Source organism: Plecotus auritus, assembly GCF_963455305.1.
Source record: "Plecotus auritus genome assembly, chromosome: X".
NCBI lineage: Eukaryota > Metazoa > Chordata > Mammalia > Chiroptera > Vespertilionidae > Plecotus > Plecotus auritus.
Window position 1 is genome coordinate 133,901,369 of NC_137784.1, and position 56,272 is coordinate 133,957,640.

General features: G+C 42.3%; 1 protein-coding gene across 1 annotated transcript; it reads left to right on the top strand.

Moving 5' to 3' along the window:
- The first annotated feature begins 15,861 nt into the window (after positions 1-15,861).
- Positions 15,862-52,176, top strand: VAMP7 (vesicle associated membrane protein 7). The gene is made up of 8 exons (XM_080653596.1): positions 15,862-16,081; positions 26,423-26,577; positions 30,468-30,525; positions 32,979-33,116; positions 34,844-34,934; positions 45,522-45,589; positions 47,096-47,188; positions 50,332-52,176. The coding sequence occupies exons 2-8, from the start codon at positions 26,432-26,434 to the stop codon at positions 50,398-50,400; spliced, it is 663 nt and encodes a 220-aa protein (XP_080509722.1). The 5' UTR covers positions 15,862-16,081; positions 26,423-26,431; the 3' UTR covers positions 50,401-52,176.
- Positions 52,177-56,272: the final 4,096 nt, after the last annotated feature.

Sequence of the window (56,272 nt, forward strand, 5' to 3'; positions counted from 1 at the left end):
ATATGCAATTTCTATCTGTATCAACTGCCAGCACCTGCCAACCAAGAGAAAGCAAGGATGACAGTGCTATTGCTCACTATCAAGTACCAAACAATAAAATGCAGCAAAACCTTAAAGAGAAAAGCAATCACTTAAAGAAAATTTTTTTTGCCAGATTCCAATACAGTCACATCATAAAAATTTTTCTAAGAGATCAGCTAAGCCCTAACCAGTTTGGCTCGGTGGATAGAGCGTCAGCCTGCGGACTCAAGGGTCCCAGGTTCGATTCCGGTCAAGGGCATGTACCTTGGTTGCGGGCACATCCCCAGTAGGGAGTGTGCAGGAGGCAGCTGATCGATGTTTCTCTCATCTATGTTTCCAACTCTCTATCCCTCTCCCTTCCTCTCTGTAAAAAATCAATAAAATATATTAAAAAAAATGAAAGATCAGCTAATACGACCTCATAATTTTACAGATGAGAGTCAGAAAGGTGAAGTCATATGAGTTGCATTGAAACTGGAGGTGTAACAAAATCCAGGACACAATGACTCTTAACACTTGCGTGTTTTTAATGACTCAATTACATATATTATTTGAGTTCCTTGAGAGCATGTGTCTCTAGTACTTAGCATACTTCTCTTAGCACATGATGCCTCAGTAAAAGTTTGTTGAACTGAATTTCTCTGTGTAATTGCAGGTACTTAAAATTAAAGTCATGGGGATTACTTCTAAAAAAAATTCTAGGCTGGCCAATGTTGCTCAGTGGTTAAGCATCAACTTATGAACCAGGAGGTCATGGTTCAATTCCCAGTCAGGCCATATGCCCTGCTTTCCGGCTCAATCCCCAGTATGGGGCGTGCAGAAGGCAACTAATAAATTATTCTCTTTCATCATTGATGTTTCTATCTCTCTCTCCCTCTCCCTTCCTCTCTGAAATCAATAAAAATATACTTTTTAAATATCCTAGAATGTTGGTCTTTCTAATTTGGCCGGCTATAATTGTATGACTAACTCAATACATCTGGACAATTGAAACATGTTACCTTCATGAATGAAAAAAAGAGGTTCCTTGTGTGGGGCTTATTACATAAGCAGTAACCTTTTTCTCTATTACATTCCTGCCCCACTCATCCTTTAAGACACAATTTGACTGTGAAGTCAGCTATGAAGCTGCATTGTATAAAGGCATATAGGGGACTTTGAAGTCAAAATAGACATTGAATTTGAATTTCAGCTTTGTTATTAACCTTTTACAGGGTACTTTATCCCTTTAAATCTAAGTTTTGTCACTATCTTTCACCATGTCCTTTTATATATCTGCATAAGGAGATGTCTTTGGATTGTTTATAAAATTGTAGTTGCTGCTCAAATTTCAAGAGATATACCTCAAGATGATATTATTCAGAGTTGGTGGAATAGTAACTGAGACTAAGTATATATTTTTTTAAAAAACAGAAGGTAAGAATACTTGCCTGACATTAAGTAGAAACTCAACAAATGCAATCTCCAAGAGGGCAGGAACTGTGTTTTATGTACTGTTGTATTAGTATCTTGGACATATCAGACACTCAATACATATGTATTCAAGAAATAAAGGGGAATGTGTTTCCTTTCCTTCCTCTGCCTACTTGACATAAAATATCAATCATTCAGTGATCATTGTACCATGCATACGTATTTTTCTACTTTACACCTCCATCCAGATTGTGAACATATGGTTTTATCCTTGTTTGTAGTCACCCAGTTCAGCAGGTTTAGTGTGTATGTTGCTTCAATTCTTTTAAATTTCTGTATGACTTTCTGTTATACTTAGAAACTTGCTGTCTTCCTATAAAAAGGTATTTCCACCTCTCAACAAAGTTAATGGTCTGCATATCTGTGTGAAGATGTAGTAATCGTCAATGTAGAGTTGAGCAATAGTGTATCCTAATGATCTTGCGAGCCACAGGATGTGAATAAATGCGTTACTTTTTTACAGAGCTTCAAAAACACTTTGACATTACTCTCCAGAAGGGAGTAAGATGGACAAATTAAAAATATGTATTTTTGAGAGAAACCAAGATGGCGGCATAGGTAAACACCTAAACGGCTGCCTCGCACAACAAATTCAAAACTACAACTAAAAGACAAATCGGACATCATCCAGAACCACAGGAAGGCTGGCTGAGTGGAAATTCTACAACCAGAAGGAAAGAGAAAAGCACACTGAGACTCAGAGGAGCTGCAGGAGGCAGAGGTACTGAGATGTGCACGCACGGAGAGGGTGGGCAACTGAGTGCGCAGCTGGCTTTCTCAAGTGGGAGGGAGACAAAAGCTCCCGACTGTGCTGAACTCCAGTTCCGGGTGAGACTCTGGGGACCCAGACTCACACAGGGTGAAACTGGACTGTCAGGAAAGAGAAAAGCACACTGAGACTCAGAGGAACTGTGGAAGGCAGAGGTACCGAGGCACGCGTGCACGGAGAGGGCGGGCAACTGAGTACACAGCTGGCTTTCTCAAGCAAGAAGGAGACAAAAGCTCCCGACTGCACTGAACTCCAGTTCCGGGTGAGACTCTGGGGACCCAGGCTCATTTGGGGAGAAACTGGACTGTCTGGCAGCAGGCGGAACTCGAGGGTGGCTTTCTCTCAGAGGTGCTTGCAGCGATTACCACAGGACACTGAGACCCAGGAGCCTATTAGGGCAGGGCTGATGGGAAACCAATGCTGTCTGCTCCGCCCTGAGACTCCACCCCATCCAAGCTGAGCACAGAGGCTTTTGCAAGTCTTGTCTCATAAGGGTGTCTCCAGCACAGAAGTTCTCCCATCATAGACACAGCTGATTCTCACAGCCAATTGGCCTGGAGGTCAATTCCTCCCAGTGATACCAACAACAATCAAGGCTTAACTACAACAAGACTGTGCACACAGCCCACAAAGGGGTACACCAAGAGTGTCCACCTCAGGTAACTGGGGAGGCTGAGCCACTGGGCCCTATAGGACACCTAGCACACAAAGCCACTCTATCAACTCAGGGAAGCAACCAAAATGCAGAGACAAAGAAACAGGTCACAAATGAAAGAATTGGAGGAAAGCAAAGGACTGGATATAGAGTTCAAAACCACAGTTATAAGGTTTTTCAAGAATTTTCTAGAAAAGGCTGATAAATTTAGTGAGACCCTTGAGGATATGAAAAAGGACCAACTAGAAATTAAGCATACACTGACTGAAATAAAAAATAATATACAGAGATCCAACAGCAGACTAGAGAATCGCAAGAATCAAGTCAAAGATTTGAATAACAAAGAAGCAAAAAACACTCAACCGGAAAAGAAAAAAGAATCCAAAAATTTGAAGATAGTGTAAGAAGCCGCTGGGACAACTTCAAGCGTACCAACATCAGAATTATGGGGGTGCCAGAAGAAGAGAGAGAGCAAGATACTGAAAACATATTTGAAGAAATAATGACAGAAAACTTCCCCCACCCGGTGAAAGAAATAGACTTACAAGTCCAGGAAGCACAGAGAACCCCAAACAAAAGGAATCCAAAGAGGACCACACCCAGACACATCATAATTAAAATGCCAAGAGCAAAAGACAAAGAGAGAATATTAAAAGCAGCAAGAGAAAAACAGTTACCTACAAGGGAGCACCCATATGACTGTCAGCTGATTTCTCAACACAAACTATGCAGGACGGGAGTGGCAAGAAATATTCAAAATGATGAATAGCAAGAACCTACAACCAAGATTACTCTACCCAGCAAAGCTATCATTCAGAATTGAAGGGCAGATAAAGAGCTTCACAGATAAGAAAAAGCTAAAGGAGTTCATTACCGCCAAACCAGTATTATATGAAATGCTGAAAGGTATTCTTTAAGAAGAGGAGGAAGAAGAAAAAGGTAAAGATAAAAATTATGAACAACAAATACATATTTATCAAGTGAATCTAAAAATCAAATGAACAGAATAAACTGGTGAATATAATAGAATCAGGGGCATAGAAAGGGAGTGGACTGACAATTCTCGGGGGGAAAGGGGTGTGGGGGGTGCGGGAAGAGACTGGACAAAAATCGTACACCTATGGATGAGCACAGTTGGGGGGAGGTAAGGGCAAAGGGTGGGGTGGGAACCGGGTGGAGGGGAGCTATGGGGGAAAAAGAGGAACAATTGTAATAATCGGAACAATAAAGACTAAATTAAAAAAATATATATCTATTTTTTATTTCCTTTGTGTGATATATGATGAACAGCTTTCTTTTTAAAAAATCTTTATTGTTGAAAGTATTACATATGTTCCCCTTCCTCCCCCATTGACCTCTTCTAGCCCGCCCCCCACCCCCACCCCAGGCCTTCACCACCATATTGCCTGTGTCCATGGGTTATGCATATATGCACACAAGTTCTTTGGTTGTTCTCTTTGCACCCACTCCCGCCTTACCTCTGAGATTCCGCTCTCTGTTCCTTGCTTCTACATCTCTGGATCTATTTGATGAACAACTTTCAAATGCTCAAACATGAAAATCATTACCTTTACATGCGAGATATCTGAAGCTTTTATTTTTTTCCTTACAGGGAACCACTGTGGCCACAGATTTGAAATAAAATTGAATGTTGTAGTGGGAATTTTAGAAAGCCTTGAGATGTGTTAGGAAAAGCAAGGGTCCAGGGAGCAGCCACCTCAGCTTGTAGACCCAGCCTTGCAGCCTCTAACTGCAGGGTGATTTAGAGCCTGTATAAGACTCTAGAGGTGAACTCCATCTGTGGTTTTGACCCATCATTTAAACCCCAGCCTCCTTTCTTTCATAGAAGTGCTCCAAGTGAATCTCGAAACCAATGGGGAAGGAAATGAAACCCCGTCCACTCTGTGTGTTTTTTTGTTTTGTTTTGTTTTGTTTTTGAGGAACAATGAATGAGACAAAAGAAAACCAAAGCTGACCTGGTCTACATGATGACTGTTACATCCCCATGCCCCTTGAAGAAGGTCATAGTTTCAGTCCATTTTCCACCTCTCTCCAGAACCCAGGTCATGAGCTCACATTCAGTGGCCACAATATCTAAGGAGAGCCGTCCTGCAGTCCCCAATCTACTGGAGGGAAGAGAACTACAGGGAGGGCACACTGCCTCATCCCTCCAGTGCACATTTTGCCACAGAGCAGCTGCCTCCAGCAGTGACTGCCTGGCCTGCCTGGTCCCTGTTCCCTGACCCTATCCCGACCCCCAATTCAAGCTCTGTGTGGCCTTGGGGACTGTGTATTCAGAAATACTTTACCATTCGCTAGCATTTACTCACTGTCTTCCAACAATTTTGCTGTCAAAGGTTGGCTTTCCTTAACCTCCCCCCGCCACACACACACACACAATCCTGGCATCTTTTTTTAAAAAAATATATTTTATTGATATTTTACAGAGAGGAGGGGAGAGGGATAGAGAGCTAGAAGCATCGATGAGAGAGAAACATTGATCAGCTGCCTCCTGTACACCTCCCACTGGGGATGTGCCCGCAACCAAGGTACATGCCTTTGACTGGAATCGAACCCGGGATCCTTCAGTCCGCAGGCCAACGCTCTATCCACTGAGCCAAACCGGTTTTGGCCCTGGCGTCTTCTTAATGCTCATCATCAGCTTTCAAGGAAATGTGGCCCAGGAGGCGGGAATGGAAATGGAGGAGGAGTAAGGAAGCAAACAGTTTGTGTATGGGTCTAGAACTGTTAGATTTAGCAAACCAACAATGATTGCCCACCGCTCCTTGTGTTCCTTCTTAAGGTGCTTCTGAAATTTATGCAAGAGGGACTGGGTCAGGAAGCACAGATCCAGGCAAAGGAGGTTGATGATAATAATTTCTTTACACCATTACAGTGATGATTAAATGCAGTAATATATGTTTACCTTAGAATACTATTTGGTACCAGAGAAGTGTTAGCCCTTCTCATTAGTATGCATTCTTTCAACAAACTCTTATTGAGCACCCACTCTGTGCCACCTTGAAAAAGAAAGGTGAACAGAAGCAATAAGGCTCTGTACCTCATGGGATTTATATTTTCCACTATTGAATAAAATGTAATGGGACAGACAGACAATAAGCAAGTAAACAAAAAAATTATTTTGATTATTATAAATTTCGTAAAGAAAATAAAATAGGAGCCCTAGCTAGTTGAGCTCAGTGGATAGAGCATGGGCCTGCGGACCGAAGGGTCCAGGATTTGATTCCGGTCAAGGGCACGTACCTCGGTTGCAGGCTCCTCGCTGGCCCCGGCCCTGGTCAGGGAACATGCAGGAAGCAACCAACCAGTGTGTTTCTCTCACATGGATATTTTTCTCTGTCTTTCCCTCTCTCTTCCACTCTCTCTAAAAAAAAAATCAATGGAAAAATATTCTCGACCTAACCGGTTTGGCTCAGTGCGTAGAGCGTCGGCCTGGGGACTGAGGGGTCCCAGGTTCGATTCCGGTCAAGGGTATGTACCTTGGTTGCAGGCACATCCCCAGTGGGGGGTGTGCAGGAGGCAGCTGATCGATGTCTCTCTCTCATCGATGTTTCTACCTCTCTATCCCTCTCCCTTCCTCTCTGTGAAAAATCAATAAAATATATGAAAAAAAAGAAAAATATCCTCAAGTGAGGATTAAATAATAAAATAAAACAGGAGAATGTATAGTGATCAGTGGACAGGTAAAGTCCCTCTGAAGAGGGGCAGTGTAAACAGGGACCTGAATGACAAGAAAGACATATGCACAGATCTGGAGGTTCAGCATTCAGTGCTGAGTGAATGGCTGATGTAAAAACTCAAAGGTGAGAACATCTTTGATGCATTCCAGGGTGGGAATCATGGACTTGCTACATGATCATGTCTCCGAGAAGTCTACAATTGCACATGTGGGGATAACTTATGTGAGCACCTGCATTCTCATGAAGAAAGAGTTGGAGAACGGGGAAGATAGGGCTATGTGTCCTGGGTGTTCTCTAATTATAGAAGTGGTTGATGACAAATGTCCATTTATGTGTGGAGAAACAATCCCAGCCCCTTCCACCAACAAATAATTGGTTAAATGATGAATGCGTGAGGAGTCAAAATCCTAAACAACTGGGAATGAGCCAAAGTGGGGGGGAAAAATGCCAAGTTACAGGCCTCTTCACAGAGATACCAGTTCTTTGTGGTTTGCTATCGCATTAGAATGTGGAGTTTTTACATCAAATTAGAAGTGAGCCAACAGATGCTGGACATGCCTGGATTTTATGCTGAGGACTTTGAACTGGACGTTAATGTTCCATCAGAATTTTAAAGCAAGATAATTTCAAATCAGTGCTTTCTTGCCCTCCATTTCATCATTTTTATAACTTAAATCTAATCACTTGCTGATAGCAGTAATATCTACCTCAAAGTCATTACTATCTCTTACTTTTAACTCGGTGATTAAGATAATTCAAATTAGTCCTTTTTGTAATTTGAGATCGCCTTTGCTTTAGAAACCTCAAAATTTTTAAAAATGAGTTGCCTTGTTAGTACTGCACTTCCATCTGCTGCACCGCACCTTGGGCTTGCCCTTCGTCCTCCTATTTTATTTTATTTTATTTTTGTTAATTCTCACCCGAGGATGTTTTTCCATTGATTTCAGAGAGAGAGTAGAAGGGAGGAGGAGAGACACAGAGAGAAACATGATGTAAGAGAGACACATCGACTGGTCGCCTTCCATTCTGGCCCCAGGGGGCTGGGGATTGAGCCTGCAACTGAGGTACATGCCCTCCACCAGAATTGAATCCAGGACCCTTCAGTCGTGGGCTGATGCTTTAGCTGACCCTCTATCCACTGAGCCAAACCGGCTAGGGCTTGGTCCTGTCCTTTTAAAAATATTCCTGTTCTGTGAAGCAGGCCTTTTCTGTTTCACTCCATCCAGTCTAAGCTGTACCAGTAAGGAGAAAATATAGCGAGCTCCCAGTTTCTCTAGGACTAGAAATTAGTGGATAAGAAAGAAAAGGAAAAAAAAAACATGAAATGGTTACAAAATTTGGAATTTCCTTAATATTCTGTATGTTTCTTTAAAACAAAGATAAAAGTCAAGCAGTCAAGGGAGGTAACATCTATAACAGAATGAGAGGATCAAAATATGCCAACTTAGGAAATAAAACACTTGAATAATTTTGCTAGACCAGAGCAGATATTTCTATATCTGGATGCTCATTGGGTTTTAGAAAAAGCTAAGGAAATTGCTCTCCAGATGGGAGTTGATCTCTCAAGTCTTTCTGGCTGGCAACAACACTTGCAGCATCATCACAATATCATGTCACTTCACCTAGAAAGGGAAGCATCTACAACAACTCTGTTTGCTGGAGATCATCTTGAAAATGGGAGGCCAAATCTGAAAAGATACTTCCTTGGAGGCACATCTATGTGCCTCTATAGTCTGCTACCAAACCAGAGGCACACTCTGACAGGAAAATGTTGTCCTGGGGAAAAATAAATATATATGGAGAAATGGGTCATCAGCTTTCCTTTGTTACAGTGCTAAGAGGAGCAAGAAATTAGAATCACTTATATGGAAATTTGAAAACTGCCTTTATATATACAACTTTCCTTTGTGTATATAAAGGGAAAAATGCACTGACGTCTGGCAGTTTGTTTGGGAAATGCCTCCTGCAATTAGAGAGAAAAGTGGCTTACCAGAATGTGAACATTCTATTACTGACTAGAGGCCTGATGCACGAAATTCGTGCGGGTGGGGGGGGGGGTCCTCAGCCTGGTCTGCACCCTCTTGCAGTCCAGGACCCGTTGGGGGAGGATGTCTGCCTGCCGGCAGGCAGACATCCCTCTCACAGTCTGGGACCCCTTGGTCCTTACTGCCTGCCTGCAGCAGAGGCAGGGAGAGGCTCCCGCTGCCACCACTGTGCTCGCCAGAGTGAGCCCGGCTTCTGGCTGAGCAGCACTCCCCCTGTGGGAGCGCACTGACCACCAGGGGGCAGCTCCTGCATCGAGCGTCTGCCCCCTGGTGGTCAGTGTGCATCAAAGCAACCTGTCATTCCGCTGTTTGGTCGATTTGCATATTAGGGTTTTATTATATAGGATAGCTGCACACAGACACTGGAGGTTTAAATTAAAACAAGTCTGTGGCATTTTTTTTTTTTTGCCAACCAACACCATAGCTATGTGTAGCCATTAGACTGTAATGTAATTAAAAAGTTGGATGTTGTTAGTGCTTGGTATAGTATGAGAAGCATTGTTCTATTGCAGATATAAAGAAATGGTATGTTTTGATATGATGAAAAATTTTATTGCTATGTGGGACAGACAACTCTGAAGTAATCCACAATTGCTTTGCCAAGGCTGGTGCTGGAAACACTGATGGCTTAGATCAGTGGTCGGCAAACTCATTAGTCAACAGAGCCAAATATCAACAGTACAACAATTGAAATTCCTTTTGAGAGCCGAAAACCGACTTCTGTGCATGGGCCACGAAGTTTCAATCGCACTGTACGTGCGCGCCTGCACGTGGTATTTTGTGGAAGAGCCACACTCAAGGGGCCAAAGAGCCACATGTGGCTGGCGAGCCGCGGTTTGCCGACCACTGGCCTAGATGAACAGAACAGGACATGTGATGACTGTGACTAGAATGAGCTGCAAAGAGAAACAAACTGTCTCATACTCAAATGTCAATGATTTTATATATATTGATAACGTTAGCTCCCTCTGCTGATTGTGAATTTCAAAGGAGAACACGCATTTTTTTTTAAAAATATTTTTTACTGACTTCAGAGAGGAAGGGAGAGGGAGAGAGAGATAGAAACATCAACGATGAGAGAGAATCATTGATCAGCGGCCTCCTGCATGCCCCACACTGGGGATCAAGCCCACAACCCAGGCATGTGCCCAACCAGGAATCAAACCATGACCTCCTGGTTCATAGGTCGGCGCTCAACCACTAAGCCATGCCGGCCGCTCGAACACGCATTCTTGATGTAAGTCTGTTTCAAGCATTGAAGAGAGGAAGAAAAGTTGCCCAAGTCCAAATACCCAGGAGAAAGAAGTAAAGCAGCACTGGTGATTAGTGATGAACTGCAATAATGTCAATGATTTTTTTTCAGGGTACTCATTTATCCATTTTTTAATCAATGCCAATGATTTTTATGCCAAAGTAATAGTCACTAGATTTGTTTCTGGATCATAAACGAACACATTGAGATCCGATCATGGTAAGCAGAATGTGAAACCAGGATATTCCACATCTGACTAGAGCTCTGTGTAGTATATATATATCTTATTTTAGCCCAACAGACATTTCTAGAGTATCTGGTACATGTGAGCTGGTTTGCAATCCAGGTTACATCTCTTCTTAGCTTTTTAATCTTTGTCAAGACCAGAAAATTTATCATGTGTACAATGAGGAGACTGGATTTGGTTATCTAAAGTAAACCATCAGTTCTTTAATTCCAGGTTTGGTAGCTGCAGGAACTAAAATGGAAATTGAAACTTTGACTCCACAAACTCAAGCTATCTAAAATCATGGATTATAAAGAAAGAGTTTCTATTCTTCAGTAATTTGATGAAATGGTAACAGAACTTCTAAATTGGAAAATTATAATATTATAAAGTCACCTATTTGAACGGTTCCACATATACTTTAGTGTACATATCCAGAAGCATTTTTTTCTTGGAAACTAACTAACATGCCTTGAAAGCTGTACACATTAATTATTGCCAGAATAGACAATGTATCGGAATGCTAAATAAAGCCTGATAATTTTTTAAACCCAGATATCAGATCATATCACTCCTTTGCTTGAACCTCTCTAATTATTTTCCATTACATCCTATAAAATAAAAGGCTAATATGCAAATAGACCAAACAGCAGAACAACCAGAACAATCAAACAACCGAACAACCGATCGCTGTGATGTGCGCTGACCACCAGGAGGCGTGTGCAGAACATGGCGGGTGTCGGCCGTGGCAGGATGGTGGAGCAGGTGAGCAGGGGCGCCAGACCAAGGTGGGATGCCGGTCGTTGTCATTGGGGTAAGCCTCTGGTGGTTACTGAAAATTCTTTGCTCCCGTACGCCGAGGTCCCGTCTGGTGCTTGCATCCACTGTCAGTGCTGGCCCTGCTTGCACCCGCAGCTGGCACTGGAGCCACCACTGCACCCACTGCTGGCGCCTGACGCCGGTCCCGATCACTCGGCGCCATCAGTGGGTGTGAGCGGCGGCTGCTGGCCCCTACTGCCCTTGAGGGCTTCTCTACCTCCCCCTGCTCCTGAGGGTCGATTGGGGCAGCAACTGCCACTCACATCCGCTGATGACACTGGCCCCACTCACACCCACTGCTGGCACTGGCCCCAATCACTCTGTGCCATCAGCGGGTGCGAGCGGGGCATGCACTGTCAGCACATGGGAGCAGTGGCAGTGGGAGCAAGGCTGCTGGCAGACGGGGGACAGGGGACTGGGTGCCACAGTGGGAGAGGCTGGGCAGGGGTGCTGAGGATGGGCCGAGACCCGCCCCTGTGCCTACCGCAGCCTCACGGCCCACAGTTCCTTTCAAGGTGCACAAATTCGTGAACTGGGCCCCTAGTCCTATATAATAAAGAGCTAATATGCAAATAGACCGTCACTCCAACACACAAGATGGCCACCCCCATGTGGTCAAAGATGGCCGCCCCCATGTGGACACAAGATGGCCGCCACAAGATGGCCAGCAGGGGAGGGCAGTTGTGGGTGATCAGGTCAGCAGGGGGAGGCAGTTGGGGGGACCGGGCCGGCAGAGGAGGGCAGTTAGGGGCAATCGGGCTGGCAGGGGAGCAGTTAGGCATCGATCAGGCTGGCAGGGGAGTGGTTAGGGCAGGGGTCCTCAAACTACAGCCCGCGGGCCACATGCGGCCCGCCGAGGACATTTATCCGGCCCGCCGGGTGCCGCTGCCTGTCCAGCTTAGCAGCCAATTCATCCCGGGCCCGCAGTGCGCATAGGAATTTGTTCATAGTTTTTTTTTTAACTATAGTCCGGCCCTCCAATGGTCTGAGGGACAGTGAACTGGCCCCCTGTTTAAAAAGTTTGAGGACCCCTGGGTTAGGGGGTGATCAGGCTGGCAGGCAGAAGCGATTAGGGGCAATCAGGCAGGCTGGCAGGTGAGCGGTTGGGAGCCAGCAGTCCTGGATTGTGAGAGAGATCCCAGATTGGAGAGGGTGCAGGCTGGGCTGAGGGAAACCACCCCCCTCCATGCATGAATTTCATGCACTGGGCCACTAGTTTAGAATAAAACCCAAACTTATTATCCTAGCTTTCATAGCCTTGCAAGACCCTCTGGCCACAAGAAGATGAGAGGGAACAGAACTCCAAGGAGAGAGAGCTGGTGTAAAGATCATAAGATAGGGAGGAGCTTGACATATTTGAGGGGCAGAAATAAGGCTAGTGCAGCCGTGGGCAAACTATGGCCCGCGGGCCAGATCCGGCTGTTCTATCCGGTTCTCTTGCTCTCCCCTCCACTCCTTTACTTTGAATTTATATTAGTTCACACAAACACTCCATCCATGCTTTTGTTCCGGCCCTCCGGTCCAGTTTAAGAACCCATTGTGGCCCTCGAGTCAAAAAGTTTGCCCACCCCTGGGCTAGTGTGATGTCCTCCCCTACCATTCTCCCCTCATTTCCACTACCATCAGTCACTCTGGCTTTATTTCTGCTTCCTCTCATCTTCTTGTGGCTTATTCTTCCTTGACATTTAGGTTTCAGCTTAAATGTTACCCCCTCAGAGAGATCTTCTCTGATTTACCAATATAAAGGCTTATGCTAGATATACAAGTTTTAGAACACAGATGATATTACTTCAGGAGAGAATGTGGAATAATTTAGACTCCAAAAACTCATTCTATTTCTAAGATATTATGCTGTCTCTCAAAGAATCGGTATTTAATAAAACTATTATTAATATGAAAAGTAAGCCTTTACAGAGGGTGGATAAAGTTGAGAAAAGAAGCATATACTTTGCTAGAAAATGAAGATGCGATATTTGAGCTAGATCTTGAAGAATAAATAAGATTTAGACAGGGGAGACAGCATGTGCAAAGGCACTGAGGCATGGAAGAGCACGATAATGAGGTGCTAACTCTATATAGGCAAGGACATTGTCTTTCTCATTCACTGTTTATCTCCAGTGTCCAGAACAAGGCTGGCTCATAGTAGGTACTTAGTATACATTTGTTGAAGGAATGGATGAATGGGTGGATGAATGGATGGATGGGTGAATACCACAATACAGGAGCAAACTTGAACACAGGATGTGTTGGTGAGAGAAGCAGAATATAAAGCAGGAGAGATAGAGAGAGGTCAGTTCATGGAAGCCTTCATCTTGTACTTTATCCCCTTTATACAGGGAGGCAATGAAAGTTTTAAGTAGGATTTTGAAATGAAGAGATTTCGTTTTAGATGCAATCTCAAGTGAGAAGCGGGGGTGGTGAAGAAGATACAATAGACACAGAGACATTAATTCTGATTTCTAGTGCCCAGATCATTTTAGTAACAATTATTTGAATGTACTTCAGTTTCTCAATAGTCCATCCAGAGCTGGTAACAATAACTAAGACATAGTATATCCTGTACACGTTAGAGTAGAACCATGTGCATAGTACAACCAGTACTCTATTGTGTCATGCTTGAAAAAATACTGAGGAATGGAGTGGGAGTAACTTGCACAAACTATCTCACCATTTCTTGTTTTTCCCCCTTTTATTTATCTCTAAATATAAACTAAATAAAAAAGTAAATGCTAGCTATCATTATTAAGACCTAATGAAGAAGAACTAATGACAAACACAATGCTTGTTTAATAAATACTTATCCTTGAGTGATTACTCTCTGCCTGTCACTACTGCTTATTAAGCATTTCAATAATCCTTGAACATAGATACCATTATTATCCTCATTTTATTTATTTGGTTTTTAAATATATTTTTATTTGATTTCAGGGAGGAAGGGAGAGGGACAGAGAGATAGAAACACCAATGATGAGAGAGAATCATTGATTGGCTGCCTCCTGCACTCCCCACACTGGGGATGGAGCCTGCAACCTAGACATGTGCCCTGACCTGGAATAGAACCATGACATCCTGTTCATAGGTCGACACTCAACCACTGAGCCGCGCTGGCCGGGCATTAGTATCCTCATTATAAAGATAAGAAAACTGAAGCTTGAAAGTAAAATATTTAGGAAATAGAATTAATGACTTGGTTATTGGAAGTGAGCAGTGAGGGGTAAAATGATACCCAGTTTCCTAGTGTGGGAAACTGATTGCATGGTTGTGCCAGTCACTGAAATGGGCTGAGAGGAGGAGGAGCAGGTTGTGGGAGAGGGGAGAGTAGACATGTATTAGGCCACTGAATACTATATTAAGTTTTGGGTGCCTGAAACAGATGCCCAGCTGTCATTAGATATTTCAGTCTCAGTTACAGGAGTTCTGTCTGGCCTTCCTGTATGTGGGGATAATCAGCATACTGACAACTAAAGCAATGGTAATAGTTAAAATCACCCAAAAAAGTGTGACGAGTAAGGAAAAAAAGAGTCTAGGGCAGAGTCCTATGGAACATGAACATTTCAAAGGAAAATGAGAAACAGCCACAGAAGTGAGAGAGAAACCAGGGGGATGCAACATCTTAGAAAGAGCTAAGAGACTAGAGGGTGCTATGAAGTGAATTTTTGTGCTCCCCACCCAAATTTATATATTTGAGCCCAAATTATCAAGTGATGGTATTTAGAGGTGGGGCCTTTGGAAGGTAATTAGGTCATGAGTGTGGAGCCCTCATGAATGGGATTAGTGCCCTTGTAAAAGATGTGAAAGTGAGGGTGTCTCTCTGCCTTGTGAGGATACAGCAAGAATACAGCAGTCTGCAAGCTGGGAAGCAGGTCCTCACCAGAACCTGATCATACTGGCACCTGGTCTGAAACTTCCTAGCCTCCCAAACTGTGAGGAATAAATTTCTGTTGTTTAAGCCTTCCGATCTGTGGTATTTTGTTAAAGCAGCTGGAACTAAGATTTCAAGGAGGAGGGAATAATCTATGCAAAGTCCTGCAGAATCAAGGTATGGTAATGGTCGAAAAGTGTCTATTTGTTTTAGCAACACTGTTGAGAATTTTGACTGGAAAGGAGAGGTGGGAGAAAGACCACAAGGTTAAGTCTGTGTGTGTAAGGGGTTTGGAGGGTGTGGGGTTGAGGAAGATTATTTTGGAATATTTTAGATGAGAGAAACTTTTACAGCCTTTAAGTGTTGATAAGAAAAAGCAAATTAGCAGGGAACCATTGAGAAGCCAGGAGACAAAAGAATTCACCAGTGGAGTTAGACTCAGAGTTGGCAAAAGGGAATGGGGATGTAAAAGCAGATGGGGGAGCTTAGAGCAAAGTAGAGTAGTGTGCCCAGCCGGAGGTTGCTCAGTGGTTGAGCATTGACCTATGAACCAGGAGGTCGCAGTTAGATTCTCAGGTTGTGGGCTCAATCCCATTCTCTCTCCTCATTGATGTTTCCATCTCTCTCTCCCTCTCCCTTCCTCTCTGAAATCAATAAAAAAATTTTTTTAAGTAGAGTAGTAGTAGTAGCAGTAGTTGTTGTTATTGCAAAAGAATGGGATAAAGGAAGCAGGTTCTCACCAGAGGGTTCCAAAGAGGTTAGAAATTTTTGTGGGTAAATTAGAGGGAATCCCTGCCAAATGAATTCTATTTTGTATGTATGTACATTACCTGCTGAGATTAAGCAGGCAGTTGGTGGGACAAGATTGGCTCTTCATTTATCCCGCCAACGCAAGGCTGGTAGACGCTTTGTGACATCGCATCCTCTCGTTTTCCTGGAGGAATAGCGCTTGACGTCCTTTAAGCAAGGTATTGACTGAACATGTGACAGACTATAACCCAGTCTGCACTACCACTCCCAGAATGCAGTGCGGCTCCTGGGAAGTGCGGCGGCTGGGAACGCACAGGCCCCACCCCTCCACCCGCTCCCATTGGAGGAACATTCACATTCCCAGGAGGCCGCGCGCGGGCGGGGCTCCGTACCCGGAAGCTGGCGGCGTCCGGTCCCAGCCTTTTCTGGGAGCCGGGAGTTAGAGACCCTCCGCTGAACCGCGCCCCTCCGTCCGGAGCCCGTGCGCTCTCAGGGGGCGTCCGGCCAGGTAAACGGAGCGGGGCGCTCGGAGGAAGGCGGGGAGCGACAGCGGAGGGAGGGCAGAGATGTGGACCCGGACGTGCCGGGGTAGAAAGAGGAGGCAGTGCTTAGGGTGACTTGGGCTTCTCTGTCGTCGACAGTTTTGTCAGCCAGGTACAGTTTTGGCGAAGTGAGTGTTACGCCACTGAAAAGGCCGCGAGATAGAGTGTCAGAATGCGTCACATACAGGAGGGGGACAGATGACAACTTTAATTAAGCTGGCATTGAATCTCTCCACATCCCTTGAGTTTTCTGAAAACTCCCCTTGACGCCCTTGCTTTTATGACGTCACTTTCTGCTTCTCCTCCTCATCCTGGGCTCCTACGTGGGTCTCTAGTCCTCCGCGTGCCCATCCTCCACCCCTCAGTGTTGACACTTTTCCTCCTCAGTTCGGTTAGGAACTCTTACTTCCACCCACTATTTCCTCAACGCCAGACATGTAGATGTTGTTATTGGCCAATATTTAACAAACTCTGACCATGTAATAGCTCCTCTGGTACATGCTTTACATCTGCCTCCCCCAAAACACCCCCAGTCAGTTGTCAACCCCTTTTCTGTCTTATTACATTTTCTCAACTACCTGTACCTCCATTGTCCCATCCATGATCCCAGAGGATAGTGTCATGTTTGGGACTTCCTTTCCCTTTGGATAGCTGTGTCTGAGAGCACTTCTTGAACAGCTATTCTGTGTTAGACACTCTTCTAAGTGCAAGGGATATAGCTGGAAACAAGACATAGGAAATCGCTACTCTCAGTAGCTTACATGTTTGAGAACGAAGAATAGTCAAGATCATGTTATATGGTGGCAGTGGTAGTCAGTGTAACATAAAACAAGTGGTTGACTTGACAGGGTAGGCTACTGTTCTGAGAAAGTCAGAGCGATTGGATTGGGTCTAAGAGCATCACCCAAAAAGAATATTTACAAAACCAACAAGAACAGTCTTGAGCTCTGACTAGACTTAAGGCTTTTCTTAAACACTTCTTCTTTTCCTCTGTCATATCAACGTCTGTTCTTCACTCTTCTGTCTCCTCCAAGGTTATTACATCAGAATTGGTGGTTTATCTGTCGTTGGTTTATTTCCTCCTCAGACCCAGACAAAAGAGTTGGGGGGTGGATTATTCTCAGATCAACTGCTTTATCTTATGTAGGGAGATAGTTGGTAACAAACATTCTTTTTGCCAGATCCTACTAATAAAGTTATCTATCATTTATAGTATATTTATTTTTTCCCATTGATTTTTTATATATTTTTATTGATTTCAGAGAGGAAGGGAGAGGGAGAGAGAGATAGAAACATCAATGATGAGAGAGAATCCTTGATCAGCTGCCTCCTGCACGTCCCACACTGGGGATTGAGCCTGCAACCCGGGCATGTGCCCTTAACCGGAATCGAACTTGCGACCCTTCAGTCCACAGGCCGATGCTCTATCCATTGAGCCAAACCGGCCAGGACTCCCATTGATTTTTAGAGAGAGTGGAAGGGATGATGAGAGACAGAGAGAGAAACATCGATGTGAGAGAGACACATTGATTGGTTGCCTCCCAGGCACCTGGACTAGACCCGAGCCAGGGATTGAGCCTGCAACTGAGGTACGTGCCCTTGACTGGAATTGAATTTGGGACCCTTCAGTCCTCAGGCCGACACTCTACCCACTGAGCCAAACCAGCTAGGGCTATAATATATTTAAAACCAAATCATGCTCAGTGTCCAAAATACTTGAGGGAATAGTATATGCCAGGCACTGTGCTTGACACTGAGAACCTAGTGAGGATAAAATAGACACTTTGACCTCCCTCTCAAAGAGAAATAGTTATAACAGTATACTGAGAAATTTCCTAATACATAGGCTGACACCTGCATTCTTTTTTTTAAGGTGTGATAAACACAAAATTTAAAGAAATCTCCTGAACAGTTGTATACATTCTTATATTACTCATTACATTTTATTGCATTGGTTTGTCTGTCTTCCCCATTGTACTATGGCTCCCTTGAGTGTAGAGGTCTTTTTTTTAGTGGTCTTCATATTCAGTGTCTACTACATTGACTGCCACATAGAAACCTTCAGAACATATGTGTTGAATTGAAATAGAAAAACTATTTGGTCCAATTCAAATTTTTTAACTTACGCAAGACCTTCTTTATATGAGGCCATTAGACATAGCCCTAAACCTTTTCATTAATCAAATGTGGACCATTCAATAATAGATCCCCGTGCAATAATATAAATAATGATAAAGAATACTTTTTATTTTGAGTTAATCATTACCATGTGTTACGTAATGAGTTAATTCTTCCGCTTTCTTTTCTGTTTGAACAGTTGGACAGCCTTTATTTATACAGCACATTATTGTATCATTTGGTTTCCACTTGGTGCAAGCACATCTTGGAGTATTATTTTCTCCTGAGCCTGAGAAAACGTACCTACTGTCCTTGTTATTCTGCCACATTGTCATTTTCAGAATGTCAGATGAAAGTCTCAATTCTTAAGTTTTTTTCAATGCAGATATCTTTCCATTGTAAATTGTCACTGTGAAAGATTCATTTCATCTTTATAACTGATTATAAAAGCACAACAGAAATTCAAGAGTGCTTGAGTTATTATTGTCATTAGGATTTTAGGATGTGCCAACCTAAGAGCTGCCAGACATGCTTCCATTACATTAAATATTAAGCATTGTCATTTTAGGGACCTTCTTGGTACCTATGACTTCATAATGCAAATGGAGCATTGTGTTGTGTGCCATCACTCATTTATAAGGTATACAAGTCAGTGATCCAGAATATTCATATACATTTTTAAATTTTTAAAAAATATTTTTTATTGATTTCAGAGAGGAAGGGAGAGGGAGGGAGAGACAGATACATCAATGATGAGAGAGAAACATCAGTCAGCTGCCTCTGCATGCCCCACTCTGGGGATCGAACCCGCAACCCGGGCATGTGTCCTGACTGAGAATCGAACCCCGACCTCCTGATTCATAGGTTGACGCTCAACCACTGAGTCACGCTGGCCGGGCTTAAATTTCTTTTAATCCTTATCCGAGGATATTTTTCCATTGATTTTTTTTTTTAAAGAGAGTGGAAGGGAGAGACAGAGAAACATCGATGTGAGAGAGAGACATTGATTGGTTGCCTCCCGCATGCACCCTGACCAGGGCCAGGGTTCGAGCCTGCAACCCAGGTATGTGCCGTTGACCAGAATTGAACCCGGGACCCTTCAGTCCACGGGCCGATGCTCTATCCACTGAGCCAAACTGGCTAGGGCATACATTTTAAAATTTTATCAAAATAAAAATACAGAATTTAAAAATTTCTCGGAACACAGACTGGAGTGTGAGAAACACTCAGCTGGCCTTTTCTCCTCATCAGTTACCTGAAACTCTTCAACCTCCACTTGAAGATGCCTCCACGGAAGAGGAGCATTTGCATCATTGCTGTGCTATTTTGTTAGCATTTTTTTACAAATAATAGGCGGTCCCTTACTTACAAATAGATATATTCCTAAGGTTTCTTTGTAAGATTATTGTTTGACCCTCTGGATGCAATTTCCTCTATAAACAATGCCACTTATGATGTTTTGATTGGTATGCCAACCAGTAGCATCTTATTTAACCTTTATTTTAATGGACTTAAAGACTTTCACCACAATTTATAATAATTCTTCTACAACACACACACACACACACACACACACACACACACACACACACACACACACAACTACATCCAGATTTCTCATTTGGATTTCCCCATAGCATATATTTTTTCTTTTGGGGGGAATCCTAGCAACTGGAACAAAAGTGTCCTTTCCTTGGAAACTTCTAGGCTGTAGAAACAGTCCTTATCTAACTCCAAGCCATGGGAGGTTGCCCTTCTCACCCACTGCTGTAAGGACTCGTACATAAGTAAGGAAAGAGATGCGACAGAGGTTTTGGAGAGGAAAGGGAGGCAAGTTTGGGTGATGTGAATAGGTGGAAGGGAGAATAGAAGTGACTTGGGAGGAACGGTTAATCCCTAAGGTGGGGGTTTATTGTGTCCTCAAAGAAGATATGTTGAATCCTGACCCCTGGTACCTGTGGATGTGACCTTATTTGGAAGTAGGGTCTTTTGCAGTTGTAGTCATTAAGCTGTAAGTTAACATGAGGTCATACTGGAGTAGGTATCCTTTTTTAAAGTTATTTTTTTATTGATTTCAGAGAGGAAGGGAGAGGGGGAGAGAGAGAGAAACATCGATGATGAGAGAGAATCATTGATCAGCTGCCTCCTGCACGTCCCACACTGGGGATCGAGCCCAAAACCCGGGCATGTGTTCTGACTAGGACTGAACTGTGACCTCCTGGTTCATAGGGCCACACTCAACCACTGAGCCACGCCGGCCTGGCTGGAGTAGGTATCCTTATAAGGAGAGAAGAGACACGGAGAATGCCATGTGGAAACATGGATGGTTTGACTATGGAGGCAGAGACTGAAGTGCTTCAGCTGCCGTCATGGGTTGCCAGCAAAGCACCAGAAGCTAGGAAGAGACAAGGAAGGATTCTCTCCTACAGATTTCAGAGGGAGCGTGGCCCTGCCAACATCTTGATTTCAGGCTTCTGAAATTGCTTTAAGCCTTAATACTTTCTGCACTTTTTAAAATGGTCCACAGGAAACTCATACACAATTCTTAGCAGGAATGGAGTAGAATTGGGATGATGGTTGTGGGACTAAGCAAGCAGAAAATAAAAGAACAGGGAAGAACGGTGAGACAGGGCTTTCCTGTATATTCCATTATCTTCTTCTTTTCTCTCTCTGGTTTATCTTTTCATTCTTTTTCTTCTTAAATATATTTGAATAACACTCTATGGTTTATTGGACATTCACTAACTGCTGATAATTAGCAGAGCCAGGTGTTTTTTTATTTTATTTCAAATGCAGTATTATTCCTGTCATAGTTGTTTCTATGATCCCAATACTTATTCAGACATGACGGATTATATTGCAAGGGATTACAGCGGGGGAAGGTGAGACTAGATGATAGGTGGGTTTTTAAAATATACTTTTATTGATTTCAGAGAGGAAGGGAGAGGGCTGGAGAGACAGAAACATCAGTGATAAGAGAGAATCATTGATTGGCTGCCTCCTGCACACCCCACACTGGGGATCGAGCCCGCAACCTGGGCATGTACCCTGACGAGGAATTGAACCATGACCTCCTGGTTCATAGGTCAACACTCAACCACCGAGCCACGCTGGCCGAGTGATAGGTGGGGTTTTTAGCAGTATAGGAGAGAGTAAGAAATTCCTATTAGTGACATGTGAGAGGAAAGTAAAGTTTGTTGCTATGTACTCAGTGTTTAGCAGTCAGGCATTTTTTAAATTGAGGATTGCTTTTATTGACTAAAACACTGCTTCCCTGTAACTTATATCCATTGTTCTTAGTTATAATCCGAATAATGCGCCCTGTTCCAGGTGACTGTACTTTAGATCAACTCCAAGACTGCTGTCACATTCCCTCTAAGTCTTCTCTTTTTCTTGTGAAAGATTTCTATTTCCTCTGGCCATTCTGAAGTGATACAATCTCCAGGTCTCTCTCTCGCCCATACTGTTGCCCTTCCGTGCATTCTTGAAATACTATACCCAGAACTGAACTCAGTATTCCACTTGTGTTCTAACTACCACAGAGTACAATGGCCGTAGTACTTAAAGAGATCAAGATACCCTGTTTCTTAATGTAATTTAAGATTACATATGCTTTTGAAGCAATTACCTCCTGTCAGTTCATAATGAACTTAGGGTCCACTAAGACACGATGTTTTTGTGTAGTTGCCAAACTCGGTTTTCTTCTTCCAGCTGGTAAGGGACGGAGCCTGCTACTTTCCCATCTCTATGTGTCAGGAACCATACGATTCTTCATCTCTGTTTCTCTTTGTGTTTTTGTTCCACTCCATGGCGTGTCTCTTTGGCCCTAACCAATGACCTCCTTCCTTATAAAATTTCAGTGACTGTTTCAGAGTCATCATACTGTGCATCAGTGAACACATCCAGGAGCTGACACTTGTCCTTCTTGAAGCTTTCTTTCCCTTTGGTGTCCAGACCACCACGCTCTTCTGGCTTTCCTTTCACTTACCCAGTCGTATGTATGTATGTATTTCAGAGAGGGAGAGAGAGGTAGAAACATCAATGATGAGAGAGAATCGTTGATCGGCTGCCTCCTGCACGCCCCACACTGAGGACTGAGCCCACAACCCAGCCATGTGCCCTGACCAGGAATCGAACTGGGACCTCCTGGTTCATGGGTTGATGCTCAACCACTGAGCCACAAGGACCGGGCCCCAGTCTTCTTTGTGGATCCCTATTCATCTACCTTTCCCTCAGCTATTTGTTGCATCTTGGGGTTTATCTTTGGTCTTCCCTCAATTTGGGTGTGCCTTTGCTTCTTTTTTTCTGCTTTGTTTTGTTTCTTTAAAAAAAATTTTTTTTAGAGAGAAACACTGATTGGTGGACCCTCTTTCTCCGCCCCCCCCCCACCTGCACACGCCTCAACCTGAGATCACACGCGCAACCTAAGTATGCACCCTGATTGGGAAACCAACTGCCACCTTTTGGTGTATGGGACGACGCTCAACCAACTGAGCCGCACCGGCCAGGGCTGTTTTGTTTCTAGCATGCAATGTGTCTTCAGCAAATAAGTCATGTTGAAAATGGCAGGTCTATGCCAAAACCGGTTTGGCTCAGTGGATAGAGCGTCGGCCTGCGGACTGGGGGGTCCCGGGTTCGATTCCGGTCAAGGGCACATAACTTGGTTGCGGGCACATCCTCAGTGGGGGGTGTGCAGGAGGCAGCTGATCGATGTTTCTCTCTCATTGATGTTTCTGGCTCTCTGTCCCTCTTCCTTCCTCTCTGTGAAAATCAATAAAATATATTTAAAAAAAAAAAAGAAAGAAAATGGCAGGTCTGGATCAGCTCATCTAGGGATAAGAGTGCAGAACCAATCCCTGTGGAAATTCAACATTTAGAGGTAAACTAGAGGAGGAGGACTAGCAAGATGACAGGAGAGCCAGGCATATAGGAGAATTTCAAGAAAGGGTTTAGTCCACGGTGTTGACTGTTCTGGGAGGTCAAGTGAGGTGAGAATAGAGAAGTTACCACTAAATTTTGCAACAGAGAGGCAGTTGGTGATCTTAGCAAGCACGGTTTTATGGAGTGGTGAGGACAAAAGCCAGAATATAGTAAGTTGGAGAGTTAAAAGGAGGTAGAGAAGCAGAGAGAGTGTGTAGATTATGATTTTTAAAAATGGAGTAATATTTGGAGAATGTTACAGGGTCAGTTGAGGTTTTTATTTTTTACTTTTCCCCCCAGAAACACTGCTTTAATTCTTATTTATTTATTTTCCTGTTGTTAATCCTCTCCCGAGGATATTTTTCCAGTGATTTTTAGAAAGAGTGGAAGGGACTGGGAGAGATACAGAAAGAGAGACATCTATGTGAGAGAGACATATCTATTGGTTGCCTCCCGCATGCGCTCCAACCAGGGATAGAGGTTGAGCCTGCCAGAGAGGTATGTGCCCAGAATTGAACCCGGGACCCCTCAGTCCACGGGCCGGCGCTCTATCCACTGAGCCAAATGGGCTAGGGCTAATTGAGTTTTTTAGCATTAAGGGATATAACATGAAAAGTGATTTAGAAATTATAACTTGCTCCATATTATAAGGAGAAATCCAAAAAGAAGACGACTGAGGACATAACTCTGGGGAACACCCTCATTTAGAGAGTGGAATGAGAAGAGTTAAGTTCAAGAGACAGATGAGCACCTCTGTCTGTGTGCTATCCTTCGGGGCTAGGATTCCAAGAAGGAATCAGGGGGTCGGTCTCTGACGTCAAGCACTTTATATATCTGTTGCTGTGTTTCACAAAATTCGGCTGTATGAATCACCTGCATCCAGGCAGGCTTAATATGTATTAGATACGTATTCGAGACCCCACACCAGTCCTACTGAATCAGAATTGCAGGGGACACTGCCAAGAATATGAAATTTTAACAAGTGACGCTTACTCTGCCACCTAAGATGACTCATGCACTGCAGTGTGAGAAGCACTGGCTTATGGGATGAAACTGAACATAACAAACAGCATTAGGTTGAAGAGTTAGTTGAAGACTAGGAAGGCATTTTTTGCATCCCTTTTTATAAGTTTATAATATTAGATAAGACAAACTGGGCTGTTATAGAGGAAAGCAATGCTACAAATACATAAATATGAGAAAAATAATCTTAAACACCTGCTGCATTGTTTTAGAAATGCTTTGTTTCTGAAGGATAATTTAAAGAAGCACTCCTTTCCTATGGAAGGTTGCTTGTTTTCACTTCGTTTCTGTTACGGGTAATTAATGCCTTTCTAGTAGAGGCAGTATACATAGGGGATAAGATTGTGGCTTTTAGAGCCATACTGCCTGGATTTAAATCCCAACTCTTTATCACTTCCCAGCTCTGTAATTTTGGGCAAATTATATAAGCCACCTATAGTTCAGTTTCTTCATTTTAATGTAAGTTTCATAATAGTGCATAATTTCATTGATGTGAGGGCTAAATGAGCTAATATTGATAAAATGCTTAAAATGGTGCCTAGCACATAGTAAGCACCTAATAAATATGGGCTATTATTTTTTTATTGTCTAAAGTTTTACAGTATGGGCTATTATTATTGTTAATAGGTATCTTTAGGAATCTAGAGTCTAACTTCTGTTGAACTGTTTCCCAAGGATACATTTTCAGGATGATATTATTGCATTAAAGGATGAAGACGTCTTTATGTCTTTTTGATATCTATGGTCATCGCTTTTTAAAGGGTGATATGAATTTGTGCTGTATAATTTACAAATGCTACCTATCCATAAATGTAAGGTATATGTGTTGTATCATGTATACATTACCTGTATACACACATACATATATATATATATATACTCTGTGTGTGTGTGTGTGTGTGTGTGTGTGTGTATGTATTATTTGGTATCCTATCCTATATAATAAAAGGCTAATGTGCAAATCAACCAAACGGTGGAACAACTGGTTGCTATGACACCCACTGACCACCAGGGGACAGACGCTCAATGCAGGAGCTGCCTCCTGGTGGTCAGTGTGCTCCCACAGGGGGAGCGCCACTCAGCCAGAAGCCGGGCTCATGGCTGGTGAGCACAGTGCTAAGGATGTCCAACTGACGCCTTAGGCCCGCTCCCCTAAGCCGTCAGTCAGACATCCCCCAAGGGCTTCTGGACTGCGAGAGGGCACAAGCCAGGCTGAGGGACCCTCCAATGCATGATTCTCCTGCACCAGGCCTCTAGTGTCTATATATGTATGCATATCAGCATGGTTTAGGTTGTAAGCTTTTATAAGATGGTGATCCTTTTTAAATATATTTTTATTGATTTCAGAGAGGAAGGAGGAGAGAGAGAAACATCAGTGATTAAAGAGAATCATTGATCGGCTGCCTCCTGCACACCCCCTACTAGGGATTCAGCCCACAACCCAGGGATATGCCCTTGCCAGGAATCAAACCATGACCTCCTGGTTCGTAGGTCGATGCTCTTGTTAAGCCTGTAATTAAGTCTGTTACATTTAATGTTATAGTATCTTGGTCAATACTGTCTCCAGGAAGATGTTGATAAATGATACTGAGTTACTTTTGAAAGATCATATCAAAGAAACTAGAGGCCCGGTGCATGAAATTTGTGCATGGGGGGCGGGGTCCCTCAGCCCAGCCTGCACCCTCTCCAATCTGGGACCCCTTAGGGGATGTCTGACTGCTGGTTTAGGCCCGATCCCTCTTGCAATCCAGGACCACTGGCTCCTAACCACTCATCTGCCTGCCTGCCTAATACCCCTAACTGCTCCCCTGCCTGCCTGATCACCCCTAACCACCTCTGCCTGCCTGCCTGGTCACCCCTAATGGCCCTCCCCTGCTGGCCTGGTTGCCCCCAACGTGCATATGGCTGGGGTTCCTCAGCCTGGCCTGTGCCCTCTCGCAGTCCGGGAGCCCTCAGGGGATGTCCTCGGGGGAGTGAGCCTAAACCAGCAGTCAGACATCCTTAGCTCTGCTACACTGATGCTGTGCTTGCCGGCCGTGAGCCCAGCTCATGGCTTCTGGCTGAGCGGCACTCCCCCTGTGGGAGCACACTGACCACCAGGGGGCAGCTCCTACATTGAGCGTCTGTCCCCTGGTGATCAGTGTGCGTCATAGCGAGTGGTTGTTCCACCGTTGGGTCGATTTGCATATTAGCCTTTTATTATATAGGATATTCTAAGTCTTGTGTCTTTTTTTTCCCTTTGATAGATTAAAGCCATGGCCATTCTTTTTGCTGTTGTGGCCAGAGGAACCACCATTCTTGCCAAACATGCTTGGTGTGGAGGAAACTTCCTGGAGGTGACGGAGCAGATTCTGGCTAAGATACCTTCTGAAAATAACAAACTAACCTACTCACATGGCAGGTGAGTTCTTCTCTGCCTGGGTAAAGGGTGAAAGAGGTGAATTCTGTTATTATAATCAGGACAGCATAAAACTAGGAAAGAAACTGCTTAGTAAATAATTTGAATAAGCTGACAGACCAGTAACCTTTACCAGCTTAGAACATGTCAATTTCTATTAATTATAAATTTAACTTATAGTTATTTTATCATTTGAAGTGATTTAATATTTTAAAGAAAAGGAAATATGAGATATAAAAATGACTTTGTTATAGAGCTCTAGGATATGTGAAACTTGATACAGATAAGATATATAATATTTTTTTTAAATACATTTTTATTGATTTCTGAGAGGAAGGGAGAGGAAGTGAGAGATAGAAACATCAATGATGAGAGAGAATCATTGATTGGCTGCCTCCTGCACGGCCCCCACTCTGGGGATTGAACCCACAACTTGGGCATGTTCCCTGACCGGGAATGGAACTTCAACCTCCTGGTTCATAGGTTGACGCTCAAACACTGACTCACACTGGCCAGGCTGTCTTCTTTTTTTTTTTTTTATTGTTGACCATATTACAGATGTCCCTCATTCCCACCCTTTGCCCCTGCACCCAGCTTCTTCTAGAATCCCCTGAATTCCAAGCCAGGCCAGGTGCCCCCCCCCTTTTTATTGATTTCAGACAGAGAGAGAGAGAGAGAAACATCAGTGATGAGAGAATCTGTTCGACTGCCTACTGGGCACACCCCCTACTGGGGATCGAGCCGCAACCCAGGCATGTTCCCTTGACCCGTATTGAACCCGGGACCCTTCAGTCCACAGGCCGATGCTCTATCCACTGAGCCAAACCAGCTATGGCCAGGTCCCCCTTTTTGTGTGTCTCCGTAGAATCCTGGGTTTATTCATATTGTAACACTTACTGTATTATAATTACAACCTTCATCTTTTGTCTCTGTCCCCTTGATAGCAAGGACCATCCCTCATTTCCTTTTGTTATCTTTGCACCAAGTTACTCCCAAGTGTGATTTAGGAGAAATACATTTTATAGGGAAAAGGATGACTTGCATTTTGAACATGAGTTTAAGTTGTCAATGGGACATCCTGGTTGGATATGTCTACTAGACAGTAGCATATGCAGACCTAGAACTCAGGAGATAGGTCAGATTTAGGAGTAGTCATCACAATTGTGGTAGCCGAAAACAAACATCAACAACAAAACATGAGCCGAAACCGGTTTGGCTCGGTGGATAGAGCGTCGGCCTGCGGACTGAGGGGTCCCGGGTTCGATTCCGGTCAAAGGCATGTATCTTGGTTGCGGGCACATCCCCAGTAGGAGGTGTGCAGGAGGCAGCTGATCGATGTTTCTCTCTCATCGATGTTTCTAGCTCTCTATCCCTCTCCCTTCCTCTCTGTAAAATATCAATAAAATATATTTTTAAAAAACAACAACATGAGAGTGGATGCTGCCCTTCAGGGAGCGCGTGTGAGGAAAGCAGGGACTGAGGATGCTAGAAAACATCAGTAGAGAAGGAAAGAGACGACCACATAAACTAGGCCAGCCTGCTGCCAAGAAAATCTAGTAAAGAGAAAGCACTTTGCAGAAAAAGGAAGTGGTCACCACTAGCAAATGTTTCAGAGGGAGCCACTGGATACAGCAATGTGGAAGTCGTCGGTGGAATTGATGTGAACAGTTTCAGAGCAGGGGAGGAAGACATTTTGCCTGAGTTCCCATGCCTCTGGGTAATTCATACGAAGCCTCTATGTCAGTGGTTCTCAACCTTCCTAATGCCGCGACCCTTTAATACAGTTCCTCATGTTGTGGTGACGCCCAACCATAAAATTATTTTCGTTGCTACTTCAAAACTGTAATGTTGCTACTGTTGTGAATCGTAATGTAAATAAATATCTGTGTTTTCCGATGGTCTTAGGCTCTACAGCAGCGGTTCTCAACCTGTGGGTCACGACCCACAGGTTGAGAACCACTAGCAGGGTCACCTAAGACCATCGGAAAACACAGATATTTACATTACGATTCACAACAGTAGCAAAATTACAGTTTTGAAGTAGCAACGAAAATAATTTTATGGTTGGGCGTCACCACAACATGAGGAACTGTACTAAAGGGTCGCGGCATTAGAAAGGTTGAGAACCACTGCTCTATGTGAACATTAATAATATAACTCAAGCCCAGCTGGCGTGGCTCAGTGGTTGAGCATTGACTTATGAACCAGGTCAGAGTTTGATTCCCGGTCAGGGCACAGGCCCAGGTTGTGGGCTCAATTCCCAGTGTGGGCGTACAGGAGGCAGTTGATCAATGATTCTCTCTCATCATTGATGTTTCTCTCTCTCTCCATTCCTCTCTGAAATCAATAAAAATATATTTTAAAAAATAATATAACTCAACAGATACTTCTGTTTATCCACTTGCCCAAGGTAGAAATCTAGGTGGCAAAGTTGAATTATCCCTGTGTCTCACCTCCAGTAGCCAATCACCAGATTCTGTTCTGTTTCTTCTTTGTCCCTTCTTCTGCCTATAGTACTTTAGTTTATCTCCTTCATTGTTTCTTACCTGCTCTGCTGCAGGAGAATCTGTCTCGTCCTCCTTTCAGTCAGTTCTCCACACTGTAGGCAAAGCATCCTTTTAAAAAATATATATGTTTTTGTTGATTTTAGAGAGAGGGGAAGGGAGAAGGAGAGAGGGATAGAAACATGGATGAGAAAAGGAACATCAATGAGCTGCCTCCTGCACGCCCCCTACTGGGGATCCAGGAGGATGCTCCACCAACTGAGCCACACTGGTCAGGGCCAAAACATCCTTTTATATTGCAAATCTAATCACACTCTCCCCTTGTTCACTGTTCTTAGGATAATGCATAGTGAGGTTTTAAAGTCTTACATAACCTGGTATTTGCTTCCTTCTCCAGCCTCACCTGTACAGTCAATTTATTTTTTCCTTACGTTCTATACTCCAGTCATATGAACAAATTTTACTTTCCTAAACCCATTATATTCTCCAGGCCCTTAATGCTTGTTGGTCTCTCACTCGGGAACACTTCGCTCACTCTTCACCTCGCCATCTCTTACTTATTCCAGGATGTCCTTCCTGTTGCCCTTAGCCAAACTCTCTTAGTTACCTCCTCTATGTCCCCAGAACACCATCTACTGCCTTTAACTCCTCATCCTACCTAAACCGTGCAGCTCTGTCATTCCCTTCAGTGATCTCTGTGAAGGCAGGGACTGATGAGTTTACTCATCACCCAGCCCAGCAACTGACTTCAAAGCAGATACCAAGTAAATGTTATCATTGAGTATTTGGGAGAAGAAAGTGCTTTGAGATCTTAGGAGAAGGAAAGGAAGACCATATTGCTCATTGGGGGTTAACCTTAATTACATGTCCCTCCTAAGATGTCATCTCTTGTCTAGGCCTTAAGAGTCCAGTTATCTTGTGCAGCTATAATTTTAATGGGTAAATGTGCACACTGTTGTGCTATATAGTTAGAGTAGAGACATTCTATTTTTTAAATATATTTTTATTGATTTCAGAGAGGAAGGGAGAGGGAGATAGAAACATCTATGATGAGAGAGAATCATTGATCGGCTGCCTCCTGCACTCCCCACACTGGGGATGTAGCTGCAACCAGGGCATGTGCCCTGACCAGGAATCGAACCATGACCTCCTGGAAAATAGGTCAATGCTCAACCACTGAGCCACACAGGCCAGGCGAGTAGAGACATTCAGTTTGACTTGAGAGAAACAGGTATGCATAGGGGAGGGGGAAAGAGAGAATAGACAGTAGTTGTAAATAATATGGTCACATTAGCAGTATGATTTTGCTTATACATAGACAAAGACAAAAGAGAAAGATATTACTTATAACCACATAACCACATAACTTTTATATTTTTTATCCTACAGTTATTTGTTTCATTACATCTGCCAAGACAGGATTGTATACCTTTGTATTACTGATGATGTAAGTAACTTGAGGACATATTGCTATTTAATTATGTGTACTGTTAATAGAGTCATTTTTTAGTTCTTAATTATTTATATCTGTGGTGGGTAAAGGTTACATGGATATAACTGTCTATAGCTGGAAATTTTTTTCTATACTTTACATTTATCATATAGAGCAGCAGATGACAAGCAGAGTTGATATCCGGTTATATGCAAATCAGCTTGGTTCTGGTAGAGTTTTAGCTTAACTTCTTGCAACTTCTACATTTATCCTATTGTGTAGTGAGAATTGGTGTTCATAATTATGAATTCTTTGGTATCAAATATTCTCAAAATGTACCTGAAATAGTAAATTAAGTTATTTCATCCCTCCAATAGTTAGTGAATTTTTTTTAATGTATGTGAACTTTGGGAAAATCACAATATGCTATGATCAGCTGTAGTTCACACTGGCAGGTTGATTTTGAGTATTTGTAAATTCTGGACTCAAAATGCTCAATAACTTAATGTTGTCAAGGCCCTTTGTCTCTGACTTAGTGTCGGTTCCTCCCTAGACACAGTCCCCGCCCTCCCCCCTTATGTCTGCATGTAGCCACACGCTTACTTATTTGTGTCCAGAGGATGGGGACTGGGTTTCCTCCGGTCTCTTATTGTAGGAATGAGGAAACTTTTCCCCAAAGCACACTCTCCCCTCCCCCTGCTTTCAAAGCAGACTTCCTTTCATGCAGCATTGGCTAGGACTAGGCTACATACTTATTTCTAAATTGACCCCTGACCAGAGGCATGGAATCGACACGAGTATTAGCTTTCATTGTGTCACAGAGCCCTCTGACATTCGTGGGCCCCACCCAGAGTGTTTTAAAACATGAAATAAAGCACATGACTATAAACTAAACCAAGAATATTGAAAGACAGTGTTCACAGGTTTTAAAGTAGGTGCTTCTTTATGAATTCATTATCAAGATCTAGCCATGGGTCTAACAACTAATAATAATTTTATTATAACAATATTTCGAGATGTTTATAACTGACAGTATATGAAAAAAAAGATTTCTGTTGGTGGCAGAGTCACAGGTACCATCTAATGATACTACTCTGGCTTGTTCCCTACATTCAAAATTGAAATATAAGTTAAAGATTGGTGAAAATAACAGTGTAGTTTTTTTTTTTCTATCTAAGTACATAGGCCCCTTGAATTGGGACCGCTGACCCCAGTTTAAGAACCCTTGGCTTAGATTAATCATCTGGTGAAGTGGTGATACGTGTCAATCACAGTGGTCACCACAGTGATTTTTTTTTATCTTTCAATAATTTATTTGGGTTTAATCAGAAAACATTTAATTAACATGTTTAATACAAGAATCATCAGAAAAGAATTAACAGAATTTCCGTCCCATCTCTTCTACCTGTGCATGAATTTTATCTATAACAGATAATCATTCAGTCTTGATTTGATTCTTTTTTTTTTCAATTTTTTTATTAAGGTATTATATATGTGTCTATATCCCCCCATTGCCCCCCCACACCACTCCCATACATGCCCTCACCTCCCAGTGTCTTGCATCCATTGGTTATGCTTATATGCATGTATACAAGTCCTTCGGTTGATCTCTTACCTCCCCAGCCTTCCCACTGTAATTTGACAGTCTGTTCAAGAAAAATACCACATGATCTCACTCATTTATGGATAATAACATTATAACCTGATGAACAAAAAGATAGATACAGAGGCAGAGAAGCATCGAACAGACTGTCAAATTACCACAGTGATTTTTATCCCAGGTCTCACAGTAGTTTTTAAAATTATTTTGAAAAGTCCAGCTGTATCTAAAATGATGGATGTGAAAGGACTTGGAGTAGATGAGAAATGTCACTAGATTTCTCAGAGCTGAATCTTATATTTATTAAGCTATAATTGTGTGTGTGTGTGTGTGTGTGTGTGTGTGTGTGTGTGTGTGTAAGTCTTTATATAATATATAAATACTTTTTGACTAGCTGGGACTAGACAAGAGGACATCATTTGATCTTTTCAAAGTGTATCACCACTATTAGAAAAAAAATCAGTTCAAAGTTTATCTTGGTAGTGTTATCTTTGTTATGAATGACTGTACTGTTATTATGGGTTTATTAAACACCTTGAGCTGGGCCATCTAAAAGATCCTGTGAAAGATATGGAGGAAGTAAACCCCAATTCCTGCTCTCAAGAAGCTCACCTAGTTCCTGTTATCTTCAGTTGGCAGTAATCAAACATGTTTGGAGTGGACTCTCGGCTCATTCATTTACCAGTTATCTGACCTTTGGCTAGTTAGTTACCTTTCCCGAGACTTTGTTTCCTTATCTGTAAAATGAGGTCAGTGTTAGTTCTTCCTCATGGAATCATTGCTCAGTAAATGTTAGCTGTTCTTATGGTCGTTAATCATCTATGTCATCTTTTGTTTACTTTTGAACTCTGTGTTGGTCTCTCTTCAGGATTTTGAACGTTCCCGGGCCTTTAATTTTTTGAATGAGATAAAGAAGAGGTTCCAGACTACCTATGGTTCAAGAGCGCAGACAGCACTGCCTTATGCCATGAATAGTGAGTTCTCAAGTGTCTTGGCTGCACAGCTGGTAAGATCTTTCTCAGGATATAGTATTTTATTCATATCTTGATTACCTCAGAGCACCATGAATATAGAGGACCCTGACCTGCAATATAGTTTTCTGATTATGTTATTATATGCCACCATAATATAATTTCTCTCACAAAAAGGGGTCATTTTAGGGTAGAAAGCTAATAGTTGGTGATATTCTCTGTTAATAATGGTCAGAGTATCTCAGGACTGGGAACGACATTAAAGATCATGTTCTTAAACTACACGTAATGCATAAATCCATTCAACATGCCAAATGGCCTTTCAACCTATTCAGTGACCTTCTACCATCCCATGAGACAAATTTAATTTTTGAACAGCTCAGAGCAGTCCTTTGAAAGTCTGTTTATCTGTAGGCATGCCTAATTGTGGGCTCAGTGAAGTTTTACATATGTATACACCTGTGAAATAGCACCCTTTTCAGATAGAAAACATCTCCATGACTTTAAAAGTCCCCTCCCGTCCCTTTGCAGTCAGTCTTCTCCCTCACTCTGCCTCAGGCAAGCAACACTGCTCTATTTTCTTTCACTATAGTTTTGTCTTTTCTAGAATTTACTATACATGGAACCGTATATTATGTACTCTTTTTTCTTGTTTTGCTCAATGTGAGGCTTTTTAAAATGTTTTTTTATTGATTTCATAGAGGAAGGGAGAGGAAGAGAATCAATTGATTTGTTTTATACTGCCCACTAGGAAACATTCATATATGTGAAACTATGTAAAATGTCACCAACAAAAAACATACCAATGCACAGTCAAAAGTAAACAAGGAAAGCTGGCAGCGAACTTTCAACTTAGGCGGTTGTCATTAGCTCCGGTTCTGTGTGTGACCCTCTGAATAGTTACCTGTAAATGGCTATAATAATGATAGCATCTTCATCATAGAGTTTTTCAATGAATTAAATAATACCCCCTACTTTAAGCATTTAGCACAGTTAAGTGACTGGAATATTGTATGTTAAGCACTCAATAATTGTAAGCTATGGATAATAATTTCAAAATATATACTGTTATCAGTATCTATAAAAAGCCAATCAAAATAGGATGCATACCTTGATCCCAACAGTATAAGAATAGATGCCTAGAAGCTGGGCCATCTCCTATCTCATCATACCCAAGTAGTAGGGAACAATTTAGTGTACCCTTTCCCTGTCCTGTCTCCCTTGCCTCAACTACAATCTTCTGTTCTTCTTTCTTCCTAGTCTGAACCCCCTACTTTCTGTTCCAAGAGTCTCAGATATATATTTGATATATTATAATACATTTAGCTTTACTTCATTTAAAATAAGGTGGCATTTTTATACTATAACACATATTTCATTTGGTAGCATTTTTATGTTTATATTGGAGGCCTGGTGCATGAATTCGTGCATGGGTGGGGTCCAGCCAGCCTGCCCCGATTGGGGTGGGGGGGCCAATCAGGGGTGAGGCCGGTAGGGGGGAGGGGCCTCAAGCAGTTGGCTGGCTGGCCCCGCCCCCTGGTGGAACTCCCAGTCGAAATCCTGGTCAAGGGGACAATTTGCATATTAGCCTTTTATTATATAGGATTTTTCCTAGGTCTGGTAACAATGTTTAAAAGTGACATGTTTTTTGTATCAATAGACACATAATTTTATAGTACTTCTCCTTGTCATTCCTCTTCTTTTTGTTTTCCTATTATAAATAGTGTCTGGGTACCGTAAATTCAATATTATTTTCTTATAGAAGCATCATTCTGAAAACAAGGGCCTAGATAAAGTGATGGAGACCCAAGCCCAAGTGGATGAGCTGAAAGGAATCATGGTCAGAAACATAGGTATGTTTCATGTCACAGTCCATGTGAATGTGGACAAAAATGATAATAGATTACTTGATTGGGGTCAAATAATTCTAGAGAGACTGAAACCAAACTTCCTTATTCTTACTACTGGAAGCTAATTGTCAGCTGAGATGGAAATTCCTTACCTATGATACTGTCTACTGTTTGAATGGTTTCTTTTTAGTAGTTATGATTATTCTATATTCTAAATTTATTAGTTTGCTTAGCAAGACTAATTTCCTAGACCCTCACAACAGTTCAAGGATTTAGCATAATTTAATCAGTTTTGGCTGGAGATACCCAGATAGCTGATATTATCAGTAGATACTTTAAAGTATAACTAACCTCCTTAGAAGGTTTGTAGCTCTTTTTAAAAAAAAAATGTTTTTTTATTGATTTCAGAGAGGAAGGGAGAGGGAGAGGGAGAGAGATAGGAACATCGATGATGAGAGAGAGTCATTGATTGGCTGCCTCCTGCATGCCCCCCACAGGGAATTGAGCCCCAAACCCGGGCATGTGCCCTGACCGGGAATCAAACCATCACCTCCTGGTTCATAGGTCAACGCTCAACCACTAAGCCATGCTGGCCGGGCAAGAAAAGACATTTAAAAAAAATGTATTCTTGGTCTCACCATCCTAAGATTTCTTTCCATTTCCCTTCCTTTAAATTTTTATCCACATGTATACTTAGTAGTAATCATAGTTTATATTCCATTTCATGGAGACAGTATAATATAGTGATCAAGATTTGGAGTCATGCATGCCTGATTTCACGTCCTACTTGCTGTTAGTCCTTGATCAGTCCTTTAACCTCTCTGAGCTTTATTTACTAATCTGCAAAAAGAAGATAATAGAACCTAAGGATACCAGGGGAAAAAAGGTAATGTATGTAAGTCACTTTGTACAGTGCCAGGCATATAGCAAGAGCTGAATGACTGTTGGCTATTGTTAGTCTACTTTATGTTCATACAGTATTTCATTGAGTTATATCATAGGTTATCAGTCCTGTCTTTATTTTTTACACTTTGGTTCTGTAAGTCAGTGCTGTGCTCCCTTCATTGAGAACGTCTCACTGTGAAAATCTCAATGGGACTGAACAGTTCGCTTAGAGACTTAAAGCAGTAGCAGACACTCTTAGGTAGCACGGATTTAGATGTTTGTGTTATAATAACCGTTCTGTTAGAAATGGTTTTGTGGCTATTATGATTTTCTTAAGCTTAATTCCCAGGAATGGGAGTAATAATCAAAAGGCAGAAACATTTTTTGCGGTTCTGGATGTGTATGTCTCTTGGGTATTTGAAGTGATGTCCTTTTATTGATTTTAGTTTTAATTATATGTCTAGATGCAGTCTAGAGAACCTTTTGAAAAAATAGCTTCCTCTTGTTCCTTTTTTTTTGGTCAATGAATATATTTATTTTACCTGAAAGTGGAAGCAGCCAACTACTATAATATTATTTACTAGAGGCTCAGTGCACACATTCGTGCACTGGTGGGGTCCCTCAGCCTAGCCTGCACCCTCTCGAAATCCAGGACCCCTCCAGGGATGTCGGACTGTGGGATGTCGGCAGTCCAACATCCCCTGAGGGATGTAGTAGTGCGTGAAGTGGCAGGCGGCCAGGGAGGAGCCCGAGCCCGGGCCAGGCACTGCGCCACTCCTGCTCATCCCGGCCCAGCTATGCCTGCAGCCACCGCGGCTCAGTAGCACTGCTGCGGAGGCAGGAGAGGCTCGTACCACTGCAGCCGCACCCGCTGTGGGAGCGCACTGACCACCAGGGGGCAACTCCTGCATTGAGCATCTGCCCCCTGGTGGTCAGTGCACGTCATAGCGACCAGTCAAATAGTCGACTGGTCGCTTAGGGTTTTATATATATAGATTACCATGTTTCTAGAAAATGAAGCTTTTTAATCAGCTCCTTTTAAATGTTTTATTTATTTTTAGAATAACAAAGACAACAAAAATGTAGCAAAACCATTTCTAAACGTTTCCCTTTGATTTTTTAACAGCTCCATTGAGATACAATTCACATACCATACGATTCACCCATTTAAAGTATACAGTCCAATGGTTTTTACTATAATCAGAGTTGTGCAACCATCACCACAATCAATTTTAGAACATTTTCATCACCCCCCCCCAAAAGAAATCCTATACCCACTTACAGTCAGTCCCCTCAACCTCCAGACCTAAGCAACAGTTAACCTCCTTTCTGTTTATATAGATTGGCCTTTTCTGGACATTTCATATAAATGGAATCCTGTAACATGTGGCCTTTTGTATCTTGGCTTTTTTCACTTACAATGATGATTTTGAGGTTAGCATGCATCAGTATTTCATTCCTTGTTATGGCTGAATATTCCATTGTATTGATGCATTTTATTTATCTATTAGTGGATAGACATTTGGGTGCTTTCTACTTTTTGGTTATGAATAGTGCTTCTGTGAACATTAGTATACAAGTTTTTGTGTGAGCATATATTTTCAGTTCTCTTGGGTATATACCTAGGAGTAGAATTACAAGCCTCATGGGACCTCCATGTTTAACAATTTTTTCCTTTATTTAATTCTTACAATTTTTTTTTAGTTGACAGTATTAGAGATGTCCCCCACTCCCCGCCTTGGCCCATCTCCACCCAGCCCCCGCCCCCCTCCCCTGGCATGTTTCACATGTTGAATAAGGCCATATTTGCCTAAAGTAGCTGCCCCATTGTCCATTTCTAGTAGCAGTGCATGCAGATTCCAGTTTCTTCACATCCTTGCCAAAATGTACGGTTTATCTGGACTCCCGGGTCTGTGCCAGTACTGTGTCCTTAGGCCAGTGCCACACTGTCATGATTATTGTAGATTTGTAGTAAGTTTTGAAATCAGGAAGTGTGAGTCTTCCAACTTCGTTCTTTTTGAAGATTGCTTTGGCTATTCTGCGTATCATTTCCGTGAGAATTTTAAGGTAGGCTTGTCAGTTTCTGAAACCAAAAGAGCTGGGATTTTGATAGGGATCGTGTTGAATCTGTAGGTCAATTCGGGTAATATTGCCAGTTTAACGATATTAAACTTCTGATCCATGAACATGAGATGCCTTTTCATTTACTTAGGTCTTCTTGAAGTTGTTGTTTTTTTTAAGATGTTCTGTAGTTTGCCGTGTACAAGTCTTACGTGACAAGGACTATGCTCGACCAAAGGTTACACAGGCTCCTCTAAGCCCTCTGTTTGACCAGGCTTCATCCTTAGGCCCTGTCCTTGGCCTGCCTAAGCCAGTTTTAGCAGAGAATCCTGTTAAGTCAATTCCCTACCCTTGATAGCTGATCACCCTTGATAGCTGACCAAAGTTCCTCATCCCCTACCTTTGATGTGTAAATCTTTGGCCTGCCCTTTGCAGAGATGCTTTAGGCCAGTTTAGCAAGATTCCCTTCCCTTGGTTTCACTTCCTAGTAATTTTCCATGCACTGACCATCCCCTCATCCTACTCCTCTTTTTTCATTATTGAGATACAATTTACATACAAAATCCTGTGAGTTTAAGGGGTACAACATGTTGATTTGATACATTTATATATTGCAGTGATTACCACCTTAGCTGTAGCTAACATCTATCAGATAAATTACTTTTTGTGGTGAGAAACACGATCTAGTCTCTTAGCAGTTTTGGAGTATATAATACAGTATTGTTGATTGTAATTGGTGGGCTGTGCATTAGATCTCCAGAATGTATTCACCTTCTCATTGCAAGTTTGTACCCTTAACAACATCTCCCCAATTTCTCCAACCCCCATCCCTTGGTTACAATCATTCTACTCTCTGTTTCTATGAGTTTGGCATTTTTAGATTCCATATATAAATAATATACAATATTGGTCTTTCTCGGGCTGGTTTATTTCACTAAGCATAGTGCCCCGAGATCCACCCATGTTATTGCAAATGGCAGGATTTCCTTCTTTCCCGTGGTTCAATGATATTCCTGTGCTTGTGTGTGTGTGTGTGTGTGTGTGTGTGTGTGTGTGTGTGTGTGTGACATATTCTTTATCCATTCATCCATCATTCATCCATTAATGGACACTTTAGTTGTTTACATGTCTTGGCTATTGTGAATAGTGCTGCAATAAACATGGGAGTGCAGATAACTCTTCAAAATCCTATTTTTATTTCCTTTGAATCTATACCCAAAAGTGGGATTGCTAGATCATATGGTAGCGGTATTTTTAATTGTTTGAGAAACCTGGCTGAACCAATTTACATTTCCACCAGCAGAGCAAAAGGGTTCCCTTTTTTTCCACTTGCTTGTATCTCTTGTCTTCTTGGTGATAGCCATTCCAAAATATGTGCGTTTTCTTTCTTTTTTTTCTTTTTTGCAAGCTCCAGGGTGGTTTTATTGACATTGCTTTGCATCTGCAGATCTCATTGCCTGTCCTTGAGCTGCGCAGGGTGGGGTGAGATCTGGAGAGCAGAGGCCCAGAGCCTTGGGGATTAGCAGTGAGGGAGGTTAGGCGGGGCTGACGTGGCTGGTGGCACAGAGCCTGCACTGAACACATTCCAGCTGAGCACTCTGAGGATAGCCCATGGCAGCCTGTGGCCACACAGCAGACGGACTCCACCTGTGGCCTCCCCGCCCCTCCCTGTGGTTTTGATTTGCTTGTTCCTGATGATGAGTGATGTTGAGTATCTTTTCATGTACCTGTTGGCCATTTGTATGTCTTTGGAAAAATATCTGTTCAGTTCCTCTGCCCATTTTTAATCAGCTTGTTTGTGTGTTTTTTTGTTACTCAGTTTTAGGAATTATTTATATACAGGGTATCCCAAAAAATATATACACACTATAACAGCTGATAGCTCCACTTTGAAAATGAAATGCATTTTAATAAACATTGCCTTTATAATTATTCAGAATGTGTGTATACATTTTTGGGACACCCCTTATCCAATATATGGTTTGCAAATATTTTTTCCAATATTTTGCAAATATTTTTGCAAATAAGTCATCTTTTCATCTTGCAAATGACCAATGTTAAGTCTTTAATCCATTTCAGGTTCAATTTTTTTTTGAGTGGCATACAGTAAGTCCTCAATGTCGTCAGTAGGTTCTAGGAAACTGTGACTTTAAGAGAAACAATGTATAGTGAAACCAGTTTTACCTTAAGCTAATTGATAATAAACAAGAGATAAGTTCCTGCAGCATATTTTGGTCACAAAAACATCAACTAACTTCTAAATAAAGACCCCAAACACTTCTAATATTAAGCATTGAAATAAGCATGAGCTACACATACATTTAAGAAAGATTAATAAAAACAAGTAAAATTCTTTTCCAACCCACTTATTCCAGGTCAGGGTTGCAGGTGCTTGGGACCTATCCTGGCAGCTCAGGGTGCAAGGCGGGAACCCACCCTGGACGAGGCGCCGTTCCCTCACGGAGCTGACATTGCCCACTGGTCCTGCTCATATTCAGAGTTGAGCTCAATCTTTCCCCTTCTGCGATAGTCTTGACCCCTACTGCTAGAGTCCTGAATAAAGTCTTCCTTACCAATTGACAAGTGTCAGAATAATGTCTCTTTAATAGTATCTTCTAACATTCTTCTTGCCTTGTATTCAAGTATTTTATTTTTTTTATGCTATTGTAAATGGAATTTTTCTCTTCCGTTTCTGGATTGTTCACTGCTTATGGGTTTTGTATGCTGATCTTATATCATGCAACTTTGTAGAACTCATTTGTTAGTTCTAAAGTTCTAATAGTGCCGAAACCGGTTTGGCTCAGTGGATAGAGCGTCGGCCTGCGGACTGAAGGGTCCCGGGTTCGATTCTGGTCAAGGGCATGTACCTTGGTTGCGGGCACATCCCCACTAGGGGGTGTGCAGGAGGCAGCTGATCGATGTTTCTCTCTCATCGATGTTTCTAGCTCTCCCTCTCTCTCCCTTCCTCTCTGTAAAATATCAATAAAACATATTTAAAAAAATAAATAAATAAAGTTCTAATAGCATTTACTGGATTACTTATGATTGTGTATATACAGGATCATACATTCTGAAAATCAGGATAGGTTTAATTCTTCCTTTATAATCTGGATGCCTTTCATTTCTTTCTCCTATCCAGTTGCCCACTCTAGAACCTCCAGTACAGTGTCGAATGAAAGTGGCAAGAGTTGCCCGGCTAGTGTGGCTCAGTGATTGAGCGTCAACCTATGAACCAGGAGGTCACAGTTCGATTCCTGGTCAGGGCACATGCCTGGGTTTCGGGCTTGATCCCCAGTAGGGGGCGTGCAGGAGGCAGCCGATCAATGATTCTCGCTCATCATTGATGTTTCTCCCTCTCCCTTCCTCTTTGAAATCAATACAATTATTTTTTAAAAAGTGGCAAGAGTAGACATCCTTGTCTATTCCTGATCTTAGGGCGTCTTTCACAATTAAGTATGATGTTCACTGTGGTTCTCTAATAGGTGCCCTTTAGGAAGTCCCCGTTCTATATCCTGCTTGTTGAGTGATTTGTAATGATAAGGTGTTGGGTTTTGTTGAAGTGCTTCTTTGCCTCTACTGAAATGATCATACAGTTTTTTGTCCTTTATTCTATTAATAGTAAGTGAACCTTGCATTTCTTAAATAAATGACACTTTATCATGGTCTACAAGCCTTTTTATATGTTGCTGGATTAATATGCTGGTATTTTATTGGAGATTTTTTTAAAGTCTACATTCATAAGAGATACTGATCTGTTGTTTTCTTCTGATGTCTTTGTCTGGTTTTGATACCAGACTATTACTGGCCTCTTAGGCTGAATTGAGACGTGTTCCCTCTTCTATTTTGGGAGGAGGTGGTGAAAATTTGCTCTTCTTCTTGCAGTGTTTGGTAGAATTCACCTTGGAAGCCATCTGAGCTTGGGCCCTTCTTGTTGCAAAATTTAAAAATTACTGATTCAACCTCTGTTCTGCATTAAATTTGTTGTAGGTCAGATTCAGATTTTCTATTTCCTCTTGAGTCTGTTTTGGTGCTTTGTGTCTTTCTAGGAATTTATTTCATCTAAGGTATCGAATGTGTTGACATACTCTTGTTCATAGTATTCTCTTAGGATCCCCCTAATTTCTGTGAAGCTGATAGTGATTATTTTAGTAATTTGAGTCTTTCCTCTTTTCCCTTGGGTTAGTTTTTGCAGATTTGTCAATGTTGTTGATTTTTTTTAATAAAAATCTTTTGGTTTTAATTATTTTTCTCTATTGTTTTCCTGTTCTGTATTTAATTTTGCCTGCCCTGATCTGTATTATTTCCTTCCCTCTGCTGAGAACTCTCTTCCTGGTTATAGATTGCTGCCCTGTCACGGTGTCCTTGAATGGGGGGCGGGGAGGCAGGGAGAGGAAGAAAGAGAGAGAGAGACCTCACGTTCTCATCTAAACCTAATGACCTCCCAAAGGTCCATGTCCAAATACCATCACAGTGGTGGTTAGGGCTTCAAGGCTTCACTATAGGAATTTAGTGGAAGGAAGGGCACCCGTCAGTCTATAACATCTTCGCTTTAATGTGGGTGTTTAATTTCCTTATATATTCCCTGCTATAAATTCCCTTCTGTGCACCGCTTTGACCTCATCCCATATGTTTTCCTTCTGTTGTTGATTTCTGATTTCATTCCATTCCTCAATCCCACAGCTAAGCCCCCCAATGTAAATTTCTAATCTCTGCTCTCTTTCCTGTCTGTGGCTCACACTTTCCTGTTTGTTTTCTTATCTCAATTTTTTGTTGAAAACTGGACACTTTAGATAACATATTGCAGCAACTCTGGATACTGATTTCCAAACCCCGGAGTTTGTGGTTTGCTCGTTTATTTGTGTAGCGATTGTGCTAGGCTGTACTGTTTGAAGTCTTGTTTTTCCCATGGTGTTCAGCCTCTAATGTCACTTCTCCAAGGGGACAACCTTGGGCATACGCACAGTCACCCTGAAATGACATGGCTCATTTTGATTGTCTCTTTTCTTGATCTCCCTGGTATGCGTCTTTTTTTTTTTTTCAATATACTTTTATTGATTTCAGAGAGGAAGAGGGAAGGAGAGATAGAAACATCAATGATGAGAGAGAATCATTGATCGGCTGCCTCCTGCATGTCCCGCAGTGGGGATCGAGCCCGCAACCTGGGCATGTGCCCTGACCAGGAATCCAACCATGACCTTCTGGTTCATAGGACGATGCTTAACCACTGAGCAACACTGGCCGGGCTTCCTGTTATGCTTCTAGCTAGTCTGCTTTTGTGGGTGTCTCACTCTGCTGTTAACCTTCACAAAGCACAGGCTAATTGCTCTATTTTTTTCCCAGTAGTTCCCCAGACTTAAATGTCTCCAGTCTGAGCTAATTAGATTTGGGCTCCCCTGTCTCTGTGGGCAGTCTTAGATATTTTTCTTACCTCAGGATGGTTCTTCTTAGCTGTCTCTTTCTTAGCTCCCTGTTAAACTTCTCCCAGCCTATGGTTTATGTTGTGATTCTCATGATGCTACCACTGACATCTTACTTGCTTGCCTCCAAAATCTCTGTTGTTTTTTTTTAAATATGTCTTTATTGATTTCATAAAGGAAGGGAAAGGGACAGAGAGATAAAAACATCAATGATGCGAGAAAATCATCATCAGTCGCCTGCCTCCTGCACATCCCCTACTGGGGATCTAGCCTGCAACCCGGGCATGTGCCCTGACCGGGAATCATTGACCTGGTTCCTGGGTCCATGCTCAACCACTGAGCCACACCAGTCAGGCTAAAATCTCTGTTGTTTTTGACAGCACTCTTAGGCTTCAACTTCCCTACACTCTGCTCCAAGTAAAACCTGTGCTCTTGCCCTAGCCAGTTTGGCTCAGTGTATAGAGCATCGGCCTGCGGACTGAAGGGTCCCGGGTTCAATTCTGGTCAAGGGCACATGCCCTGGTTGTGGGCTCGATCCCCAGTGGGGGGCATGCAGGAGGCAGCTGATCAATGATTCTTTCTCATCATTAATGTTTCTATCCCTTCCTTTCTGAAATCAATAAAAATATATATATTTTTAAAAAGAAACCTGTATTCTTAGGGAAATCTCTCTATTCTTAAGGCCTGCCTCTCCCCCTGGGAACAGTCGCTGAGCCACTGCTCTAGAGCTATGGGTAGGACAGTGGACTGCTTCTCCGGGAGGGACACAGTTGCTCTATCTGTGGAGTCCTGGGTAACCCTGGTCTTCTTGGCTTGCCTCTCCCAGAATGGGAATGAGTCGGGGCAGGGACACTCAAGGTCCAGTATTCTTGGCCTGCTACCTGAAGTAGAGCTTCTGCCCTGTGTGGTGGGGCTACATAGAGGATTGGAGCCCTAGACCTGTCCATCATTCCTTGCCGGCGTAGAGCTTCTGCATCATTAAGCCTTAGATGGGGCAGGGTGATGACTTGCCCCTACTACCCCTACCTGGGGAGAGAGTCTAGTCTTTACCTGGGACCTGAGGAGAAAGACAACCCCCAGGCTTTACTTGCCAGAAGTAGAGCCTCCATCTCCCTGAGCTGAGTGACATATGGAGCAGGTAATAGCTTAAATGCCATAGACTCTCACTGTTCTTACTGAGAATTAGTTGATTTTTCTTGTATAAATGTTTCTTCATTTGGTTATGTCCTTAGGACATTCACAGTTTTCAAAGACTTTAAATATCTTTTATTCGTTTTCGAGAGGAAGGGAGAGGGATAAAGAGAGAGAAACATCAATGTGGGAGAGAAACATCGATCAATTGCCTCTGGTATGCACTCTGACCAACCAATCACTGAGCCTGCAACCTGGGCATATGCCCTGATGGGAATCGAACCAACAACCTTTCGGTGCTTGAGACGATGCCCAGGCAACTAAGCCACACTGGCCAGGGCTCAGAGACTTTAAATGGTGGTTGTTGCTTTTAAGTATATTTGTATTGATTTGAGAGAGGTAGGGAAAGAGAGAGAGATAGAAACATCCATGATGACAGGGAATCATGATTCAGCTGCCTCCTGCACACTCCCCACTGGGGATCAAGTCTACAACCCCAGCATGTGCCCTGACTGGGAATCGAACTGTGACCTCCTAATTTCATAGTCGACGCTCAACCACTTGAGCTGGGCTGTTTTATAATTTTTGCCAGTTACAGATTTTTGGTGGAGAGAGGGTCTGTGGAGCTCCTCAAACCACAATTCTCACAGTGTCCAACACTCACTTTAACAGTGTCTTTTTTTCACTCTCAGATTATACTCTTAATTTAGGGGTTTGGAAACTACATCCCTTGGATCAAATCTGGCTTATTTTTCCACATAATGTTTCCTTGGAACAGAGTCATGCCCATTTGTTTACATATTGTCTGTCTGACAGAGTTGAGTGATTGCGACTGAGACTGTTTGGGCCACAAAAGCCTAAAATATTCAGTATCTGGCCCCTTTACAGAAAAAAAAAAACACCCTGCCAGCCCCCACTTTAGCTGATAAGCTTTACTAATATATTTTATTAATTAAACATAGAAGTGCTTCCCTAGTAAATGTGAGTTCTCCAGCGGACCAACCATAATTAAAATCAGATTGGGCTTAAAGCAAAGATTAAAAATAGCACGTCTTTAATATAAACATGTTATTTTCCATTTTTCCAACATTTTCAGACCTGGTAGCTCAGCGAGGAGAAAGATTGGAACTATTGATAGATAAAACAGAAAATCTCGTGGATTCGGTAAGTACAGGATATGATCGTATTTTTCAGGATGTAAAGTACAGCAAGTGGTTGATGGCTAACTTAAAGGGGAAATGTCTTAAATTCCATACTGTAGTGTGTTTTGTTCTGACCTATTTATGTGATTACATTATGATTATGAGGATAACAATGAGGCATAGAAAAAGAGCCACAACCATTAATAGCCACTAAGGAAGCTTCGGTTTGGAAAGCCTGCTCAGTTTACAGAAACACTTTTCCAAGCTTTGGATTGATGCCTACATCAGTTAGCACCTCAACAGCACATACCAATCTGTTCTCCTCTGTAGGTTTTCTAAAACGTGGAAAAAAGACATTTTCAGGCCACTTATGACCCAGTACAAATCCTGAAATCTGGACAGGGCAATAACTTTCTTGCTTATTGTGACATCTTTATTTTTTTATCAATATATTTTATTGATTTTTTTTTTTAGAGTGAGAGGGAGAGGGATAGAGAAATAGAAACATCGATGAGAGAGAAACATCATCGATCAGCTGCCTCCTGCACGCCCCACACTGGGGTCAAGCCCGCAGCCCAGGCATGTGCCCTGACCGGGAATCAAACCGTGGCCTCCTGGTTCATAAGGTCGACGCTCAACCACTGAGCCACACCGATTGGGCTACTGTGACATCTTGAGCTTTCCTTATATCAAGCAAGAGGCAGGGATTGGGAAGGGCCACTGAGCCTTAAAGTAGTCAATGTGTCCCCGTGACCTACTTACGCTGTAATGATGTGTGTCTTTGCGTTCTCCATCTGGTTAGCGGATGAAGGTTTTGAGGGAAGATGATAGATATGTGGTGAATACCAAGTGGGCAGAGATCAGTTACAACTTGCGCCTGCACGGTGACAAATGTAACTGCAGAGTGGAGGTTTACACCTTGAACCAGCAGCGGGATTGTCGTAGTTAATAGCACAAGCTCTAGAGTCGAGCTCCCTGGGATTGAATCCCATCTCTGCCGCTTCCTGGTTGTGTGGCCTCAGGAAAGTTCCTTAACTGTGCCTCGGCCATTATCTGTGAAATGGAGATGTACCTCATAATGTTTTGAGGCTTAAATAAGGTAATGTATGCAAAGTGCCTGACAGTGTCTGGCACATAGTAAGAGCTATTTAAATATTTTGATTGTTATTTTACAGGAACATTGGTTAACAGTAGGTCTTAGAAGGGTAACAGTTTTTTCATCAAAGCACGTGGTCATTGGAGGAAGAGTGGCATCAAATAGGAATTCAAAACCCCAGGGTTCTGTAATGGCTCACTTTTAAACCCATTGCTGGGGTGTGAAGAGGGCTGTACTGCTTACCATAGACCTGGCAGAGTCCTGCTTTGGGGAGCTAATGATTATGAATGACCGTCTCTACCTGGGAAGAGAGGGAAGGGGTAAAGAACACTGGGACAATACGGTGAATGAAAGTAAACATTTTGGAGGTATTGCTGCAAATCAACCATATAGTCAGTGCCAGGGTTCAAACAATTCATGTTTTTTTCCTAGTCTGTTACCTTCAAAACAACCAGCAGAAATCTTGCCCGAGCCATGTGTATGAAGAATCTCAAGCTTACTATCATCATTATCATCGTATCCATTGTAAGTTTTTGTCTTTTTTGCATGTGATTTTATTTTTTTTAAAAATATGTTTTTATTGATTTCAGAGAGGAAGGGAGAGGGAGAGAGAGAGAGAGAGAAACATCAATGATGAGAGAGAATCATTGATCCGCTGCCTCCTACATGCCCCCCACTGGGGATCGAGCCCGCAACGCAGGCATGTGCCCTGACCGGGAATCGAACTGTGACCTCCTGCTTCATAGCTCGATGCTCAACCACTGAGCCACGCCAGCCAGGCTGGTTCTTGGTTTTAAATGAAATGCTTCTAATATTTAATTTATAAGAGTGACATTTACTATGAATTCTTGTTGGATTTTTGTCAAGTTCAAGAACTTTCGTTTTATCTCTGGACTGCTAAAATTTTTGATCAGGAATAGGCATTTAATTTTAGGAAATGATATTTCTCTACCCAATGAATTGATAATGTGACTACTTACATTTAATATTAATGTATTGGTTTACATTAATAAATGCACGTATAATTAACTATTTTATTTCTGGGATTGATATCAAGGGGTTATTATGTAGTATTTTTAATGCATGATGAGTTCAGTTTCCTAATATTTATTTAGTAGTTCTCTTATCTATAAGTACAAATTAGTCTATGTGCTGTTCTCCTGTTGGCACCCCTATGTGAACAGATATTGGACCTCTTTGAACTATCCTGCATGTATAGTAACCTTTTTAGTATGTGTAAACTCCTTTTTGCATTACATTCCGGGAGAATCATTTTGCTAACTCTTCCAACAAACTAAATTTACTTTTAGCTCTGTTCATTCTGCTATACAGCTCTCTTATTTATTTTCTTTTAGTTTTCATAATCATGTTTTCAGTTTCTGAGAACGAAAGAAGTTGAACTTGTTTTTCATGGAACTTGTGTTTGCTAACAAATGCACCCTATCCTGGGGTTTCTCTGGATGTATAATCAGAGCGATATCGTGGGGAATTACATAGCTTACGTGATGGTGGGCGCCAGTTGGAAAAGTCCCACATCTGTAGGGCAGGCTGTGAGGAAGGGCAGGCTGGCCCTCTGACGCAGGAAGAAAGCGAGCTGTAAATCACAGGCGGCATTCCTTCTTCATCAAGGAAACCTCAGCTTTGCTCGTAAGGCCCTTTAACTGATTGAGTCAGGCTCATTCAGATTATGTAGGATAACCAGCCTTAAAATCAACTGATTATGAGTTTTAATCACATGTGCAGAATAAAGCAACGCACTGTACCCTAGCCAAATTGACACATAAAATTGACCTCCCAGAGATATAGTTGCTTATATGTAATGGATTTTTTATTTTTATTTTTATAGGAATTATACAGCTATTTTTTTAAATTTCATTTATTTTTTTAATATATTTTTATTGATTTCAGAGAGGAAGGGAGGGGGGGGGGAGAGAGAGAGAGAGAGAGAGAGAGAGAGAGAGAGAGAGAGAGAGAGGAGCATCAATGATGAGAGATAATCATCAATTGGCTGCCTCCTGCACACCCCACACTAGGGATCGAGCACTCAACCTGGGCATGTGCCCTAACCAGGAATCGAACCGTGACCTCCTGGTTCATAGCTCGACGCTCAACCACTGAGCCATGCCAGCCGGGCATGTCATGGCCTTAAATGTCTTCTTGCTCAGGATCCTCAGGTGGCACATTCTAGGCTCCTCGGCTTTTTTTCTTCCTTCTTCTTTGCTCTGGGAATTTAGATGGATTTATGAAGCTGGTTTGTTGTTCAATTCACATTATATTTATTGATTACTTATTACATGCAGAACAATACTCTACATGCAATATCAATCTTTGCCAAAAGGTGTTTTCACCTAACATATTGTACTTCAGCTTTAAAAGTCCTTATATTTCATCTGGCAAGCAACTTTATATCAAATTGGAATGTGTGTGTGTGTGTGTGTGTGTGTGTGTGTGTATGTGTGTGTGTGTGTGTGTGTGTGTGTGAATGAACATGATGTGAGGAGTTTACTCTATTCATTAATAACCAGAATTTGCTGTAAACCACCCCCCAACATTTGTAGAGAAGTAAGGCAAAACACTTTGATGACTTTTGGGAGGGGGTATGGAACTTACCAACTTCTTTTCCAAGCATATAAATAATGAAATCAGTCACTTAAAGGTCTCAAAATGTAATTTAAAGCCAAACAAAATTACTAATTTAATACAGTGGACCTAATGTCTAAAATAAATCTATTTTTTTGGAATGTAGTAACATGAGCAAGCATGTACACCTAAAACCTGTATGATTTTGGGAACCAGTGTCACCCCAACTAGATAAAAAAATAAATAAAAATATCATGATTTCAAATTACAATATTCTAAAGAGTGAACACATCTATAATAGGGCTAGTGTTTTTGCTTTCTTTTATCATCGCTTGCCTTTGATTTGGTAATTATAATTATTGTGTCTTTATCCACCGAAAGGTTAGTAACAACATTCTTGCTCATAGGTAATATAAATGTAGAGTCTCTACTCATGCTTTTTCATTTTAATCCTAATAATGAAAAAATTGATCCATGTGTAAAACCTAAGGATGTACTTAATAGTAAAATCATACTTAAAGGGAATTATTATTTGTGATCTTTATGACTATTAGTGATGTATCAGTAAGAGTTGGTTATATAAATGGATTCTTTCTAGTTTCCGATAAAGTGAAACAATCTCACTGCTTTCTCTCCCACTGAAGAAAGCGTAGTGGAATTCAAATCAGTGAGAATTGCCTGGCTGGTGTTGCTCAGTGGTTGAGTGTCGACCTATGAACCCCTTTGATTCCTGGTCAGGGCACATGTCTGGGTTGCAAGCTTGATCCCCAGTAGGGGGTGTGTAGGAGGCAGCTGATAGATGTTGCTCTGTCATTGATGTTTCTCTCTTTCTCTCCCCCCCCTCCTTTCCTCTCTCTCTAAAAATCAGTAAAAACATATTTTTAAAAATTTGGTGAGAATTATATCAGAACGGATCGTTTTAATTCAACCACTATCTTTGAAAATACTAGATTAGTGTATTGTATTATTACCTAACCACGACTCTGATAGAACCAGTATTTGTTAGTCAGTCTTTACAGTGTTTTATATATTATTTAGGAGCCCATGATAGATTCAAGAAAATAAAATTGCCTCCTTCCTCCCTCCAGGTGTTCATCTATATCATCGTGTCACCTCTCTGTGGTGGATTTACATGGCCAAACTGTGTGAAGAAATAAAGACGAGTTAACCAAGGACATGCAAGAACAAGAAGTTAAAAGTTCCACGCGACTTAAGCCTTTTAATACTGACAGATGGTGTCTGCCAGTCTCTTCAACCCTCCTCTTTCTTTTTTCTGTTTATAATCTTGTTCTACGCATCCAGATTGATCTCTGTCCTGTCAACCAATTTATTCCAATACACTTCACATTGAGCCATTCATTGCAGCAGTAGCCTTAATGGGCTTTTTGTTTGTTTCTTTTGTTAACTACTGTCATCTCCTTAGAGAAATATTTTTGTTTGTAATTGCAGAGAGCTGTCACCAAGGCAGAAAGCACCAGTCCTAGGAGCTATCTCCTGTAACTAGAGGCGCGTTTCGTGCACGCACGCGGAAGTATGCAAGACACAGTATTGCTAACATCTCATCTTTGTTTTTGTTTTGTTGTTGTTCTTGAAGAGTTTTAGGTGCTCCAAAATGATGTATATGGAGACTCATTGTTATTTGGGGAAGTGTAATTACATTGCTGGTGCTGCTTGCTTCTAGGAGCCCGGGCAGGTGAAGTATTAGACACTTTATCTTATCAGATGGAGAACCTTTTGCTAGCCCATTAGAAGCACATGGTATCATCTCTGACCTCCTAGTATTCACTTTCGAGAAGAAAGCTCTGACCATTAACAAACCTCGCAGAGCCTGATAACTCTGTTTCCCCATCCCAGTTGCTTTGAGAAGAGGGTAGTTTCAATGTTATTGAAGGTTATGTTGTTTATATATTATTCTTCAGTTGATATTTAGGACACCTGTATCGTTAATGGAATACGTCATGGAGGGACGCCAAAGAAGAAGAGAATCACGGCGAATATGCTGGCATGTTTGCTGGATGAAGGGAGGTAGCGTGGGGACTGTTTTCCAATCTGGGAAAAACCCAAGCAGAATATAGTCAATGGTCAACTCCAGGGTTTGCTGTTGAATAACAGTCTGAGCATCCTTTGTGGTTTCGTAAGTTCCTCAGCTGCCTTCTTTTGAACAATCCTTTTGTGAAACGAGAGTAGGCAAGATGAGGTCTAGAAACAATACAAGACAGCTGAGCATTCATTGAAATGCACTGTAAGAGAACTGGAGTCACACTGTTTTGGCCACTCTGACATCTGTTAGCTGGTATGCACCTTGAATGTGTATCTGAAAGGACATTTGCTGCCCTAGATCTAATTGCATTTATCAATAAGTGCCAGGAAACGGAAATTAAATTACATTGGACTATTTTCCCAACAAAAGAACAAATTGGTCAATAAACCCCAGCCACCTGTGTAGCCTAGTCATGTGCCTTGAATATATATATGTCACATAATCTGGCTCACGCTACCTGTTTTTCAACCTAAACCGTTCGATTCCTGCTACCGGATTCATTTCTTTGACATGTACATTAGGTCCCCTGGAAGTCTTCCTGGTGATCAGACAAAGCGCAAATGTTTTTCCAGTCCTGTTTATCAACACTAAGGCCTTTTAATTACATCAGCATTTCCTATTGGGAAACACATCTGTTCCAGGAAAACAGCTGGCATTCCTGAATAATAACTTCCAAATGTCTTTAATCCAAAGAAAAAGACTTAAAAGTTATTTCCCTTTCTTGTACACAACTGAAAAGAACTGATGTGCATGTTTTAGGGATAAATTCCTCAACAGTCCCTTGATCTGTTTATGTATAAGAATGCTTTCAAAAGCACATATCTTGTTTTGAATGATGCACAAACTGAAGGCATTAATAAAATTTAAGAGTAACCTGCTGAGTTGCTTGTGTTAGAATTTCTTCCCGGAATCTCATTTCTTGGAATGACATTTTGCCATAGTTGACATAGTAAAATAAAGGTATTTTACTTACGGTGAAAATACATTAAGAAGTAGGACTTGTACCCTGGCTGGTGTGGCTCAGTTGGTTGGAGCATCGCCCCATTCACCAAAAGGTAGTTGGTTTGTTTCCAGGTCAGGGCGCATACACAGGTTGTGGGTTCAATCCCCGGTCAGGGCACATGCAGGAGGCAACCAGTCAATGTTGCTCTAAAATCTATTTTAAAATGTACAAAACGTGTGACTTGTAGCCTTTCAGTACAGAACAATAGCATTGTCTTAGGTTTATAAAATTTCTACAAAACCAAGACACAAAGAACTTAATAAAATATGGTAGGTCATACTGAGAGCAATGAAAGATCCTGAAATGGTGATGCAGCCTCCACAACCATCATCCTGAGACCATGGTTGAGACATAACAAAAGAACCCCAGGGATTACAAGTATGTCTCTACCTCAAACCCTTGGCCACAAGGTCAAACAGGGTCACAATCCATACGTTTCCTTCAGAATGAATGGATACGGCTTCCATCAGATAATGGTCTCGCCTTGCTTAGCTCTGTGCGTACCTATCCTTCCTGACCTTGAGACTGAGGAAGAAATTGGGTTGCTTCCCAGGGTATGTTGATAGAAATAGATGTAACAACAATAACAGCAGCCCTAGACTCCCCCCCCCCACCCCCCAACACACACACACACAATGTTCTACATTAGAAGCAGGTCTCTTTCTGACATTTCCATCTTTTCAAGAATAATAAAGGGGGTAGAATGGTGGTGGTGATTCAGTGGGGAAAACAGCCAAGACAAGTATATGGAAACGAGTGGTTTAATGCAGGAATCAAGCTTACACAGGTGTGTGACACACTGTGAAGGAGAGGTCTAGAGGGAGACATCAAGGAATCGGGAGCTAGGCTAAGCATGGCGCTAGTGGACAGCTTGGAGCTTAAGGAACCCTCCACTTCCCTTCTGCTTTCCAAGTCTCACACACATTCATTTCACTGGCAAAACATAATCCTAATAGGGTACAGGGAGAGGAATTTCTATGAAGTTCCCAGCTTCTGGCAAGAGCCATGGTACCAGTTCAGGAAAACCAAGTTGTTCCCATAACCATTCATTATATCAATGTAACTAGAAGCCTGGTGCACAAAATTCGTGCAAGGGGAGGGTCCCTCAGCCTGGCCAGCGATTAGGGCCGATCGGGACCTTCCAGCTGCTGGCCAGGGCCTTCCTTCGTTCTGTGCTGCCCCCTGGTGGTCAGCACATGTCATAGCGAGCAATAGGTCTCCCGGTCAAACTCCTGTGGGGACAATTTGCATATTAGGCTTTTATATATATATATATATATATATATATATATATATATATATATATATATATATATATATATATAGATTCCTTGATCTCACAGAGAAAGGTTATTCAGGTAAGTTAAAGCATTCTTTTGGTCAGGATACATTGTACAAAATTATTTTGGATTCTTGCTATTTATTAAACAAAAACATTATCTAAATCCAAAATATGTTGTGATTTTTATGTATCTCTTTTCCAAAAGAGAAGGAGATGTGAGGACCGAATGCCAAAGGCAGAAGCTTTGAGTGTACCACTAACAACAACGTTGCCTTTTCAGCGAGTACAATTGCTTCTTGCCATTGTGGGAGGACAGCAGAGAGCCGGATGGGTTACTGAGCTCCTGACCCTAAGTGAACCCCTTCTTTTCTTGGGCTTCAGATTCCATATCTCAGCAATGGGCCAACGGTGGTGTGGAATCTACTTTTCTCAACCCACAACCTGTTCTCATGACCAAATCGAGCACCTCAGCTTTCCTGTGGGAATTTCTCATCTGTTTCCAGTCCAAACAGTTCTAAAGGGCTGAACCCACACCTAGCCAATCCATCCTCTGGGTGCTCTGATGGGTTCAAGGATGAGAATGTGACCCAAACCAGGCCAACAGGAATGTTTGATATTTTCAGTTTTATTTTTTTCTTTCAGTTTTATTTTATATTAGTTTCAGGTGTACAGCTTAGTGGTTAGACCAGTGGTCAGCAAACTGCAGCTCGCGAGCCACATGCGGCTCTTTGGCCCCTTGAGTGTGGCTCTTCCACAAAATACCACGGCCTGGGCGAGTCTATTTTGAAGAAGTGGCATTAGAAGAAGTTTAAGTTTAAAAAATTTGGCTCTCAAAAGAAATTTCAATCGTTGTACTGTTGATATTTGGCTCTGTTGACTAATGAGTTCGCCGACCATTGGGTTAGACAATCATATACTCTACATCGTGATTCCCCTGATATTTCAGTACCCAACTGGCATTTTATTTTTTATTTTTTTAATTGTTTGAAGTATTACAAATAGTAGTACATATGTCTCCTTTTTTTCCCCCATTGACCTCCCCCCCGCCTCCCCTACCCCCCAGTACATGCCTTTACCTGCCCGTCCCAGTGTCTTGTATCCATTGGTTATGCTTATATGCATGCGTACAAGTCCTTCGGTTGATCTCTTACAGCACCCCCCCAACCTCCTCTGCCTTCCCACTGTAGTTTGACAGTCTGTTCAATGCTTCTTTGCCTCTGTATCTATTTTCCCCCATTTCTTTCCTTTAAAAAATCTTGCCTCTGCAGACTAGAAATAAACATATAATAACAAAAAATGTTTGAGTCCCAATTTCAATGTCCAACAGTTCTGATTCCCCGTTTCAATGTCAAACAGTTCCTTAAGTGTACATGTCAGCAATGATATCTGGATGGTGGGCACATGGTGGCAATGCAGGTCCGACCCTCTCTGGTTTGGTCCTAGGCAACCTGCTGCGACGCACAGCTGCTGACTGCTAGCGTGGCAAGGCGTCGTCAGCATCTTCCATCTCTGGACTGTTTCTCCTCTTGTCTTCGTGGTTGGAGCAGACCTGTCAATTCCTCTCTGTTGCAGGAATCCACATGGTCTTGGAGTTGTTTTCTGAAAATATACAAACATATTCTCGACCAAAAGTTTTATTTTTTTTAAATATTTTCTTAATTGATTTCAGAGAGGAAGGGAGAGGGAGAGAGAGAGAGAGAAACATCAATGATGAGAGAGAATCATCAATCGGCTGCCTCCTGCACATCCTCCACTGGGGATCGAGCTCACAACCCGGGCATGTGCCCTGACTGGGAATGGAACCTTGACCTCCTGGTTCATAGGTCAACGCTCAACCACTGAGCCATGCTGACCTGGCCCAACTGGCATTTTAAAGCTGTGACTTTTCATTGATCCCAAGGGAAGGAGAACCCCTTCCGGGTGAATGGGGGTCAACCCAACGTTGCTGAACTCTCTCTATGTGTGTGGGGGGAGAGGCTGTGCCTGTGAACAGCACCCCCCAAAGGCACTTAGTAGGATGGAGGTTGGAGAGGGACCAGGTCCCACTGCAAGAGTGTGAGAACCCGCGCCTGTCTGGTCCCCCAGCCCAGTCTTCAATTTGCCCCTTGCAAGTATTCATTTATTGTTACCTCTTTAAAAATTATGAATTTATCTTATTCCCGTTAGTGTGTCCAGTTGCTAGCAATCAAAAAAGCCCGAGCTGACCTATCGGAATTAATAATCCCTGAGACTTTGTGCTCAATCCCTCCACCCACCCTGCCCAGCTCGCTGCTGTCACGCCTGTCAGCCTGCTCTCTGTCTGTGAGTCTGTCTCTGTTTTGCTTGTCAGTTCACTTTGTTCATTAGGTCCCACATCTGGGTGAGATCATCAAAAGGAAAACAACGATGAACACGAACAACAATGTGGGGATTGCCAGGGGGAGGGGGAGCGGAGGTAGGTGAAGGAGGTTATAGGGGGATAAATGGTGATGGAAGGAGACTTGACTTGGGGTGGTGAACACACAATGAAGTATACAGGTAACGTGCTGTGGAGTTGTGCACCTGGAACCGGTATAATTTTGTCAATCAGTGTCAGCCCAATAAGTTCAATAAAAAGGGCAAAAAATCCACGAGACGCCCTCCAGTACGGTGTTCTCACTGGGCAGGCGCAGCTCTGGGAGATGAAGACGTGTGTGGGGTTGGATCTTAGGGGAGCTGCTGAAC

What these genes read in the sequence shown, in the direction of transcription:
- VAMP7 (XM_080653596.1), top strand. Translation starts at nt 26,432, where the DNA reads ATGGCCATTCTTTTTGCTGTTGTGGCCAGAGGAACCACCATTCTTGCC. An exon ending in ACCTTTGTATTACTGATGAT is followed by an intron (nt 30,526 to 32,978) that starts GTAAGTAACTTG and finishes GTCTCTCTTCAG; the next exon opens with GATTTTGAACGTTCCCGGGC. An exon ending in CAGAAAATCTCGTGGATTCG is followed by an intron (nt 45,590 to 47,095) that starts GTAAGTACAGGA and finishes TTTTTTTCCTAG; the next exon opens with TCTGTTACCTTCAAAACAAC.